Source organism: Egretta garzetta, unplaced genomic scaffold, assembly GCF_000687185.1.
Source record: "Egretta garzetta isolate BGI_Z169 unplaced genomic scaffold, ASM68718v1 scaffold231, whole genome shotgun sequence".
Taxonomy (NCBI): domain Eukaryota; kingdom Metazoa; phylum Chordata; class Aves; order Pelecaniformes; family Ardeidae; genus Egretta; species Egretta garzetta.
In genome coordinates, this window is record NW_009258727.1 from 3,940,797 (window position 1) to 4,012,885 (window position 72,089).

Consider the following 72,089-nt stretch of genomic DNA (forward strand, 5'->3'; position numbering starts at 1 on the left):
TTTGACTGCTTTGAGGTCCCAGTTTTGGTCCTGCCTGCCTCTGATGACTGCTCATTGGGAGACCCAAAAGTAACATTTCCTCTTTGTGGTCTGGCAAGGCTTATTAGATGTAAATTGTCTCTCACAGTAGCAAGAGGCAGAAGTATTTTTGTCTGCCTCATTCTGTCTAGATTTGGTGAGGAAGAGGAACACAATTATGCAAAATAATGTTTTTCAAATTCCCTACTCCTAATAGAAAACATTTCACAGAGACAATTATGTTTTCTAATTATACTGTGTAACTATGAGTTCCTATAAGAGTTTTTAGGTGGATTTATAAAATCTTTTAACTGACATACAAACTTGAGATATTATGGTTTATTATGAGATAGATGGTCAGGTCTTGGGTTCCAGTGCGCTAATGTCAGAAACCTGCCCTGAGCCTCTGGAAATATACTCAGACAGACAGATTACAAGTAGGCAGAAAGCGAAAGGATAAAATCTTGTGAGCCTGTTTGCAGGAGCAAATAACACAGAGATCCATGGAAGCAAAGGAAAATACAATAGGCCAGACCTACTGGGATAGCACAAAGAGGCAGCACCCTTCTCAATGGTGCCTGACCCTTACCGACACCTTTACTTTGCTGTGGGTCTTACTTCTGAAGAATCAGGGTGATGAAAACATGATTTGGAGATGCCTTTTTTCTGCCTCCTCTTCTTCCCTAAGTTTACCTTTGTCACAGGTGAAAATTTTGGTTGGTTGTCTTTTCAAATCATTGTGGGCACCCACAGTTACCTGCATTTCTTACAGGCTTATTCACCTGCCTTTTTGGGTCCTGATACCTTAACCATGAGACTGAGACGGGACAGCCTTAACAGGAATCTTTTGGCTGAGAGAAGGTGATAAGCTATTGGTTGGAATGACCGTCATCATTTTGCTTTGTGACGGTTTTGTTTGTGATAGAAGTTATTTATCTCTGTCATGCAGAACCAAAATGCTACCCTGAGTCCAGCTATTACGTCAATCTGCAGAAAACAAAAGTAAGAAGGCTAGAAGGGAAACAGGGACAATCAGGCATAACCAGGACTGGAGGACAGTCAATGTGAATTCTCCATTTCTTGTGTTATGGTCATTCTCTAAGGCGCCTCTATGTGGTACCAATAGATCCTGTCATGCAGCTCCATATCCTAGACTTTGAACTGTCCTATCATCTACAGTAGCCATCATGATTATACAGAGGCTCTTCTTTGATATGTAAGATCTAAATACCAAGGTCCCATCTGAACCTTTCAGATACACCTTTTTCTAAGATACTTTACTTCAAATAAATTAGATCCCTTAGGATTTGCACTGTATTATTTTAAGGAGTGTTATCACCACAGAATTGTGATATACTAATAAATATTTCATTTTTAGTAACTTCTTAGTCTATTTTATGTATGTTGAAAAAAGCTAAAGTTCTTATTTCAAGAAAAAAATTCAATTTTTTAAACTCTTTTATTGTTCTCTTCCAAGAATTTGAAAGAGAGGTAAAACTAAAGACTGAATATTGGGAAAATAAAATATATTTATTTTCATCCAAAGGGAAACTGGAACCCCATTATCCCAATAGCTATAGCCCTTCAACTGTGCTTGAAATGAAAATACCATTTTTAAAACCAAGTAAATAAATTTGAGTTGCATCACACATCTGTTGAAGTTAGCCTGAATGTTATAAGACTGATATCACACGGTTTTGTACTACCCATAGCACAAAAATATTTCTGTAACATTTTCTTCAAAATCCCTTTTCTTTTAATATACACAAAACCAGAAAGGAATGAAATGAAATTAATGTTTATAATGGGTTTTCCTTTCTGTTTTGAAAACCCATGGAAAACAGAAAATGTTAACTGAAAATCCTACTGCCTTGAACTGAAAAGAATCCTACTGTCTTTAACCAAAAAGAAGGAATATAACAAACACATGGCTAAACTTTCTCTGAATTTGCTTATTTTCTGATTCAGGACATGAAGAAACACAGTTAAATGAGCAAAATGGCATTCTTCATCCAACTGTACTTTGATTTTATCAGTGCTTGCTTGCGCATTAATCTAACATAAGGTATAGTTCTACAGTAACCTCTGTACTTTTGTGATATGTTTCCACTTTACAGTTAAAATAGCTCTAGAATATTGTGAGGGAGTCATGAGCAGAAGTGATGGGGCAGGAGATATCTAATAGGTCTGACCCTGGGAATCTACTGGACATTTCTACCATTTCTACTTTGTCCAAGACAACTGCAGCCTGAATACCGTAAATTAAATTGGAACAGAACCATTACATTTTAAAGGGAAAAATAAATGTATCTCATTAAAAATGTTATAACTGAGTAGACTCGAGGCTGTGAAAGATTGTTTTTAACAGGAGTCTCTTAGCTGGAAGCTCAATAACATCTAAAAACATGGGACAATTTCATGCAACTAAACAAGAAGGAAATGATTATACAAGAATCAAAATAATATTGCTGTTTGGATGTTATTTAAAATTGTGGATAGCCACCTTTGCTTTAAAATTCACATTTTTGAACTTTGAAAAAGGTTCTTGAAGACAATTTGGTGCTGTTTTTTCCCTCCAAAGCCATATGGTTGAGAAAATTAAGCACTGTCCTGGGAATCAGGGCATTCACACTCTTTGTCTCATCTTTACTGCTGATGGGTCTTAATACTTTCTACTTCTTTAAACTTTGGAAATGCTATTTAATTATGCTATGCAACAACCCAGTTTGCAAACATTAATTAAGCCTCATAGCTCCCTTGTGGTCTGAGACAGGTAAAATACCATTAGTCTCAGATAATAGGGAAAATAAGGCTCAGAGGGGTTAAGTGGCATGCCCAAAGTCACAGAAGCAGTAGTATTTGGATCAGGATTATAATTCAAATTGTCTCTTAATCTACAATGACTCTCAGGCAAGGCCCACATATCAATGTGAGTTCCTTGAGTGAAAAAGCAAGAAACAAGCATTTCAACTGTTCTGAAAATTCGGTGCCTTCAGGTTGAAGTTACCTCCTGAGTAAGTATTCAGCTGAGCCTTACTGATAAATAACCAACCACATGCAGAGGCCACCTCTAATACTGGGGAAGGTGAGCAGATAAACAGCATGTTCTTAAAGAAGTTTCTAAGACAGGGAGGGGGGTAAAATGATGTAGAGGGCATCACCCCAGGTGCAGGCTGCAGGGCTGGCGTTTTGGAGCCCAGACCCCCCAGGCTGTAGTGGGCCTCCAGCTGCTGCTCAGCCCGGTGAAACACAAAAGTGATCTCTGGCCAGGGGTGGGCATTGGGGAAAGCTTTCCATCCCATCGTCTAAGCCGGGCAACACAGGACAGTAAAAGATGCTGTTGGGGAAAGAAGCAGGTGACTGCTGCACTCCTGCTCCATGTGGGTCACGAAGGGCATAGCAGGGGGACCCCAGCTGCAGAGGAGCTTTGCTGTGTACCCGCTCCTTAGAGAGGAGCCCCAGCTGCACCTGGTCTCCATGCCTATGGCTCCCTGCAGAGAACCGAAACCAAGAATTGACAGAGCAGAATGATAAGCTTTGCCTGGGACTCCACAAGCAAAGGAGGAGGAAGAATATCCAGTGTTCAGAGTAATATATTAACATCAACCATGAAGAGCAAAGAGCTGAAACAGCACAATAACCAGGGTATTTACCCGGGATGATATACCATCCTCTCTTCAAGCACTGCTACATATTCAGGTGACCGTGAGAGAGTATTCTGGAAAAAGGCAAAGAAACCCTGGCTAACTACATACATATCTCATTTCCCACATACTATCTCCAAATGCTGACACATATCATCATTGTAAGAAGGAATAGTACACTTGTTTTCTATATCAACTATTAAATAAAATCTTTACTACAATTCATAAACATATGTGGCTTTTTTATCCAATGCGTTTTCTATATAGATTCCACTTCTGCCTGCGTTCAGGCAACCATATCCTAAAGCATGTTCATGCCTTATGAACAGCCTGCCCTGGCTGGGCAAGACTGTCCTCGTGTGCCAGGACATACAAAGTCAAGGTGGACCTTCACTGCCCTTCTCTTCTTCTTCCTGCCTCTGCTCATGAGCTAGATCTTTACAGAGCCTGTGGTGCCTATACCAGCTTTCCGAACCGCATGGTTCCCTGGATGCTCTTCTTCAATAGCCAAAGCCAAATCTGTCGAGTTGAAGATGAAGATACAGATAACCCTGTTAGTGGCAGTAGTCTGAGGTCCCGTTTAGGATTAGGAGACAGGTGACACATCAGAATATGGCATGCCGTTTCAAAAATACTTACAAGCAGATTCAAGCAAGTGAAGATATTTTCTGGACCAGTGACATTCCTCTGGTATTCCCTTTGCTTAACTTTAGGTCTTCAGGACATTCTAGCAGACCAGCTTAGTAGAGACATCTCAAATATTCACAAGGAACTCCTCAAATATCTTGTCCTCTACATGTCATGCGAGATACAGAATTGTTTGTGACATGCCATAACCATTAATGAGAGACAGAGGAACTGGAAGACTTGGATGTTGTTCTTTACATACATTTTTTTCACGAGTATATAGAACCCATCTGCCCTTGGGAAAGCTGACCAGGCTCTAGTGCTGTCATTCTAATGGCTCCACTTTGTGCCAGGTACTTCTACAAATCTAATCCAAATGGAAACCATTCCCTAATAGATTTGAACAAGAGTACTTGGTACATCTTCAAGCGATGATATTTGTTCCTACCAAAGCCCTCAGCACTGCCTCTCAGCTTGATTACAGTTCCTCTGACCACACCTCACCACATTTCCTGGGATGCAGCCACATTACATTTCTGCCAAGTTATGGGGAAGAAATTCTTGAAATGAGTAACCCTTGCTTTTTTGCCAGCAGGCTCTGGCCAGCTGCTTAATCCTTCCATCATCTTTCAATAGATACTGCTTTCCTGGTTACTGTATTACCAGCCAAGAGGCTGTAATAACTGCAAGGAATTCTTCAAATTAGACCTCCGGATATTTGCTCCTTCCAACCTTCATATACTGTCTTTCCCAAAAGTTGTCCTTGAACCACATCCACAAGTACAGCTTAAAGCCATCTCATACTTTTGATAATTAAAACCCTTTTTGTCCTTTTCCTTTACTGGCCAAGGCTAAACTTCATGTCCTGAATGCAATTAGCACATTTTCTTTTCTCCTTGACAGAGTGGTATTAATACAAGCCTCGTTGAGACTAAGTTTATGGCACAGATGAGAGGTTTTTGACAGTTTTGCAGTGACTATCCAAGTGGGTTTCTGATTTGTACCTACTACGTTTTCTCAAAGCAAGATCCACTCTGTTTTGTTCAATTTGAACCAATACGGTCGCTTTCCCTCTTTGAATAACAACCTTTAAAGATTTATAGGGCAGCAGCTTGGAGTTCACTAACTATACCAGAGACACATGAAATTACAGTTCTGATAGAAGGTGTGAATTCTGACAGCATCAGAAGTTTCAGAATAAAACTAGGAATTTCACTTGAATCCTCAGATTTTTAAATTCCCAGACTGAAATGGAGTGAAAGAAATGGTCACTGGAGCTAAGACAAGCCTGCCTTCCACTGTGGGATTTATCTACAGGCCAAAGTGCTTTCCTTGAGACATAGCTCACAGAGAAGGGTGGAGAAGCAGGCAGAAGCACCCCATTCATAAGTTGTCAGGCATCTTCCTTCTCCAGCAAAGAATATCAATAGAAATAAACACTGAAGACAGGATGAATTCTTGTTTCATGTTGAAGATGCAGTTGGTAATTAGGGGAATCCCTCCTGGTAGTTTTTTAGTTGCAAAGGCTAGTTTTCACGGGGAAGATTAAAACAAAGTCTCTAAACGTGTATGTCTTTCCCATCCATCATTCATTTAGCTCAGGTAGGTCAGAACGAGTTTGAACATTCCCTCCTTTTCCACATTTCTCGCACTGGGAAAAGGGGTGATGCTGGAAGGGTAAAAAAAAGGGAAGCATTTGACGCAGTTTAATTCTGTCATGGTCTTTTGCCTGGATTTCGCTGCAGTGCCTGACATAGGCACAGCAAAGCTGTCCGCTTCCTTCTTACAACTTTGAATTTCTTTTTGCCTTACAGGTTTTCTCCTACGAGAACTGCTCTGCAGAACAGAAAGCAACCCCCACTGCATTTTGTGCAGCTTGGCTAAATGAAAATAACAGCATCCTGGCAAACATTTGGGAGAGAGAGTGTAATAATTATTGGTTTGGTTTTCGTTAACCTCTTTTTGTTTAGTCAACATTAAGTCAATCCACCTGGAGCTTAATACTGTATGTTACTATAGTAACTTTACAGCCTATTTGGTTGTGACAAAGGGCTTCATCTCGTCCATTTCATGCTCCTGTGTCGACCTACTCCCTCCCAGTGTTTTATTATATCTGTCTTTAAGAGTATCTGCAGGAGCCACAGCTGCTGTGCTTTTGTAGCAGAAAGCAGCTTTCACTGTGTGAAATACTCTGCTCTAAAAGGTCTTATGGGCTGATGGCATTATTGAATTTCAAAGCAAAGACAAACAACATTAAATTGTTTAAAGCTAATATTCACGTTTTGCTGTACACCATGGGTTTTTGGTTTTTTGCAGAATTGAACAGTATATAATCACTGGTTGATGCCCTTGAGAACAAAACCACAAAATAAAGCAATGTAGAATACAAAAAGACTTGAAAGTAATTCAGTTTTCAAAACAAAACAAAACAAAAATGTGTTGGGGGCTCAGGAAAAACATTAACTCCAAGAGCTGGACTTAGCAGTTTGTAAAATGAAAAATTGGATAATGCTCTATAAGCGGGCCAGATCCTTCCCTGTTAAACCACTGTGAAGCCATTGATTCTAATGGCATTACTCCCAAATTTATACTGGTATGAGGCTGAGCAGGACATGACCCACGAGTGCAAAATGTTTAAGACTTTCCAACTGTCGCCTGTTCATTTTACAACCTGGTTGCCCTATAATACTCTAACCAGCCATGTGGATGATTGTAACAAGCCGCTACGCAGCTATTGTTTGGATTACCAGCGCCACAGAACTCTTTCATTACACTGTTTGTTCCTGCTGTTGTTTAAATTTACCTTACTCCAGCTTCTCAACACAATTTATTCCTTACAGGAGCTCCCCCTCTGCTCTACAGACGCTGGCCTAGTGAATGAAAATACTTTACCAACCTATTTTTCTTGAGTCCGTTCAGTTTTGCCGCATATTGCTAATATTTATCCGCATATTTGATTTGAGAATAAAACATGTGCTCTGCCCTAGTTTCTCTCACTCCTCGCGTGTTGTCACGGGTGCTTCTGAATAAAGATCTGTGCATCTCTTTGTCGCCAGCGCAAGGGCGATGCGGCGAGGTTCCTCTCGCATTTCAGCGGAGCCCGGCTCCAGTTGTGTTAATTGTTGGGCTGGGAGGGCAGCGAGCGCTGAATGCCGCCTTGTTAACTTGCTAAGCAGCTGGTCAGCAGGGTAGTTTGATTCCAGCAAGGCTCTTGACACCTCTGCCAAGGGTTATTGATACCTCACACACCCCAGCTGAGACAGATTGTTTTAGTCGTGCTTCATATCCATAGCACAGCCTGTAGTTAGGAAAAAAAGTGATTGACAGCTCACACCTCCTGGGCCCTTCTTACTACCAGACACAACATCTGCTATGCCCTGTGGAGCAGTGAACCAACACACACTGAGAGAACTGTTTCTAGTATTGTCAGGGTTGATTTTGTTTAACCCTTTCTGGCTGCTCTCTGGAGATGCACATAAGGGCTTCTGTAATCCTTTACACGTGCTTAAAAAGTGTGGAATATTTGACCAAGCAAACACCAGCGAAGACGGTGCTAGCGATGGGGAGGAAACCGGTCAGCGGTTCTTCCCCAGTAAGGTGATCGGCACGCTCTGGATTGCAAAACAGAAACCGGGTTACCCCTATGGTAGGATTGCTTATTTCCAAACAGCGCCGCAGATGCAACCGAAGAGGAGTGCAGCTCTGAGACGTGGCCTCTAACTCTCCTGGTGCAATTTCACTGAGCGTGCGTGGATACACTGGGGAGGGGGCACAACCACAAGGTTAAGCAAGCCTGTTTGCTAACTAGTTACCTAGGTCAAAGCACACTCTGGTTAAAGGTTAGGTTATACGTACAAATACCAGAGGGGGCATAGCTTTTTGACAGACAGTAGAAAGATAAATGGTACGATTTGCTACCTGCAGAAAACTAGCCTGTAATAGACTTGGTAACTGCAGCATCCTCCCTATAAATGATCGCATGTTTGATTACAAATATGGTCATTAAATATACATGCAAGGAGCTTTTGTAAACTGTCTTCAACATGTGAAAAAATGATAAGAAATGTTTTCAAGATTCCCGAAAGCAAACCTATAGTTTTAAAATACATCTGACATGTTTGAAGGACTGATTTGTCTTAGTTTTGGACAGGTTCTTTTATTTTATTTTTTCCCCCTAAAATAGCACCAGAAGTATTGTTGAAGCCTAGAAATGAATATTTTTATAAGCCTTATTTGCTTTCATCATATAAGCAGAGTCAGTGAGGCTTTCATAGAAAATGCTGTGCAAAGCTACAGAAGCCATATAGTAACGAATCAAAAGGACATTTTGGTCCTTTTATTTTCATTTGGCCACAGATTGGCTTCCCACCATGCTGTCATGCTTTAGAACTGATGCTTGCCAGCTATATTATCTGTGTTTACAATGCCATAAGGATGTGTTATGCTACAGAGGAACTAATAGCATTATTTATTATATCTTTATTATAGCGGTGTAATTAGCAATATTATTATTGCTAAGCATCACTATCACCTCTTGTCAGCACCATGTAACGCCAACATAAGTCATTGTGTATTTTATATCCTGGACAAAATTATTGGCTGAGTTTACATGATACTGTCTTGCTCATACTTCACAGGATTATATGGCTGTGTTCTGCTGGTAGATTGAGGATTTTGACTACAGTAAACCAGCATTATGGGTACATGACTTTCTACACACAGCTCTCACTTCTGGTGGTTTTCTATCCTTTGTTCCAGATGATGCCACAAACTGAGCCCACTGTGGAGTAAACAAGCGACCTTCAAGAACCTGAACTGTACTTTCTGATGACTTTAAAACTTAGAGCAGCCTCAGTGTGGATTACATGGGAAAGCCAGAATATCAAATTAATGAAAAGTTATTTTTGTTTCTGGACTTGCATAGTTACTATAACTGCATTTGCTGTAAAGGTTCCTTTAGCTCACTACTGAAACAAAGAAAAATGTACAAACTGAGTTTAGTAATCAGTGAGAGGTATGGCCACAAAGTCAGATGCATGGCAAAGTAAGGCTTTGAGTTACGTCCTTTTTATGAAACAGATGTCCCCTCTAGAGGTCATATTTGTTTAAAAGACTGTCACATTTCCTCCAAATGAGCAGTTTGTAGATTATTTTGAAATACAATATAACTGATGGGAAAGAACTCAAGTTCCCTTTCTTTGATGTTAGCATCAAATTTGAAAGTGCTTCACGAACGTGGAGCTCCAAAGTAGACTTTCAAACAGATGAATGGCAGTCCCACTTCTCCTAAAAACCTCCTTATTTCTAATGTTCATTTCTAATGCTTCGGTGATAAGGGAGATGATGAAAACTCAGCAAGTCTTAATAATTATCTTTTATTTGGTGTCTAAATGCTCCAGAAATGGAGAACTCAGCCACACTTGCAGCCAGTGGAAGAGTACAGCAATGTCTTGAACGGGCAGCTCCTTGGCACTTATCAGGCATAGAGCAAGCAAGGCCAGACAGATAAGGTTTCAGGAATTGGCTCTGGCACCAGTGAACTACCTGAAAGGAGGTTGTAGCCAGGTGGGTGTTGGTCTCTTCTCCCAGGTAACAAGCGATAGGACAAAAAGAAATGACCTCAAGTTGTGCCAGGGGAGGTTTAGATTAGATATTAGGAAAAATTTCTTCACTGAAAGGGTTATCAGGCACTGGAATGGGCTACCCAGGGACGTGGTCGTGTCCCCATCCCTGGAGGTATTTAAAAGGTGAGCAGAAGGGGTGCTTAGGGACCTGGTTTAGTAGTGGACAGGTACAGTTGGGCTCGAAGATCTTAAAGGTCTTTTCCAACCGAATGATTCTATGATTCTATGACACTCACCCCAAACAACTTTCTTCAGCATCAGAGATTTAGTTCCTGATATGATAAAGTAACTATTAGCAAAATCAGATATATATTTACAGAATACATAAAAATATGCAGTGGTCAGAATAACTATATTATCAGTAACTGACATCAGTACCAGTCAGTACTGGTGGGCTGCTTTATCTATCAGCAGCAAATGGATCAGCACCTCAGATCGCTCATTGCCCAGATGCAGTATCTTTCTCTTAGCGAAAACTGAAATCATCAAGTCAACTCAGCAACAAAGAATGGGCAGAAGTTTGGGAGAGTGTTGGGTTCATGTTCATCATGTCACACTTATTCCTGTGTGGCATGGACACCTTGGAAAAGAAGGGAGAGCTCCTCAAAATCAAACAAATAGTAATGCAATAACCTGAGAAACTGGGACAGTACAGCTGGATTGCAAAGAACTTTATCAAAGCAGTAGGGGAGAATCATGGAAATCATGAAACAAAACCAAAAGCAGGTATTGTAGAAAGCAACAGAATGCTCCTTTCTTAACCACTTTCTAAGGTTCACAGTAAACTAGCTGCATCAGGCTTTCCCTGTTCATTATCTGTTGGTGTGTCAGAATGTATAGAAGAGTTAATGTTGAGTAAGGAGGAAGATGTGGCGCATCAGACATAATTATCTCCAGGATCTACTTTTCATTCTTTTTTTTTTTCCTGAGGAGGCAATCTTATTGTTTACTCTGAAAAGCAAAATCAAGGGTCAACACAGAAGCAACTGCATGAAAGCCTATGGCTTCTGCTATGTGGAAGACTCAGACTACACAAATTAAACATCTTTTCTGCTCCTGAAATCTAACATACTTGAAAGAATGAAGGTCTTAGGCAAGATCTTATAAAGTCAGGGAAGTATTTCATATCTCCTAAGTTCTGTTTGTGTGTGTGCGCGCTTATTTTTGTTATAGGAGAGCATCTCAGCAGAGCAATCAAAGCAAAAAACAATCCTGTATGTACCTACCTCTCTCTGATAGCTTTGACATGATATTCTTGGATAATCGCTGAGATGTCTGGGTCATACTTTAACCTAAATATTTAGAAACAATAATATAATGGGAATGTTTCTCTATGATCCTTTCTTCCAGTAGCCAGCTCAGCCTTACAAGGCTGGATTTTCTCTTGAGCAGAAAGAAATGGAGAGAAAGGATATGTGTAACCAGATTTAACTTCCTTCTGTGGCTTCTTATTGAGCAGGACACATTATAACATATTTCAAAAGATTTTTTTTTTTGTTAATTAAAATGCTACTTCACTACCTGTCATGCTCCACCCTCTTGCACTGCAGATGCAATTTATATCAGTGGCTGACAACGAAGCATAATGTACAGCACTGATACGAATTTTAAAAATAAATTTTAAAACTCTCTGGGAAGCCTTATATTCACATATATCATTTCCTTTTTCATTGGGTCCCAAATGAATGGGCTGGCACTGCAGGAAAATAAAATCAAATGAAACATTTAGTTCTGGTTTTTTCTCTTCAGGTGGCAGGAAATTGGGATTTAGGGACTACTGCCAGAGAGCTTTTTGGTGGACACTTCTTCCTCCTATTGTTGCTATGAGTCCCTCCACTCCACAGCCTCTGGCCACCTCAACCTGATCAAAACTAAAACAAGGCAATATTCATTATTCAATAACAGTTATTGAATAATACAATAACTTCCAATGTCATGGAAATGCTGGGAAATATATATTTTCACAGTATTTGCTTTTACTAAAGGAGTGATTGGCTTTCACAAGAATCCTTTTCTGTAAAGCCTCTTTAAAACAAAAACCCAGTCTCCAGTGCTATCTCTGACCAAATACCGCTCTATTCAACCATCTTTGCGATGTTGATATAAAAATTCAAGTATGGCCGGTTGTATGGCCAAATCGGGCCAGTTCTCTGAGCATCCCCATATCCAGTGGGCCATTAGAAGCAGCTGTATCTATTACTTTAGGTGGCAGTTCAGTTTCCCCTGAGACAACCCAGAGGACATCCTTTCCCTGATCCGTTCTGCTCCCTGACCGGCTGGGGTCACTCTCAAAGCTTAGCTGTTGTCCCCTGTGCTTCTGTTGCTCTGTCTTCCATGCTTCTGCTAAGCCTATGAGTAAAATCAATGAAGTCAGCTCAGTCTGTGGTGATGTTTTCCAGTGGATGAAAACAGAATTACTGCTTTGTTCGTTCAGTCTTGGGGTAGGCTTCTTAAGTGGAAGCCAGCTGTGATCCTGAGACGTGGAAGGCAGCATTTTTAGGAACTGATTAAGTCTATTCTGTCCCTGAGCTAAGGATGACATACCTATTCGGAAGCTCAGTTCATATCAGACTCTTCTGTCCTTCAGATAGCAGTGACTGGAAACATTTTGTTTTATCATCTCAGCTGGCGCATTTTCTTCTTAAATGCAGACTTTGTTACAGTGATCCATAACTGAGAATCCCTTCAGGCTTGTCTACTACATTGCACTCTATCAGATTCAAAGTGTGAAGAATCCTTGAAATCTCCAGTTCCTGCAGAATACAGTTGCCTTCCCTCACAAACGCTGTACTAGCGAGAACATATCACAACTCTTCTCCACAGGCAATGTTCAACACTGGAAAATCAGGGTGCCAAAAAAAGATCCTAAAAAGCCTGTAGTCAGCTATAAGAAAGAGGGCAACTGTGAATGTGGAAAACTTAACCAAATCCCAGGGATATTCAAGACAGTCAGAACAGGGACGTGCTGGTTACAGTTCTTGAAGTGACCCCCTTCTTGGTTGCACACGGGTCCCAACCCTGGATACTTCAAAATAACTTTTATTTTCCTAGGCTCTTCAGTTGCTACCAGTTCATTACACTTGGCACTTCATTCCAATAGTTATGTGTTTGTTGCCATGGGTGCTATATGTAAGTGAAGTTGCTGTCCCGAAGGGCCTCCACTTTGGAGCCTTGTGGCTTTAAACCCCCCAATATAGATATTCTGCAATGCTGTGATTGGGCATACAAGGATCATCTCTGTGAGCTTTGCACTGCACAATAAGGGGAGCAACTGCTCAGATACTGTTTACAGCTATTTTTTTACTTCTACCTACCTAATACTCAATAAACCCTGCACTATCCACCCTTAGAGGGTGGAGGGGAAGAGTTGGCAAAAATTCCTCCTCCCTTGTGCTGTTTTGCTACTTTCATTTAGCGGCAGCGCAGTTCAATGGTAAGTCACTGAACCAGATACAGGCTCTGACCTTTTTGGTGACCTTGGGCCACTCACCTCTCTGTGCCTCTCTTTTGCTTTCCCTCTTTGTTGTTTCCTTTAAACGCACGGCATAAATTTATGCAGAACTGGTTCTGTCTTTGGAGAGCATTTTCTGTCCTAGCAGGACACTACCCCTGGCTGTTAATTCCAGTGTCTTAGGCTCATGATTGAGTTACTGCAGTGTAACAAGGTACCTTACATCTGTTGCTCATTAGGGGGAATTGTCTGAGCCAGGGTAAATGACTACATCTCAACTAGTCATCTTGACTTTCTCTGTAGCCTGTGAAAAAAAATTGTCACTCTTAGGTTGCGTCCTGCAGTAGACATCTAATATATATCAGCTGAATCATGTCCTCCGAATGCCTATTTCTCTCCATTGATTATGAAGACTGTTCAGAAGAAATAGCTGAGATGAAGATTTCCACAATGCAGTAGTCTAAAGTTACGTGGAAATTACTTTCATAGTAACTGCTCATACACGTGCTCTTTATCCCAAGCAAAAGTGAACTACTTTGATGCAACATACAACTAACTTTATATAAGCTAGGTCAAATTATCTTACATTTACTCTGAGCTAAACGCATACATGCAATTAACATGGCTCAGCTGACACGTTAAGTGGATCACGTGTCCACTCACCTATTTTTCTAAACACACCATTCTATTACACTTGTTTACCATCAGCCTACTTTGTGATCAAGTCTTTTTAAAGCCCCTTCTTTTTCTCCTCTCTTTGACTGTACAGACTGAGGGCAAGGTCACTCTTTCTACTGGCGTGCCATATTTATCTTACTCTCTCAAGCAGAGTAACCTCAGTTTACACCTCTTTCTGAGTGTTCCTTTTCCTTTTACTCATAAGATCCCTTCTTTCTATGCCGCCTTCTCAATGCTCCCTATGAAGGACACTGTAAAAATGAACTGAATTTTAATACCTAAGTCCTGGAAAAATTTAAAATGCAGACTGTAGGCACGAGTGTAAACTATTTTGTAAATCAGCAGCCTTACAGTTTTTAAACCAGGCTGTAGTATGAATATAAGATTGCTTTAAAGCAAATACTTGTAAAGATGCAAACAGCTAGAAAGGCACCCTTGAAAATATTTTTCATAGTGTGTCTATGGGAGATAATATTCCCAAGCAAAATCTCTTTTTGTTGTTGTTGTAGCTGCATGTGGAAACAACAGAGCTGTTTCTAAAATGTAAACAGGTTTTTATGTAGATTTCCAAATACCCACCTAAGACTTTTTTATTGAAATATGGTTGTTTACCTATGGTATAGAAATTACAGAGATATACAACATAAGTTTGATGTCTATTGTATACATTTCTGGCCATATCAAATATTTAATACCTGGTATTCTTTGGGATTTGTTAGCATCTCCTTTAAAACTTGCCTGCGGCAGTTACAAGATGGAATGTAAAAAGTGGTTTTGATTATCGTTTTGGATTGTCACCTTGACAGTTTGGGTTGGGTTTTATAGGCATGGAGAAAGAACACACACAGATGCACACAATTGCTCCTTTTCACTTTGCATCCGTTTCCCAGTAGACAATGCTCTACAGAAATGGCTCAGGAGCAGAATAGACTTGAAAGGGATTACCAAGTGGAGCTATTTGAGGGAAATCTAGTTCATTATCATTTGGAGACAGGAATATGTAAGTGGCCAGTTTCATCTACAAATTGCCATTGCTAGGGGATCGCAAACAGACCTTAGTGGGTACTTGAGTGGTCAAGTCAAATACACAGCTGCCAATAAAAACACAGGGAGGGAAAAAGCAAGTGGAAGGAAAGAGAAGAGGGAATAGAAATTTAAAAAGCAAGAGAGGAAAAGCAAAGTATTTTTAGTTTTGTTGACCATTGAACGAATAGGAAATGTTTAACACCAAGAGAAGTCCAAGATCATTGTTTTAATTTCTAATCTGAGCCAGAGGGTGCAAGAAGAGTGCTAATGTACCTATGTATATATTTCCTTTAAGAAAGAAAACTGCTCTGACGGCTGTTTTGAGTACCTCACCAGCTATTAGCTTTGCAGGTCCCCTCTAGGATGAAGGCTGCACTTGGCTGCAGTTCTAGCAGTGCCCATCAATCCCTTCTCATCCATTGGGGGAAAGGCATTTTGTCAGGAGTGGATGGGAATCTTACCTGAGCATCAGACAGTGGGTGAGAGGGTTCCAAGAACTATTTATTTGTAGTTGGACTTTGTGTTTGTTTTGATGCAGACTGGAGGTTGCTGTTTGCATGGTAATTGAGCAGGCTGTTCTGGGCACTGAATGTTAGGCATGAGGAAGACTCAGAAAAGAGGTTTTATCATGAGGGAAGGAGAGGGAAATACTAGCAATAGGTGTAACACTGTGTTTCTTCTTTCAGACCGTTTCACAGTATGACTGCAAGTTGAGTTTCTGAGATTTTCTGTAAATGACACCCAAGCATCATAATGAATTGAGGATATTAACATCCATCTTTACACTGAGTTTGCACATAGCTTTACCTGGAAATCCACAAGCCTTTGTGAACCATATAGAATTTTTTTTTTTTTTTTTCATTTAAGTCCCTTTATTACTGTGGTGCCAGCTATTGCTTCTGTCGTTAAATGTCTGTCAGCATTTCCATTACAAACCTTATTTTCAAGGGATTTATAACCTACCTCTTTTTTTTTCATGTTGTTCTGGAACTTGCCATAGAAAATTTTCAGCACGGAGTAGATGGCACTGTCTTTCCTTGCAACATTTGATTTAAATACATATAGCTATCTGGACTGAGTGTTGCAAAAGGCAAAGGAGGATCTCAAGTAGTATAATATTCCTACAAAATAAAAGTTGAGCAGGATGTAAGGCAAAGCATGACTTTTTCAGTTTGGAAAAAAAAATTGCAGAAATTCTTATTTTACAAATAAAATTTACCTCTAGGGGTCCCTTCCAACCCAAAACATTCTATGATTCTATGATACAGTCGTGACTACACAATGTGTTGATAAGGAAAGGTTATATTTCTTCACCAAAGCCCAAAACATAAGCTTCAATACCCTGCTTTGTGCATAGCTATACTTTCAATATTATTTCCTGTAAGTCCTGTAATTCCTATTTATTCCTAACACTTAAGAATGCACCACAGAAATAGTGAGTTTAATGAACATGTCTTTAAATCGCATAGAGAAACGCTTTCAGTCACAGGTAATTACATAGTTCTGTGACAAATGATAAGCTGTGCTATCGCCACAATACAAAAAATCCTTCCCATTGGCTTAGCCCTCTTGCTGCAGCCAAAGGAGTTACAATATTACTCTTATGCAGAAATCTGAGCAATGACATCTTATTGACTTAATGCCTAATCCAAAACCTAATGAGGTAAAAGGAATATTTCCTTCGACTTCAGTAGTCACTGGAGCCTCATGGCTCATTCTAACAGCTCTCTTGTACAATAATAACTGAGATAATCAGCTGCAAATAGAAAGTCTGCAAAATATTTTGGGTCTTTGTTATACACAGCTTTACCCCTGTATCAGAAGACCAAACATCATTTGGTCTGGTGTAAAAAGTGTGTAAACATGTAAAAAGTGTGAAAATGTTGTGGGTACGAGAGATGGGTAAATTCTGTTTTCCTGAGTTTATTTTGCTTTTAGATAATCTCAGTGTATGAGTCACAGAGGAGAGGATGCTGCCACTCATGTCAGTACTCAAAGAAAAAAAAGAAGATGAAAAGGTGGAAACGTAAATGTTTTCTTAAGGGAAAGTTGGCAAATTGAACCAAATTCAGGATTCCCTTTCCTTCTAAAAGATATTGTAACATTTTACAATTTAACCTGCTAGTTTGCTTTCCTAGGTGTAGGTTAGTGTACTTTGTATAGTACTTACAATTGCATTTTGACATGCTTCAGGTACTGCATTGAAAATCATATGCCCTTTGCTGCAGTTTTGAACAGCATTAGCTCACCCAGTTTGTAACAGCATTAGCTTACCCAGCTTGGCTTCTGAAACAGTTTACTACCATCCAGCAACCACTCCAATGGAAAGAGTATATTTTGGACAAAATTTGTTCTACTGTGAGCTGGCAATGTTCTCCTGTTCTTTTCCTGTGTCTCAAATACGGAGATTTCACACCTATAGCAGCCTTTGTTATTGGAAGGTGAATAACAGTGACTGAATCCATGTGCAAAGACTCCACCCTTCATCAAAGTAAAATGCAAATCTCACATAACAGGTCCCATTGCAATGGGTTAGAAAAAAAATGCAAAGCTTCCAGCTGCAAATGGCAGATATTTTAGAACACAAAGTAAAATTTATGTAGAGAAAGGCTATTTAGGAGGTGGTTTTGTAAAAAAAAAAAAAAAAAACCAACTGATTTCTAGAAACAAAAAGTCTAGAAATCCTGTAATATTCAGGCTAAGTGGAAAAAGGTTTTGTTTTCAACAAATGGTTAAATTTTAAACATATCATTTTACAATTTGAAGCACAAATAATCAACAACATCCTAATTTCAACATATTTCAAAATAAGATTTTATTGTTTATTTGGGCGTATGAGACTAGACCAAAGGAACCATGTGCTTATATTTAGTTGAATAGTAGACTATTTGGTAGCAATATACTGTGGTCGGGAATGCAATTGCACTGTGCTGGGTACAATTTCTATGCAAAGACTGAAATGTTTATGAAGGAAGTTGGTTTATTTTAGCCTGAAAGTAACAGATAAAATAAAGGGGAAAAACAAAAGTTGCACAGAGGAAGCCATGGAGCTGCTTCATTCTTTTTGTTTACCCAGTAACAATAATCCTAAGGGCTGAAAAACATGCTTTATCATGTTTGCAATAAGCACAACATGTTTTCTTTATTGAGAGGAAGTTAAATGGTGACATGATTTTGTTCTGTAAGTATCTAGAGATTTCTAATCCGAAGGGCTCTTTATTCCAGAAGAGAGGTAACAAGAATTCAGAGGCTGAAAGCTGAGGGTAGGTATGTTCAGATTAGAAATAAGCAGAAGATTTTTAACACTTTGGGTCATTAGCCAGTTGCATGTATTGGCAAAAGATGTGGTTGACTATCCAATGTTTTATTGTCTTAAATCAAGTTTTTGTGGCCTTTGGAAAGAGAAGTTATAGTTCAGCCACAAGGTCTTAGTTCTGATGCAATTATTGGATGGAAATTTGTATTTTATGCCAGACAGAAAACAAGGCAAGATAATGACAATAGTTTTTGAACATCAAAATCTATGAATTACTGACAGTCATGTGACTTTCTTGTATTGAAAGACTGAGATAAAAGTAGTAAATCTCACAGGTACCTCACTCAGTATTGTGGATATTAGATATGTAATGCAAATGTCATCAAAGTGGTACAGGAAAATGTTGGCCAACAGTGGTTGCATTCATTCTGAATAGGTGTATGGATTGTCTTAAAAATTACTAATTTCTACAAAGACATGAGTGTCATTTAGTGCCCTGTTCTTACCAGCTATATTTTTCTAATGTGTTATCACAGGACAAAACCCTGGCTCCAAATAAATTAATAGCAGCCCAGATTTTCACTTAAACTCTACCCTTTATGTATTATAGAGCATGTGTAGCTACCCTTCACACAAATGACATTCTGAAAATAATTCTACATTTATCAGATATAATGAAGCTATGTTTTGAAAAATATGAATGCAGCAAGGAAAAATGTTGTCTCCAATGCACAGCTTTGATTTACTGATGTTCTCCAGAGAACTTCATGTTACAGACATTTTTCTTCTCCTTTACTGTAAATTTTGGATAAATAATTATAATTTGTATCTGATAGATTTTATCTCATTTATTATTCCATAGCAATTTCAACAAATTAATGACCCAAACTTCAGGTAAGTAGTTTAAATAAATATCTTAATTCAATCTTCTCTGACAGTTCACATATGAATTTTGGAATATATCTGTAGGTTGATACTTGAAGAGAAGCCTTCAATGGAACAAGTAGATAAATTTTCCATTTTTGCTCTCTGAAGGGATTATTTGTTGATTTTATGAAATATGTGGTTTTCAGCAATATAGCATGGCACAAATCTCAAATATTTTGTTGCTTTAAAATCAGTAAAGCAAGCAGCACATTTTTACATGTTACAACACACGCAGTACATGTACATATTGCAGTACATGTACAACACAATGCATTTTTACTAGCCTATATTGCAAGTGTCAGGCTATCAAGCTGGCGAGAAGATTGAATATGTCACTTTTTGGTTTAGGACACGTGTAGCTCATCTAAGGATGATCTTCAGTTTTGCTTCTGTTTTGCTTCTGAAATTTATTTTGGTTTAGAGTTCCTAGAATAGAGTTGTCATCAGTGGTTAACCTGAGCGAATGATGAATTACAATATATAACACCAGAGAACAAGAGTTACAGACTGCTGCCTATAGACATAGGCAGCAGGTGACCTCTATAGACCTATAGAGCCTCCCTGTGTCTTTTTATCATTTTTTTCCCTGCAGGATTTTGCCTCAACAGCCTATCTCTCTCTATAATGTTGCCTTTCTTACCCCTCTGAGGGCTCTTCACAGCCCTTTTTCAGCAGCCTGTGAGTGAAGTGACACAGCTGGGCCACATCAGAGCTGGACCACGGGTCCCTGGTGTGCAGGCAGCCAACCCCCCCGCCTGCCCCCCCCCCCCCCCTGTGGGGGGGGCGGGCGAACACACCACTGTTGGGGGCAGGAGCATACAACAGGGGCTGAGGGGGTTGCAGGACGAATATCAGTTACAAATCCTCAGTAATGTCCAGCACCATTCTGCATTGCCAGAAGTCTTTCCTCATTAAAAAATACTGAGACTGCTTTGTTCTGATGCTCTTTCCTAGGCTTCTGCAATCAGCTAGTTTTAGAGACAAATAAACAGGAAAAATAAAGCCTTCTTCTGACCCATTATAGACATCCTTAGGTGCGGGCAATGTTTTTATCTCTAGATACATTTTAAAATGCCAGTCAACTATCAGATACGTTTCCAAGACAGGTACGCGTCTTCTAATACAACGCTGTTTGACCTCATTGTCTTCCAGGTGCTCGCACAGCACCTAAAGAGGCAAGAGCTATGAATATCATGTTTACTAGATGGAGAACTGAGTCATGGAAAGTTAAGTATCAACGCATAGAAGAGAAATCTTCAACAAAACAAGTAGATAAATTTCAGGTACCTGCGGTCCCAGTCTAGTGCCTCTGTCAAACAATTCTCAGTCAGACAGAAACAGGGGTTATGTGTTTCACTGATGACAGGCTGTAGTACCAAAGGAAATATTAAAGCCTTTCAAGCTTTCCATTTCAACAAGAACGTACAGCATCTTCTAATTTTCTTTAACCACAGTCTAGGCTGAGTAAAAAAGTAAGTGTTCATAGTGTGTTTAATATCTCCTTATTCATACATAGTGTTATATATATATAATAATATATGCACACGGTGGCTTATCTCCCTTATGACATTCATCTTCACGTGTGAGGAGAGAAATAATAAGTCACTGGTGACTATTGCACTTGACTTATCCCTCCACATCAGAGAAGATAAATGCCAATAGAGAGATCAAGCCTTTTGTATTCTTTTCTAGGGGAGAGGGAATTTATCATAGGGATATTGGAATTTATCTTAATCAGATACAGATGATTTCATCGCGGTAATGAGGGAATCCTTATTGCATGCAGGCAATGTCTATGTTTTGAGTGTAGTTTCATTTTTTATATACTGTTTGGTGTATAAAACAAACTCCTACTTCTAATTCAATGCGAGTTGGAGCTCTCAATTCCTACTGAACTCCACCGGGGACGAATTATTTGGTTAAAGGGAGAAAGGAGCAGAAACAAAAGAACGAATGGGAAGGAGAGCAAATGTAAGAATTTATGTAAAAGTAAATCAGTTTGTATACAACTGAGGCATTTCTTGTCATGCACATAAAATGCAGCATGTCATTTTAAATCTCACACTTCCCAACTCCTGCTAATTTAACACCATTTTAATACAGATTTTATGCATGAACTTAATATCTATCACAGATAGAACTGGAACAGAAGAGCTTTTCCAGCTATTGCTTTTGAAAAATACAAAGTTTTCTTCAGAGTAATATTTCATTGGTTCTTTTTATAACCTGACTGTACTTCCTTCTTTACTTCCTTTTCATTTTCAGTAACAAAGGCATTTTTACTAAAAATACTGTCTCTGTTTCTAGATACATTGCTATGGCATCATTCAGTGCTCCAGGACCAGTAAGAACTGAATCCAGCCCCTAGAAAATGTCCCGATGATATTCCAGAAAAGGAATTTGATCAGCATCCGATCAGAGAGATCAGAGTCCGGTTCTTTGGATGTCTGTTCGGTGGAAACTGTTTTGAGAACAAGCCCCATATGCTTCAGCTGCCATAATAATCTCTTTGGGCTGGAAGGCTGAGAGACACCTACAAAAATTATAGTGTGATTTCATTGACAGCAGCCATGAGGTGGAGCAGGTTAATTAGAAGGAAATCAAAATGTTTGTTTATGCTCAATAAATCTGATAGTACACGAATACTGTAAAAGCAATGCAGTAAAATAAACGGTAATGTGGCTGTATGTAGTGGATTACATTACATTGGCTAATACTGGCTGGACTGTTTATAAGGAAATTTTAATCTATCAAAAAAATCTCTAGGCTCATATTGCAGACAATTCTGATTTGTGAAAGGTTTATATTATAGATTCTTCAAGTATCAGCATTGCCTGATGTTGCAATATAGAACATTTTACAGCGACATGCCCTGCTGTTTGTCACTTTGCATCATGATGCTATATCTCAAAAATCACAGCCTCACCTAACCTCCCCACTTCTCTTTTTTATTTATGGAAAGCAAACGGACACCGAATAACTCTGGAAAGCAAAGGCTTTCAAAGATCAGGAACTTGGAAGCAATTTTTAAATTGATGTTTCATGGACTAAACAGGCAGAACTGTGACTACTTAAACTGGTATTTCATAAAGGAAAGAATACCTTTAATTTCAGGAACTCACTTTAATAAATATACTCATCAACACAGTTTAGTAAATATTTCCACCTCTGTTTTACACAAATAATTCTACTTTTGTGTAACAATTAAACAGTAAGTTCATCAATGAGTCTATCTGCATATCACAGATATCCATTTCTGTGTTTAAGTGCTTCACATAAATGTCATAAAGTTATCTTAGGGAATATGTGAATTCATCTGCATGTGTTATCTAAATAAATACTTTGTGTATACTTTTAAGTTCATATTTGTGTTGAGACTAATATACTGCAACCTTGAGCACAGTGGGAGCTATGAGAATCAGGGGAGCCATCAAGCAGGCTGATTAGACTGCCCACTGAGCACAAGTGATATCAAAACAAGCAAGCTTTGGCCAGCACTAAAAGCAGAATGCAGCAGGAACTGCAGGCATGTTATACAAAGTGGGATGCTGTTGGCACTTATAAAATAGGAAGATGTTGCAAAAATGGACCAATCACCCCAAAATGCAGTCCTGAGTGATCAGTGGGTCTCATGGGAGTGATGGGACACCGCTAGTGGAATTGAAAACTAAATCACAGCCTTCACTGTGCACACAGTTACGGATACATATGTTTATATATAATCTGTCCACATATCTGTCAACATTACTATTCATGACTGCTGTGGCACCTTGGTATGCTGGTGATATTTCAGTGAAAGAAAGCAACTTCTTTTTTTTTTTTTTTTCTTGTGAAAGAATTGCATCCGCATGTAAACAGATTTGCAAAAACCCAAGGAGTACATTTTCAAAGCATTGCATACAATTTTAGTGTCATGGACTGCTACAGGTCTCTAAATCAAGCTCTGTACAATTTCTGACAGAATTCTAAAAGAAATTTATAGATATTTTTGGGTTTGGAAATATGTGTATATAGACATACAGTATTTTGCCTGTGATGCTCCTGTTGATGAAGGAAACTACGGATTTCTTAATCTGGCGAGAGAACAGGTGGAAGGGCAGACACTTCAGCTTGGGAGCTGAAGAAATTGTGCAATAATTTTTTATTCTTAAAAGAGATTTAAAGCACGTCCTGCTATCCATGGCTGTGGTGGATCATTCATTTTGTGGGCATCTTGTGCACCCAAGACTGAGGTTCTCTGTATTCACAGGTGGTCTGAGGTGGCTTTCCAAGTGAGCCTTTCTGCTAACAAGGGGCATGGACATTATATTTGTGCTGATTGCAGGTGGAAGGAGGAGGGGTTAGCAACTGAACCACAGCAAATCTATAAATATGGGACCCCAAACGCTCTAAAAAACTCTGTTTTGTTTTGTTTAGAAACATTTTGAGTTGCTATGAGAAATGACAGACAAGGCAATTAGTCTCCAGTTAGAAGAACTATCTGCTTTCTCCATCCATTGCTCTGTCCCCACCAAGAATCAGATTTTAAGATTTGGTTACTAATTTCTCCTCAATATGAAGTTACTTAGAATACCAACACACTAATGCATACAGTCCAGTGCCCATCATTTGTGTCACTTAGGGAACATGCTCAAATCAGCAATATACTTATTTTTGACAGAAATAATTTGTCCCTCATTTTTATTCAAGAAAACTTTTAAAAATACAAAGTTAAAAAAATGAAGGTACATGGGGAAATTATCCACAGCATTTTAAATCTTCTGCATTGAATAATACTTTTCTCTCCCCCAGTTTGTGGGGGACATCAGTTAGTGTTTGCAATCATTAAATGCTTTTCACAACTTTCAGAAAAAGTGCTGTGATTAAGTTTGATCTTATCCCTACAATAGATGATGATTTGTGCCAACTTTTATGTGAAATGAAGCAATTAAATCTTTGACATTAAAACTAAACTTTAAAGAGGATGTCATTCACCACTTGAAATTTTGGCAGTTTGGACTACAGACTTTGTGAAATACATAAATGGTTACAATAATAAAACTGACAACCCCCTCAACCATCAGAACTGAACTTCATGGGGCCTTAATGGTGAATCCCACTGGAAGTAGTTATCATTTCAATATAAACCTGTGTGCTTGAAGATTAAAGAAGGTCGATAAAGAGAATTTCATAAGCTGCTCAGGAAACCTATCAGACTCTTTCTGGCCTAAATCTGATTCCAGCTACTGACCCCCTCAACAAAGAGAATCAAAGTAAAATTGTTGTTTAAAAAAGTTGTTTAAAATAATCTTCATTCTGCTCAACCATAATACAAGCTGCTCTTCTTAGTGAGTTCCTCATGATAAATATGAGTTTCCTAAGCCTTCAGTCTTTAACCAGTATTAAATTAAATACGGTCTACAGTAAATCATATGTCCCACCATGCTTTTCAAGGGTCAGTAAAACTTATGTACAGAGTACATGATGCAGGTCTGCTAGTGAAGGCTTAGCAGATATCTTGCTCCCATTTCTCCATGTTACTGTGATCCCATCGTGTTTTGAATAAGAAAACAGTTGGTTTACTTCAGTTCAACAGCATTTGTGCACAGTCCTAACTGCAGCTTTTCATATTCTGAATGTAAACCTGTTCTGATGGATATATGTGTGTTTTATGGATCCAAAATGTCAGCGGCCTTTGGTCCAAGTAACAAAATCAGCTCTTACACAGAAACAAGCAGTACTGTTAAGGCTCTAAGCATCATCGTAAACTATCATGAGTCACTCAGTACATCATCTTCAGGTACAAGATCTTTTGGTCCATTCTTACCAGCATCCATCAATCAAAGTTTATAGGCTCACAAATTGCTTGGCCAACACTCAGTAGTAATATTTTAGCCATATCTACACTGCAAATAAAATCCATAGAGAAAATGGAAGGTGAATGTCTGGTGCTTGGTTTGCTTTGCTTTCTTAATTTATCAGGAAAATTGATGCATTTCCTTCTTTGTGAGAGTACTCACTTCTTGGATGTAGGTGTCTCGGATGCATCACTATCTATAGCAAAGGCTACTCTGTTATGTCTCCCTCTCTCACAGAGATCACAACTGAATCTAGATAAATGACATATTAGTTCTGCTCCTTTTGCTTCATGACTTTCATACATTTAAAATTTAGCAAATTTTTTTTTCAAACAATGCACTAGTATAGTATAGTGATTTATCTTGATGGCAAGATTCACAGAAAAGGCACATGAAAATGAATTTTCTGCCTTTCTTGACCAGTATAGTTTTAAGTCAGCCTTGTTACACAAACAAGCAATTTCTGAAAAAAAACCCCAAACAAACAATAACAACAATAAAAAAACAAAACAAAACAAAAATCCAAAAACAGCCAAACCCTTTTCCTTTATGGACTGACACATGGCTGAAAATTTAAAGTGAATTTCATGTTATAAGCATTATAATGCTTCAGATTCTGAACCTAAGAAAGCACGCACAAGGTCAAGGGCAATGCATCAGAAGAGATGTTACTACCACACTTATGGTCCAGGTTCAAGGCTATTGGATGCTTTGAAAAGGAAAGATGCTGCTGTAATTATGTGAAGACTATTATGTCAAATATACCATGCTGGAAATTGCCCCAAAGATCTTGGGGTTCGGTGTGATGATTGTAATATCCCATGTTCTGTAATAACTTGCAGTACAATTTCTATTTTGCTTCATTCATCACAAGCATTTGTTTTCTCTTTCTCAAAACCTCCCCCAAATGTGTATTCCTCTGTGGTTTAGCATGTATGTTAATAAAGAATGTACATCATCCCAGCACTGTCATATAATACATACACCATCAATTACTTGCATACGCAGAGTGAGCAATGCCCTTTAATAAGCTGCTCTGAAACAAAATAGCCTTTTAATTAGCTTATAAATGTGATCAACATCAGAGCACAGGGTATTTCAAACTCTTCCTTTCAAGTCACCAACACAGCATTGTCTCAAGTTTGAGGAATAACCAAATAGCAAAAGCGGTACTTGGAATATAAAGTTCTTAGGTAAAGCTTAGGAGAAGATTTTTGTTCTTAAGAAGTCAATATATCTCAAACTTCTCTCTGCCTCAGATTTCAAATATAACAATTTGCTCTATTAAGACTGGTATAAACAGACTTTACATTAGTAGTTCCTGTGTTGTCACTAAACGCCCTGCTCTTTTCTTAAAATTATCTTGCTGACGAGTAGTCCATTTTTACCTTGGATTCCCAAACTAATTTTTCATTAGATATTTAGGTCTGATAAATCAATATCAATAGGTTCTGGTTTCCATGCTAAAACCAGAAAGCAGTAACACTGGGAAAGAGACTCAGCAACCCAGAGCAGCAATGGAAACTCTGAGGCATGCAGAGTAAAGCAGTTCTGCAGTCAATGTCATCTCTAACCTCTCCTAAAATAATCATATTTAAAAGTATAAGTGGCCACATTGTGGTTTCTAGCGTTGACACGTTGGGAATATTTATTTAAAATTGGAGGGAAGTAGATGTGTGAAAGGGTAGATGATTTTTGATTTGTGATTCATCAAAAAGATATTTTGAAGAAAAGGGGAGGAAAGTCTTTTAAAAAAAAAAAAACTCTTCAGAAATTATAATCTAAAACATGAAGTCAGAAGTTGGTCTTTGGAAAACTGTTTAGCACTTCCTAAATAGGTTTCATTTGTGCCCTGTGGGTCAGCATAAGTTAGAATGGTTCAGAATAGAGCTAAAGTGGCATGAAACTATGATTACAGTTTTAATGTTCCTCCTCAGCTCAGCCAGCAGGGAAAAAAAAATGTGCTTCTGTCTAGAAAGTGCTTAACCACCTGCTTAACATTATATGCGTGATTCATTAAAAGGACTGGCAAGTTTAAAGCTAAAAGGCATCGTTAGATCATCTAGTTTGGTCTCCTGACTAAATAATTACTTTGCTAGATAGTGACAATGAAAATTTGGTTGCAAATTTCAAAATCTCCCTAGAGCACCAAAAAGTGCCTTTCTTTTCTTGATGGGATATGTAGTAGAGCTAAGTTTTCAGGACTGTGATATATGTTGAGAAACTTTCCGTGAATAGCTGCTGATCTTGCAATTACAAGTAAATTTATAGAGCTGTCAGTTTTCAAAAGTTTCAGATTTTTATTTAGTTGAATATTGTAAATAATTGGAATTTTAAACTGAATGGCATGCTAACTAGTGCACTGTCATTTAATTTTCTATAGGTTTATTAAGAATATATACATCTAATGCTTTGGCTCATTATGATAAATGATTTGCAATAAAAATTGGGTGGTCTAAATACTTTTTTAATTAAATGGAATTGGAGTGAAAACAGTTTATTTAGAACAAATAATACTCATAATAATGCATTTTGACTTTTTAATAAATACATTTGAAAATACTTTAAGCCTGGTTTGCTCTTGTTTAACAAAATATATGATGAGTGAAATGCTAAGCTACCAGACAGTTTAGCAATTTTTTTTTGCCTTAAAAGATATACTTAATGAAAAGGACAAGATATACTTAATGAGAAGGACAAGCATCCAAAATATTTCTCCATTTCTTAAGGTATACAAAATGTACAAACCAAATATTTTACTATGGATCCTTACATGCAAATAACGCTATTTATAATGTATTTCATAAATGTTAATTCCCTTTGTAAGTCTCTCAGACTGATTAAGCACTGACTTTGGAGTGACTTATTGTATGCTTAAGTTAATTACATCCACAAATATTTGCAAAATCCAGGGAAGAGGTTTTACCTGCTATTAGTAAAAGCAGCAGAATCTAACCCACTGCTAACTTTGTAAAACTACATACATTGTGTCTTTTTGTTTTCTTTTTATTTCACTGACAGGCAATGGGTGATAAGATAAAACGGTACTACCAGTACGTGGAGAAAATTAACCTTTTAATAGATAAGCCTGAAAATATCACAAGAAACACAACTATGATTTTTGGCCATTCTATCCATGTGTCAAATAAGCTAATTCTCTCACAGCAAACACAAATATGCACAAATTGTATGCTTTAGAAACAGTATGGACTCTTTGGTGGAATCTCTATTTTAAAAATCGCTAACACTTTTTATTGTTTTTGAAGTCTGTAAATATCAACTTTGCAAATCATATCCTTAGGAAGGTCTCAGATTGCAAAGATTACAAACACCTTTGCATTAGCTTTGAAAGGTCAGTGCATGTGGGTACCTTGTGTTAACAAAAGTGCCTGTCACTCGAACATTGTCCGTTTGTTGAAAGCTGCTCTCCAAAGCAGGAAAAGTAGCATCTTTTAATTGTATTTTCTCTCTCTTTTTTTTTCTGGTTTTCTTTGTTTTGGTTTGTTTTTAATCTTCTCTTTGTCTTCCCCCTGTTCATTCAGATTTTGGAAAACAATGGTTTTGAATGCTGACTCAGTATTCAGTTATAATAACATTTAAATGTAAGGTTCACCTCACAGATTAATTTCATTCCTGAGCATATAAACATAGCTTATCGATAAAGAGATAGCCAAGTCTAAACTATTTCCAGTACTACCAGACCAGACATTGACTGGGACACGAGTAGTGTGTGTGTGTTGAGTCGAGCAGCAGGGGAGTTTGTGATTGATGATCACTGGACTCTCAAGGAGCTATGGCTGCATTGGAAATGATAGCACAGTGTATGGGAGATAAAAGGAAAATCACCATAGCAAAAAAACCCAAAATAAAGTGCCAACAGTCACAAATAACTTTAAACTTAATAAAAAAAATAATCTGTTCTTGGGTTGTAAAAGCAAAAGAGATTGTTTCTGGATTCCTTCATTTCTGGAAATGAAGTGGAGGTAAGTGATCTTTTTGCTCAAATGAGTATCTACTCTTTTGCCATTGCCCACTGCACATTCAGGCCACCTTCAAGCCCTGTCCATATTAATTCTTAATTCTTGTTCTAGAATGGCTAAAGGCAGTGTTTGAAAAAAGTTGTAATTTTAAGAAGGTAGCCAGAGAATTACACATCATAGCCCAAATATTTTTCAGAAATCGACAGGTATGAAAGCCACGAAATAATTACTCCCAGCTCTTGGTCTCTGCATTTCTCCCTCCCTTCTCACAAAATAGCAGAGCTGGAATGTTCTTGTTTCTCTGTGATACTTTCTGCGGTGGACCTCACTTATGCAGGAATGGTCTAAACAGCCACTGCCCACACGCTTTCCCTTCCTGAAAAAGATGGTCCTGGAGTATTTAATCACAATTTTTCAGTTCCTGTAAAGGAAGATTTTCATGTGGAGTGGTAAGTTAGGAACCTATTCAATTTCCATCCTTTTATTGATTTCAGGCTACAGAAAAAGAGAAGGAGCTGACAGCATGACTTGAACCAACGGTTCAGTAACTCTTTCATGTCTTTCATGCTGTCTCCTGCAGGTTTTTGAGTCCATTGTCATGACAGAGCAAAAGGAATACAATCATAAAAAATTACAATAGTTTTCATGCCCTTTTATTTGACAGTAATATGACTGAGGCTTAAAAATTAAAAATATCACCAAGAAACTGGCAAAGTTGCTGGTCACTGTTTTTCCTCCCAGTTGGACTTCAGGTGTTTAGGGAATCCTCAAAAGCAGATAAGAAAGGAAGTGGGGTGGAACAGGTATGCAGCTGTGGTATAGCTAAGTACCACACAGCCACTTGCTCACCAGCCCCCCAGCAGGACAGGGGAGAGAATAGGAAGAGCTAAAGCAAGAAAACTCATGGGTTGAGATAAAGATAGCTTAATAAGCAAAGGAAAGAAGAAGAAAAAAACCAAAAGAATCATACAAAGGCAATCACTTGCCACTTCCCGCAAGTAGACTGATGTCCACACTCCATGCAATTGCTACCTCCCCAAAATGTCCCTCCACTCAGTTTTTATTGCTGAGCATGACATTATATGGCATAGAATACCCCTCTGGTCAATCTGAGTCTGCTGTCCAGGCTGTGGCTCCTCCCAGGTTCTTGCCCACCCCTGGCCTACTGGCTGGTGGGGGCAGTGTGGGAAAAAAGAGAAAGCCTTGACGCTGTGCAAGTACTCCTCAGCAACAGGCAAAACACCAGTGTGTTATCAACACTGCTTTAGTCACAAATCCAGAACACAGCACCACCCGGGCTGCTCTGAAGACAATTAACTCTGTCCAAGCCAGACCCAATCCAACAGTTCAGAGCAAAAGTCTAGAAAGTAGATGGACAAGGCTGGTAACAAAGTGGTTAAAAAGAAAGAAAAAAAGCACATAATCTTATATATTTTATGTATGAGTACTGACATATTTAGACTGGGAAATAAAGAAGGTATTTATAGGTCATAGTACAAGAAGGATAATATGATCTGCTTCACCTATTTAAATGAATAAATTAATACAGAGAGAAATAGAGAAGCTTGATAAGTTGATTCAACAGCCTAAGAAAGAGGTCCAAAGAACATTATTCTGTAGAGTGAAAAATGAAGGCGATTTCATACATTTTCTAGTATTAATACCATGTGAAAAAGGATGGCACTAACAAGCATCTGAAAATATTTCTTAGGCCTGATGAGACTTAAAATCTTTCTTGCTATGCTGTTAGGGCAATACTTCAGTATGCTATCCCTTACAATAAACTGCATTTGCAGTGCACACTTTACACTACATTTGCTATTAGAAAATCACAAGAAAAAGTTAGAAACTACCATTTCTCTAAAATCAGATCAAAGTTTGCTTTGCTGAAAAGAAGCAAATGGCAGCCTTCTCAGATTTGATAGGCAATTAGATTGTTACTTTTCAGTTGTAGCATTTGTTATTGAACTAATTGTATGCTAATGCTTGCAACCTTAATTCCATGTAATGCTATCAAAACATATATATATTGTAACTAAGCAGCTATTTTTTACTCAAGTTGATCAAGCATTTTCAAGTGAAATTGGTTTCATGTGTACAGAATATGCTGGTTTCTTGAAGCCAGAACATTTCACACCAGTATGAAGGGATTTATGGCATTATTTTAACATGGATACTTTTGGCCCAGGGTAAAAGTTGAGGCAGGCAGGAAGGCCGAATGGAAGCAGAAACTCAATTTCCAGAATCTCCCAGAATATCTGAGAGCCTCGTGGTCAGGGCTGTGTTGGGATACAGTCTCTGATTCAGCACAGATGTGCACATCCGTCATCCCAGGTGGATGTCCTATGTCCTGTGTTCTTATGAAGCAGGTGCTTCCAACAATTAAGTGTTCTTTCCAGATACCTGCAGGAACTATAATCAAGTACTGTAACAGCCACCTGCCCTGTACAAGACTTGAAATAAGACTTGAAGTTACCAAGTGTTGTCACATAGCTTAGTTTTGGGCATTAACCTTAGGAGGCAGTTACCCTACCCTCCCTATGGTGAAAGCCCACAGGGAACTCAGGGAGAATACAGGATTAACCTTGGTAATGGTGTGAGTGTGACACCTTCAAGTTTCAGAATGACCTAGCTACTGGCCTCTTGGCTACCGTGAGCTAGAGCTGTTCTTTCTTCTTCGGGCTGTGGGGCTTCTGAAACATCCTCTCCCAAGATATTCCCCAATGTTGCCCACTGTCAGCTGCTACACCCAGTGATGTCCCCACCTCGCGCTGTAACCCCTGGACTTAATGCCCTGGTACCTATTCCATGATGCAAAGGTGCCTCTTCTGAAAAACCATCCTCTCTTCCACACCTGTGACTCTGCAGTTCTTGGTGATATTGCTCTGTGAAACCCTCCCTTAAGCAGAAGAGTGAAAATAACTTTTGTTTTAAACTTTAACAAACAAATTTTAAAAGCCTGATAATTAGTCTGGCTCTCAATGTTTCTTATTCTACCCTATCTCATCTTAAAAAAATTTAAAAATTGCTTTCACTGAAAATCAATTTGCTGGGGCATTTTCTTCTACTGAAAAAAGGTTAATTTGACGAGAAAACATTTAGTTTTTAAAAAAATGAACAGCTCTAATTGTGATTTTGGAAGCAAACCGAAAAATATATAGGAACAGACTTCTCGGATCATGTGAGCTCACTCTGTTCCTATCCCACTCAAAGGCTTGCTAAACTGATGACACTGCACACCCATATGCCTCAACCTTAGCTCTTTCCCAAGCTATCTGCTTTCACAGGTTTCCTCAGAAGTCTCTAACTCTTTCTATCTACCTGCACAGAAGATGAGACAGACTTCCCATACTCCATCAGAATTAACAGGCTGTACCTATAGAATTGAGTCAGCACAACTTTCTTTCTATTTTAATGCAGATTCCCACACTTGCTAATAGCTTGGGTCAACAGATGAGCCCTGCGTTCCTATGCAGGGGCATAGATCGTACTATCCTGATACAAATGTCAAATAAATTACCAAGCTGTTAGTTCCTTGGCCATACTGTTCGGGGAAATAAATAAGGCGGTGACCTAAGCTATTGTTTATGAGTTAGGTCTTCATCATGTAGTAGATATTATTGTACATGAGAAATAACAGCACAAGCAGAAAGATCCCAAAATTTCGCTGTGTGGTTGCACTTACCACATGGTATATTAAAATATAATGAAAATATATTATGTTACGTGATATAAAATAATGTCAAATAGAGGAAAATGCAAGCAGGCTCCTGACTGAATAAATCAGGGAGAATACACAAGGCAATAAATTCCAGTCAGTTTCCTCGCTGTGTGGGCAAAAGGGGATTAAACAAGGCTGTGGCTTAAATTTATAGTAGCTCTTATTTATGAGTCAGGCCTCAATCATGTATCAGAGACACTAGGCCTATAATAATGGCACAAGCAAAACAGAACTGATTCTCAGAGGGCAGATGCCTTCAGGACATGGAAGTGTGCTACTGCACAATGTAGAACTAGAAAATGAAGGCAGAGAGGGAGATCTGAACAACACCCTCACCATATTTCTCTGCAATGGAGGACAATAACTCCAAGATTTTCCTCTTCTGTTGCCTTGCTTCCTTACCTCCGCCTTTGCCAGTTCCTCCCCTTCCCCATTGCCACGCTTTTATTTTCTTCATATAGTGTGAATCAGGAAAATAACAGAAGGGCTTTCTGCCGAGTCCGGCGTGTACGGGGAGCTGGAGTCGCTCCCTTTGTCAGCTGTCTCACCAGAACAGCTCTCTTTCTCCCCATCTTCTACATACTTGTGACAATCTTATATAATTGGGCAAAGTATCTGAAAAAAAGCCTGTCACTTGCTTGTAAAACACAGGGATACACATGTAAAGCAGCAATGCCTCACAAAAGAGCTGGGATGATAGTAGCTACCAAATTAAACATGAGCTTGCTTTGTGATCCGAGCTGAAAAATCCACTACAATTTTTGGCGGTGTATGCAGAGTCATCGTATCAGATTGGCAACACATGACTCTCTGCGAGCCACCGAGTGAGCTCCAGCCACTTCGGTACAAGGGAGATGTCAAAACAAACTGGTGGGAATTCGAAGCGGAACACTCCTTTCCCCTCTCCTCCCTTCACGCCTACCCGCCTCCGAACATCTGACGAGGCTGGAAGAGCTGCTACATCCGGAGCCTTTTAAATATAGAACTTGTGAATGGTTTGTACTGATTCATATATGCATCACTGACACGGTGCTGGCAGTAGCACAGCGATGAGTGCAGCATAAAATCTATGTGAAACAGAAGAGGATATAACTTTTTGTTTATGTCAGTCAGACTTTGGTTCAGTAGATACCGGTTGGTTAAACCAAATTTATATGTGGGACATATAGCTGTGCTATATTAGGAGTGTTTTGGCCAAAGAGGTATTGTCAAAGGAAGAAGCAGGCTGTCAAGAGTGGCACACACTGCTGGCGTGCACCAGTTTGGCACAAATTCGTTCATGAAAGGTTTCTTGGGTGCAGGCTAGAAAGTCCAGTCTGCCAAGAGGGATCTGCCAAGAGTAGCTCATAGTCTGATGGTCCTGCTGACCTGGGATGCAGGGGAGGCCAAATCAAGTCCTCCCATCTCATCATCATGCTGGGGACTTGTATTCAATCCTCCACATTACAGGGGAGTCCTCTGGCCACCGGTTAATTTCCTGTTGCAGATCTGCTCTGCAAAAATAAACACAAGATGGACTCTCTAGCAAAACAGCTTTTGATTATTTACTGGGGTGTAGGAGACCCCAGTTTGAATTCTTGGGGAAAAGAGTGCTAATTCATGCAGAAGTTGTAGTCTCTCTTGAAAGAGAGCCATCCCAAAACATCAAAGAACAGTGATTGAACCACACATGAGAGAGAATGAGCAAGAGAGATGCAGAAGTGAAGGGAGGTGAAGGGAGGTGAGTCTAGTTTCCCCTGCAAGACACATGGGAGCTCCAACTGTTCAGGGGCATTTATCATATTCATCTTCCTTCGTATTAAAGCTTCAAAAGGTCTCAATTTTCATCCTAAGTGGAAATACAAAATCTCACTATTCTTGCATGAAGGAAAGGGACTATGGGAACCTGCTACCAGTCTGGTTGACAGAAGTATTAGAAGTACCAACAACTACTGCATAAAGAAGAGGAATAGCAATAGGCAGAAATAGTGTAACTACAGTAACTGTCAAGAAAAGCATATACCACTTGGGTTACCGAGGCAATGAAATCTCTTTGCAATTAAGCTGTACGGGCCGGACAGAGGGGTGGGGGACAAAGCTGAGCAGAACAGGACTTTATTGATGGAAGATGGACAAAAAGCCTCAGAATTATTTTTCTTAATGCCTTTTGTTTTGCTTAAGAGTCCACATCTCTAGCAACGCATAAGCATTCTATCTTAATTTCTCCAGCTGAAATACTTTTTGAGCATAATCTCAGAAGAAAGCAGGGTTTAAATTGAAAGGAGAAAGAAGTAAATATTTTACATTCCGTAGCATTCCATAGAGATAGAAATACATCATGGCCAGGTTTTTCTCAGATTATGTGTTATTTTCTAGTGCTGTTATATGTTTTACAAGACACAATATTGATTTAATGCAGTAGTTGGTTCTCTTGTTGTGCCTTCCAGGCACTATTCATTAAAAGAAAAAAAAAACACAACAAAACCCTCACACTTAGCAAAAAATACTCTATACTGTACTGCCCTGTTTATAGCATTAGACACTGTGGCTTTTATACCACTAAGACAAGTGAGGTGCAAGCTGAGACAAATAATACTCCAAAATCTGCAAAATGCCCCTCTCAAGTCTGTTCAGTTTATGGGTTATTCCGTTAGTTGTTTGGAATTTATTAGTAAGTACTGAAAACCTAATAGAAGAAATTACTTATATTTGTGGAAATTATGCTTCTCTGGATACTTATCATCATGTGACCTGTTTTTCTGTTCATTCCTAATGGTTTGGGGATCACGTTCTTCATGATTACACCTCCGCTGATGTGAATCTTCTGAAATCCAATTTCCCTTTTTTCATCTGTGAGGCAACAGCGTTGCCGTCAAGGAGGTTGTTTTGTGCCCTTCTGAACCAAGATCTCCTTCACAACCTTCTCAAATAGCTCAAAGCTTAAAGGAGCAAAAGTAAATATATTTTTCTTACTCTTTAACTGTATTTATTTTACATCGTCTGCTACCCTGCCTGCAGCACTGCTTGTGTTCCCAGAGCTCATGAACCTATTTACTTGCCATCCACTGCTTGCTGCAGAAGGCTTTGTTCCTGTCTATCACAGTGGGAAAAAATGTTCACAGCTTTCCAGGTCTTATCATAGCAGTTGCAAGTAGACAAGAAATATAAACAGGCTCAGGAGATCTAAGTCTGAGGGTGGAAGAAGGTGATTCCTAAGGTAATTTTAACTTTCGGGATCGAACACTTGGACAAGACCTGGCCAGGACCTGTTGAAGCAGCTGAGAGATGTTGGATAATAGGAAAAGTCTGTTTACATCTTCTTCCTTTAAAGGAATCCATTTTGTCCCTTTCCTGTTGTGGACCGTTTAGCTTTAAAACAGCAAAAACAATTGGGATGGGAAATTCTCAAATTGGGATTAGGAGATGAGCTTCAACTACCACTCCACAATTTGCAGACTAATTATGGGAATTTCTCAGGGTTGGGGTCTTTTGTTGGGTTTGGTTGGTTGGGGATTTTTAAGCCTGGAAGAGGAATAAGGGTCTTTGCAGAGAGAAAAACCAGAGGAAAGAGAAAACTTGAGGTTAAATTCTTTAATTCAGAGGATTTCTGTTAAAGAGAAGCTACATGCTGCCAAGTATGTGAGATGCCCGTTGTAACCTCTTGGGCAGTTAACAATACACTCATTTTACTGTATTTAGTCTTAGAAATTTAATGAAGATACTAGAATGAACTTCTGAAGTGGCCAGGGAAACCCAGGAGCAGTCTTTCTTGAGGAAAAGGGGGTAACTAAGGAGACATTCTGAAGTCTGTGGGCAATCTTTGTGAGCTTCATCTGTCACGAATATTGCATGTCTGATATCATCTTCTGTCACTTTTTATTTCATTTGTTTACAAACTGGTTTTTTTTTTCCCCTCAAAAATATGTCCAGGGAATATCCTTCCAAGTGTTCTATCAAACAGTTGACCTTGAAAATGAAATAGCTTGCAAATGAATAGAGAACAACCTAAGACAATAAAAGCATTTTTAAAATGTTCTTTTTTCCTCTTTTCTTACTCATTCAAGCCATTGCAAGAACAGAGTTGATCAATGCAACAAGTTTTATAAATTTTTTTCTAGTGAAAAAAGAACTATCTACCTAATGAAAAAAGAAGCGCGTTCCTTCTAGTCTTTATTCTGTTTGCTAAATGGAGACAGGAAGTTACCCCGTGGAAGGGACTTCTATGTTTCTGCTGAGTACAGTGTGACAGGAGCAGTAGCAGTTCATAACTAGGGCATCGGCATTACTTTAATACATACAAATCATAACCCTTCATTGCTTACCTCCCTGGTTTAAAGGTCACGCACTCATGAAGCACTTACCAAAAATACCTTTCAGCCAACTTATGTAGGCAAGTGTTCTTGCCATCTTTCCCCATTAAAGAAATTGTAGCAGCAATCACATATAATTTGCAACCTCAGTGAGCACCTCCATCCTTCATGCAGTAGTTTCATACTTTCTAGTTTTTTCTGGAAGTTCAAACGGTTTGGGCTAGCCCAGCCCTAAATCTGCCCTGTCTTTTGGCATGACGGCAACTAACTCACCTTCCCCACACCAACATGAGGGCAACATCAGCCGAAAGCACTTCCCTCTCCTGTTACTGCTGGCCCAAGGGGCTAATCCAGTAGCTAGGCAACAGGAAGGAAAGGAGCTTGGGACCGGGGAAGGAAGTTTTCGGTAAGGAGGGCTGCCTGGCTGCATAAGGGAAGTCTATGTATTTCCTTACAGAACAGACTCCCTGTATGATAACACAGCATAGTAAATCCTGATTGCAAGTGCTGTTTGAATGGGGTCAAGGCTTGCTGAGGGTAGTATACCCACATCTAAAGTTAACTCAGCAGTCTTCCCCAAGTGTCCCAAATTCTCATTCCACTAGACACATTTTGACAGTCCATGTTCAGTGTTAACTAACTTTATGCAAAGCAGTAAATTTGGAGAAATATATTCCATTGCACAAAGTTGCTAATCTATCTAGAGTTCAACAGACAATTCTGTAGTTGTTGCAATGGTAATCTGAGCCAATGAAACTTTTTGCCCTGCCTATATTAGATCATTTTTGTTTCAGAGGATGAAGGCAGTTTTAAAAAGAATCACTTTTTCTTCTGTACACTTTCTGTATTAACCAGTGAAGAAGTATGCAGAAGCTGGGCTAAATTTGCTTTGTTTATATGCAGCATGTACATATTTATGTGTGCTTCATGTATTTTTTCATTTAAATTTCTCTTTTTCCCCTCACTAACTCCTTTTATCATAGTGTGTCCTAAGTGAAAGGCAAACTCAATTAATCATCAACCAGCCTGCATTTCCATGGCATCTGTCTCCCTGATATCTAAGCATTATTTAAGTTTGTGTTGAATTTTGTGTTCAAATTTGCCCATCCTTGCTAGAAAGAGGCATGAGGCGATTTCAAGAGCAATTTACAAGGAGCTTTTTTCCTCCTCTGTATGAGAGCAGCAATTCCTCTGATTCACAGGTTGACAGGAGCACATCACTCTGGTGCTCAGATCAGTGCACGAGCTGCCCATCGAATAGCAGATCAAGTTTAAAGTCCTAAGGGCAAATTCTGCTGTCAGTTACACAGGTGAACATGTAACTATAAGAGCAGAATTTGGCCCCTAGTCTTGATCTTCAAGTCTCTCAGTGGGAAACTTGATTACTGTGTTTAGGACAAAGTGTAAGAATGCTTTGTAAAGAGCTTGATACACACATATTGTGAGACACAAGTCTTTTTCTGGTTACCTTTTGAGAGCATTTGGGAAGTTCTTGAATTACAGCAACTCTTAGGCTGCATGTTGTACTATTGTATTCATTTAAAGAGTAATCATTTTCCTTGAGCCCTGATACGCAGGACAGTAAATGTAGCATTGATTGAAAAGCTTCATTGCCATATTTTCATGAAAGCATTAGCTAGGAAAATTGAAGTGGTGAACACCCAGCCTCTAAGATAATGTGTAGTTAATTTTTTCCCTGCCTCTTCCTTTTCCATTCACCAGACCTCCTGAAGAGTGCCCTGGGTTTCTTTAGCACTTGTAACAGTCTGGATTTCAGAATCTCTTCATAACATGTGCCTGTAGGTGCTTCTGACAGAAGCCGGATAATACCACAAATATGGGCACTCTGTTTTGTGTAATTTAAAATATCCCTAAATGCACCCTTCTCTGCAGTTCAGTTTAGCCCTGTCTAAGAGCCTGAGTGATCATTAGGTGTTTCCTCCCAGGATGCAGCTTCGCCTGTAGGAGCAGCTCTCTGACCTACCACGTGAGCCAGAAGACAACCCACAAGGAGAATGTGCTCAGAGCTCTAGTGCAGCACTTCTTTTTTTTTTTTTCCTTCCTTTCTTTTTTTTTTTTTTTTTTCTGACAGCATGAAAGACAGGCTTTTCTTCATGTTTTTCCCAAGGGCCTTATGAAAATAAGCCAACACTTTCCGGATTTGGTGTCTCACACTGCAGTCGTGAGGATGTGGGGGCCCTCAGGTTTTGCAGAGATAGTTTCCTTACAGCGTGGAGACTGACACTGGATCCAGGCTCTTCCACAGAGGACCCCTAAACCCCATGCACCCCTTTGTTTCCTTGCCCCACCTCCTCACAGCTCTGGTCAAATGAATAGATCAGAGCAACGTCCACCAGATGGCAGCATGCCATATCAAAAATCAGTCACTTAAATCAATATTTAGGCATCTAATTTTTATTTTATTTTATTTTTTCAAGATGCACCATAAAATCTAATAAAACCCCATGATGTCAGAAATTCAGACGACTCACTTCAGGCACATCAGCTGCTACCAGTCCCCAGAGGAGCCAGTGTCTTCACGTGATGCCAACACTTCCCAGCCCACTTTTGGGATGGCAGAGAAAATGAAAGACGCAACGGAGCAACTGTCCCTCCTCAAGGCCTCCGAGGGATGCCTCTGCTCTCTGAGGTTACTGCTTGGTACGTACTTGGACATCATAGCTACGAGGACTGCATGAGCAGCTGCAGGAAATAAGACCTTGATGGACCAGAATTGTCACTGAGTCCTCCCTCGCAGGGGCCTTTCTGGCCTCCTGGTGACCAGGGTGGTAAGCAGGCATGGCAGCACCTTGCTAGCCACGTCTGGGGGCCAGGGTGCTGCTGCCAGAGGCCCCTGGAAAGAAAAGGTCCAAACTCCTTCTACTGCAGACAAGAGTCACAGACCCGGCTGGCTTGGAAGAGAGTTTCAGAGCAGTCAAGAGAGAAAGGGGAGGAGGAGACACCTAGCATTCAGACACGTGTGGGTGGATGCGCAAGATGGGGAAGCCCAGCTCCCACTAAAATCTGCCGTAAGCAATGTTAAGAATATGACCACAACGGTTGTGTAGGCTTCAATGTGACAATGATGTCTGCAATACCACCAGATCACAGATATGTAAAACCATGAAAGTGGTCATTTTTATCATGAACATTGATTCATGGTTGCATAACTAATCATGACAACTTTATTAATTGCTTATTACCAAGGGTTTTCTCTTTTATTAGAGAACAAGTGACTTCCTTCCCTTGTAGTGGTGTATATTTCTCTGTGTGATAAAGATTAATGCATAAAGCTTTGCAGGAAACTGCCTCATTGATTTTGTTGCCTTTGTATTTGTCTTCCTTAGGTGACTTCCAGTAACACAGATAGAGGGGACGCAACGAATTTCACTGGGACATCGAATACTGTTCTTATGGCACCTCGAGTTTGGGGATTCATTTGGAAACCCTGTAAGCAGTAGGTCCATTTTTTTCTGTTGTAATTTTTCCTTGAGTTTTATTGACTTATTAGAAAATGCGTTGTTAATTCAGATCTAACAGTACGTAATGGCAAGTTATTTCGACCTGTATTGGTTTTGCATAATGTATAATTACCACAATGTACTCAAGAGCAACTTCTATAGCTTTTTGCAAAACATAGTTTTGTATGCCTATATGCAATTGTTCTTTTGCACAAGACTTGATACGTTTTGATTTTATATATGTCTCTGTGCGTATGTGTGTATTTTACCAGCATTTTAGACATACTCTGGAAAATTGAAAATTTCTGTTGTTAGTGTTTAACCTTATAACTCTGCTGTGTGTTGAATGAACAATTATTATAGGACCATTTCACCCTGCACATTAGTAGCATATATTGTATTCACTGAACCTAAGAAGAAACTTGACTTTAGATCCAAACACCTTCAGTAAAGAAAAGTCTAATATCAGTACTTTTGAAAGCCTATAGCTTGGGGATAGTGTACATGAAAGAATGCAAGAGAGCTGATGGGGTACTTTTAAAAAATGTCCTGACAGAGTCAAGGTGATGGCCATTTTTAGCTGCCCTGCTATCCATCACCTCTTTCAGCCAGGCATACTCCATCATATGCAACAGCCTCATGAATTTATGCATCAAGCTGTGCAGCCAGTCGTGCCGAGGGCTCTGGTGACAAGTGAAATTGCTGTGCGCCTCATTTAGCTGTTTATTGCGCCTGAGTACGTGTTGCAGCTGTCATCTTACGATGGGATGATAGTGCTCGTTAATAGACAAGACAGGCAAATAATGATGGAGACTATAGCAAGAGATGCTCATCTGCCAATAGGCTCTCAGCAATATCACAAACATTCACAAAGTTTTCAATCAAAAACAACACTGCAAGAAAATACTGAGGCCAGCATCTGGGTTTTTTATGTGACTAGCAGTACAGATTAAACTTCTGAGAAACTGCAGCCCAGTCTACCACGTAACTTAAGTTCTTGACATTTTACCCTTTTTTTTTTTTTTCTGTCTTTTTTAATGCCTTTTGAAAGGAATGATTAGTATGTGGCAAAACAGCCCAGTGTGTTCTTTCCACTTTTCTAGTCCTTTAGCTACAGCTCTGCCTGCTGTAACTAGAGTTGTTCCTCCTCGTTCGAGCGGTGTGACTGCAGTGCACTAGGAACTTGCAAGCATCGCTTCAAGGTTCTGGCAAAAGTTTTGCTTAATAAATTTCAGTTGCCTCATTATGCTATTGTCCATTAGCCTGCTTGTATATCTCGCCTGGGGAAAAAAAAAAGAAAACAACAAGCAAACAAAAAACAACCCCCAAAAACCCCCTCTATGTTAGTGGCATGCACCATAATTTCAATAGAAAAAAGAACACCTGTGAAGCCCACTTTTCTTTCTGTGAAGCAGCAGATATGATGAATGCAAATTCACTTTTATAAAACTTTCTCAGTAAGGATGGTGCCATATCCTGCCTTTCCCCTCTGCATTAAAATTTGTGATGTGCTGCAATTTGCAACATTTTCTTTTCTGTGGTTTGCAAAATTCTTCGCTCAGAATAATGGCTTTATAGACTGTAGTATGAATTTTCTAACCTATTTACAAGGAAATAAATTTGTTTCATAATTAAATCCTTCCATTAGAATGGGAGGCAAAGGGTTAATGTGTTTGATATAATTAGAGGAAGTATGTGGGCACGTTAGATGAAGAAACATCTTTGCATAAAGAATCTTTATGCAAACCCTCCTGGAATTTTCTGGGAAAGGTACTTTTAAACATTTTGTCTGTGTACTTGCTAGACACTTTACTGAACGTTAAGTCAAAGCTAACACTTAAAATAATACAACATTAAATAATACAAAACTCTCTCACTTTCACACAACCACACCAAACCACACAAAAGGCATGACTACAATAAAATGCATTTTGTATAAGAGGCAGTAGCACTATAAGGCAGTTGTGCAGGAATACAATACTACAGAAAAAATCAAAGTGAATGCATAGTAGTTATTCATGTAATAAGTATTTTCCACATGTAACTGACATGTTTACCCAGATTATTATTGCATAATAAAATCTTTAAAAAGGGAAAAAAAAAAAACCTGGAAAAGCAGACACAGTTTGTAATGTAATTTATGTGTCCATTCAGTTGCTATCACTGTAATATTGAGTAGGCAAAAATGAATCTATGGGAGGTTTATGACACTTTGAAACTGTATATGTCACAGGATGATCTAAAACTGCTTTGCAAAGCGATAAACATTACCCTCATTTTACAGATGAAGACACTGAGGAAAGAGAAATTTCCTGTTCCAAATCAATACTAAATAAAATATACGTGCTACCTGACTTGCTCTTGCAAAAGTCTACATAAGATGGGGAATCTATTGTGCAAGGACTACAAGGCCAACTTAAGAGCAGCAGGCTTAGGGTAGGTTTCCTCTAAGCGAACATTAGCCACCTGACATCCCCAAAATAGCTGCACAATCTCTGCAAGTTGCCTGGAGTCTCTCTGTAGAGACCAAATAAAAGAGACCAAAGTCAAAGCTCCGCGTGTCCTGCTCTGATGGGAGTGGCAATGAAGAGGCCCTCTTGCAGCATCTGTTGCTCTCCTCTGGCTTCTGACAAGTGCTTTAATTTTAGAGAAACGTGATTTTTTTTTGAAAACTCAAGTGAAATAAGATAACCCCACCTGTACAGTCTAACCAATATAACAATATTTTTCTAATGAAAATCCGAGAGACAGAGGGAGGATGTGATCTGGCAGAGATCACACAAAAAGTTTGTATAAAACCTGGCTGTTTCCCACTGGCGCTTTCAGTTCTATGAATAAACTCCGTAGCATCTCTCAGAGGCTGGTCCCTCGCTGTGAGATGAATGAGTCATTTTCTTCCTTCATGAGGGAACACTAAAATAAATATCAAAAAGCTGTAATACTGGTTGTACACTAACCAACCAAGAGTGGTTTTGTATGAAACTAAGTTATCATGAGGGAAAAACTGGCGCATAATCGTGTGGCTTTGGTGCCTGTGTGTATGTGGGCAAAGTTAAGGTTGAGGCAGACGGTCTTAACGTCTGAAAACTCCTGTCATTTGAATGCTTCGCTTCATGGTCTTCATTCTTACACATAGTTTGTCTGTGACTGCATGTTTGTATACATGTAAATAAATATACATCTGAATATACATATAGGTAAATATAAACATGGGAGTATTTCCACATATGAGTTTCTGTGTCTATTTGTTATGATAGGAGACTGACTTTGAGGCAGCATTTAAATGAGGTAGTCAACAAAGAAACAGATTTTGTAACCAAATGAGAACATGTTTTTGTGACATGCCTTTCCTGTCTGCAAAATGTATTTTCTCTGGTTAAAGAGGTGTCAGTATTTTTTCGAGGAAGATATTTCTGTTGCAAAGATGTTTGGCTGCTTTGCCAAAGCAAAAACATGGTGGGAAATTTTGGTTTAAAGAAAAATGGACCGTTACCCCAATAGAAGTGGAAAATGTAATGTCAGTGAAAAGGAAAGACAAGGAATTGCAAAAAAAAAACAGGATGGAAGGAAGGAAACAAAAAAAAAATAAAAGGGAAATGAACTATGTGGGCCCCCGCCCCCCCTTTTGTAACTTCTTTTCTACTTGCATAATAGATTGCAGAATAAATCTCTGCTGGAAATTTTCAAAAATTTTCCATTTTTCATATGATACTTACATGTAACTGTGGCCAATACTGGTGATAGCTGACTACAGGCATATATTGCATGTATGTATTCCACTGTCCCAGGTAGGTAACTACATTTATTCTCTCTTCTATTCATTTACACCAGTTTTATGTTGGTATTAATTCCAATTAATTCTGTAATTTATACGAGTAAAAGCAAGAGAAGAATCTATTCCAATGAAGCATATATCATTACTAACTGTAATTACATATAAAAGCAGTATATGTGCACACATGCACACACATAGTAGTCTGTTCTGATTTATGAGATGACATTGCAGTACAATATGGTAAATCCATGTACAGTTTGTTTGTCTCTTCCAATTTGTGCTGAAATTATTGTGAAGCCAAATATAGTCTACCCACCACAGTGGTACTGCATTAAAAATAATCTTTCATTTGTTTTTGTCATTTACAGAGCTAATGGTCAGCAAATTTGTACATCCTGCCTTTTTTTTTCTTAATGAAATGGAAAAGGGATGTGTGCTACATAAAAAAGAAGTTTTATTAATGTTTCATAAAATGGTTGCTACAATCAAAGGAACTGCTATGAAAATTAAATTACTGGGCTGACTCTGAAAATCAGCATAATATGCTCTGTTTAATTCAGTCATGCTAAGATGTTAGGTTCTCCTTCATTCTCTCAGCTTTCTCTCTCCTTCACCTGGGGGCATCTGCTGATGAGTCTCTTCTAGAGGTTGTTTAATGACTGTTTTACAGCAACTGTCAGCTTTCTAAAGCCCAGTGGCACTGGGCATCACTGTATTACCAGCCTTTTTACACAATTTGCCTGACTGTAAATCTGAGCTTTAAAAGTACAAGAAAAGCTCTTATTTGATTTAATGACTGGCTGACGGGGGTCGATTAATCTTTTTATGCTTAGATGCTTTACTCATAAAGGTCATCTTCTGTTTGTTTACTCTTTGCAGCTCCTCTCATGGCCAATGAAAATGAGGTGAGAAATTTAAAGTATCAAGCTGAGTGGCTTGGAGGATAGCTGTGTTCATGGGCAGGGTTGTTATTGTATATAATTGATATCACAGGAAATCCCGAAGGCGCCATTCAGAATCAGGACCCCATTGTTCTAATCACTGTATAAATTCCCAGGGATGCACAGTGCGATCTCTGGGATATGGATGATCTAATTTATGAGAAAGCGCAATTGGTGTGCTGTAATAATACAAAGGAGAGCAAGAAGGCAAGGACACCCAGTGAGAGGAACACTCACAGAGCTCCTGTATAGTTTTTCGGATAACATGAAACAGATAAAGTTTAAAATAGATTCTCCTTTAACCACCAAGGATGATTAACCAGGAAATAAAAGGCCATGAATGCACCATAAGTAATATTTCCATGAGCACTGAATTTCCATTTTCCAAAGTGACTTAGGTACTTAGGAGCATAAATTTCATCTACACTCATCGAGACTCAAGTACATTTTCCAAAAGTTGTGCATGGAATAGAAAAACATCTTAGTTTTACAATCAGTTATGATTCTTTGTCTCACTGAAAATCAGAGGGACTTAAGCTCTTACTGGGTACAGCTTTTCAAAAGCCTATAAATATGTTAACTTGGCATCTACAAAGCAAAGGGATGAAGAGCTAGATATAGCTCTGGAGCTAAGAAGACAATGGTTACTGGGACAAACTGGTAGAAAAGGCATCTCTTCATACAAGAATTTCTCTTCAAGACTCCTATTTCTCCAATGCCACTAACAATTTCTTCCATGTACCAGTCTTGGTGATACTGTCTTTCCTTTTCCTTTTGAAATGGTGCAAGGTCCCTTCTGACACTTCAGTGCATTCCATGAAAATAGCACATAAACAGCTATTTCCTCCTTTAATTTTGTATCTTATCAACTCTACAGGGTGGATTGTAAACCTTTCTGTCTCATATATAGTATGAAACCCACTCTTGACTCTCAACTCACAGTCTTGGTGACATGTACCGTGCAAGCATGAAAAAGTAGAATTGGCTGATCCTTCTACAGCAACTGAATTTTAATGCAACTAGTTGCAGAGGTGAATTAAGTTTTTTCACTTTGATACTTAGAGGGCTTATATAATGATTTGACACGCTATTCAGAACAGTAGGTGAACATCACAGGCTACCTTGATGCCAGCACTAGAAAAGCCCTCAAAGCAGGACTCTTCCCTCGTTGTCAACGAGTAGTTGTGTCATTGTGTCAGTTGGATGTAACACGATTCAGTGCAAACAGGCTTTACTGTTTGAAATGTACCTTTTTAGATTATGTCTTTAATAAAAGTTTGCTTAATTCCGTAATTTTTTGCAGATTTGGTGTAGGGAGAAAATTGTGAATGTTGAGGAGAAGATAGGCTGCAGCTTTCTCTGGAGCTTTTCTTGATTCATCGTTTTCCTGTACCACAAATCTTTCTCTTACCTTAGCGTTCCCTCCTCTTTAACTTTGTTTCCAGTATTTCCCTCTTTTATTTGATTTGACTTGATTTCTAGTAAAATTGAAGTAATTCACATCAGGAAACCAAACTGTGAGTAAAGGGCAAATGGCAGGGTGATGTAAAAATGATGAGGGAAAGCTGGTAGCACCTGAGACCATGTGAGGCCACGTGAAGCTCGATGGCCCTCTCAGAAGTGGGGCAAAGAATACTAGTGCTTAACATGCACCAGCAGTGAGAAGACTAAAGACAGCAACAGATAGGACTAGTTCTAGTAGGTGAAAAACAGAGAAATAAATTTACCTCAAGTCCAACAGGAAAATGGCCATTCCAACTTGCAGAAAATGTCACAGCTTCAACATTTTGTTTCTACTTTGGTGGAGAAGGAGAAGGGATACCTGTCAGTAACCATCTCAACCAAAAGTTTCATCATTTGGATACAAGCAGGATCTGGAAACCTGTAGTTTCTGTTCACTGCTAAGACTGAGCAAGAGCTGGGATGTGACCTTGGCTCTTTAATGTTGCCACACTTCCAAACTATCTAATTCGTGCGTATCTGTCTCCATCATCACATCCATCACATCCTCCCTCACATCCATGTAAAAAGAAATACATGCAGCAAAAGAAAGTGAGAGATTTTCTACATAAACTCATACTTCAGACATTAGGCATTACATTTTAGCTATTCTGCAGTGAGAAGTCTTTTCTGTCTTTGTCTTTCTCTGGTTTCAGTCAGAAGTTTCTTTCTAGACTTGAGGGCCTTTCCCAGTCAAAGTTTTGTTGAACTTGATAAACTCCAGTAATCATTTAGTTCAATGCACCAGCATTTTTCAGTGAAAAAATCCTCATCAGTAAAATCCCGCTCAGCTTCAGCATCCTTGTCTTCTCTCGTTTATGCTGAGACAATTCTGTATCAGAAAAGGAAAATCATTGAACTAACTTAAGATTTGCAAAACTAATTTGAATGCAAACAACTTTTGGTCTATAATTTTAAAAGCCTGTATTTGTAATGGGAGAATTATTTCTGTAATTGCAGGGGAAGCTTGTAGAACAGTTTAGATTTGGAAGAAATCCCTGGAGCTTCTGTTGGCCAGAAGTTTCTGACTTCTACACAGTTTATACTGGTATTCAACAAATCTGTTCTTGAGCTGAAATCTTTTTCTCTATATATTTCCCTGTCCCTTTTCTCTTCTTTTTTTCACAGTCTTCCACAAAAAGCAAAGAAATATTTTCTTCCTCTGTATTGTACCCTTCAAATTTTGGTCAGTTTTACCTTCTCTCCCTTTCAGTGCTGCTTTTTTTAAGCACATTTCTTAAGGTCAATGAACACTTCACTAATACCCGACTTTTAAATTCATATAGGGAGAGAAATCAAGCAGTGCTAAATTCAATTTTCTATTGACTTCATTCCTTCTGTTGTGCAACTGTTGGATGGTCATTTCAGTGCATCAATCAGTAGAAGTTCCTTAATAGGTGGTTAATGGGTATATCTGGAGACTGGAGCACAAGAGTTTCAAGGAATGAGCTTGATGATGAAAGCCTACCAAGTATTGCTCTGGGAAGGTCCATATTCAGAAGCCTGTGCTGCCCTCTGCAAGACCAAGCATATTTTTTGTTCATAATGTGAGGCACTAAAAAGTTTTTTTAAAAACCTGGCTGTGCACCATTATGGTTAACCTGGAATTAGAAAACCTGTCACAGCCAGGGTGCTGGAAAGTAGGAGGCAAGTCTGGCTCATCTGCACGGCCAGAGAGCATATATTCCAACATAAAGTACAGGCCAGAACAGTGGAGATTTGACACATGCCTATCTTACTCTTTTGCCTTGCTTTGAGCCACGTTCTGCCATACATCATATGCTAACTAGCAAATTTAATCTAATGTCCTTCATATTAATAAATGGTCACATGGAATTGCTTATTCAGCAACATAAAAAATAGCCTATGGAGTTTCCAAACAACCCTGTGTTTTATATATCAAGTTCATTCTTTCATGCAGTGTAAAGTCCATTTTGGTCACTGAAACCATGGCATAGAAAAATTTTAACTGCCCCTGTGTTCTTTCTGCAATTCCCAGTGTTGAGGAATGACATTTCTTTGAGAAGCCTGATGCTTCCAGTTACTTTTGCAACTGTACTTTCACTTTACAGACCAATTAATTTGAGGTGGATCTGTAAATCTCTGACGAAAGGGTAGGAGATGTTTAGGCTTGATAATTTGTTATGTCGCTATCAGTACCAGACCTGGGACTTAAACAGGCAGATTCTTCCAGTGGTCTTACTTCCCTTTTATTCCTCTAGAGGTCTTCCCTTTTAAAGACTGCTTCACTAACTAAATACAATTCTGGAACTCTACCCTTCTGCTTGTAGACATATGTTCTGGTTTCTCATGTAAATATGATTTTCATCTTTTGATCCCTATCATTTTGCAGACTTAGGCTGGAGATACTGGAGCTGTGTAGATTCCTGTTTTTCTTGTAACCATTTTGGCAGGCATGTGTCAGTTTGATCGATAATGATGTCTGGATTAGGCAGTCCCAGTGGCAAAAATGGACTCTTCTTAGGCTTATTGCCAGATTTTGAAAGCCGCTATAATGACATTCTGCCAAGCAAGCAAGATCTGAATGCTGATTGAACCCCTTTTAAAAAAGTGCAGACTAATAGGCGTTATTGCGTGAATAATAATTAGCACAATTAAGTGGCTGGCACTTTGCCTGTGAAATTTTCAGAGCACACAATTAAAAAGCTCTACAGAGTTTTGTTGACTATTGTTGAGCATAAAATAATGGAAAGAAGGAATTACCAAGAATGATGCAATCTTGAAGATCATTCATCTATAGTGTAGGAAAAATTGTTAAGGAAGAAAGTTTCAACAGAACATATTTGAAGGCTAGACAATAACTGCAGATCTTGGAAGGAAGTGTCCTGTGAATCCTCTGATGCGTAGTTTTTTAAAGGAAGATAAAATCTTGCAGATGCAAATTTTCCAGTCCTCAAAGATTTCCCTCACATTATGAAGCTGTTTTGTTTCTTTTTAACCTTCTTAAAGTTCTTGCAAAGTGTGAAGGGGTTAGATTAGGACACTGAAAAGAGCTAATCATCCTTTGTTCTTCCTGAAGTTTATGGGCTGAAGGAATGATGCACTTTCTAAGCCACTTTTGACTCCACTGAATCACCTCTGAAGGAGTAAGTTAGGCATAAGCACTGAGTACATTTTCTATCTAGCTAAAAATACAAATGGCCCCTCTAGTTCCAGAGATATGTTCATGACTTGCTATCAAATAAAGATTATTTTCTTACCAAGTCCTCTAGCTCAGCCTTATTTGACATAAGTATAGTTTGGTACGAGCTATATATAGCATAGTAATATATTAGCTTAACATCAGCTCAGGCAAAATACTGTTAAAATTTACGTGGGATTTAATAAGGAATTAATAGATATGAATGGCTTTGTAGGAAATAAAGTCTATCAAATAAACGTAACTTTAAAAAAAATAAAAATTATATGTTACCTTGTCAAAATAAATGTAGACTTTTACAAGGCTTTTAGCTTAGATAGAGATAATCTTCTGGCTGAACTTTAGTACTAAACACTAGTAACGCATGTTATAAGGATTAAAAACTGGGAAACTGGTGGGTCTCTAAAGGTAGCTGTCAATGAGATTGTCATTTTGAAGGGAGTGGTTTTAACAGGGTGCTTCAGAGATCAGTACTTCCCCCAGCACTATTCAATATTTTCATCAGGGGTTGGGAAGTAAGTATGAAATTGCTGCTGATAAAATTGGCAGGTGACACAAAGATTGGCAAAGTGGTACATAATGATGAAGATGTCAGTCATACCAACTGAACTGAATTGCATAGTAAACCGTGCCTTATTCAAACAAACTACATCTTAATATCGACAAGTACAAAGTTGCTGTTCTAGGAACAAGGCACGTAGGGATGTACATGCAGGTTGGAGGGCTACGTCATGAACGTGGTGACTCCAAAAAAGGTTTAGGGTTAGTTGTAGATAACAACTCATAGAAAACTCCCAGTGCAACATGGTGTTAAAAGGACTAATGCAATCAATGGATTCGTAAACTGGGAAGAGTTAACCAGAGGTACAGCGTATCTACTTTTCTATAAGGCAACAGTGAGACTGATATTAGACTACTACAGCAGTTAACATCATCCACATTTAGACCTTATAAAGGGTTATTAGAAAACTGGAATTGCAGCAAAGCTCCAGAAAACGTTTGAATTTTTGAAATAAAGCTTTCCAGGGGGAAACTGGAGGAATTCAGCTCCTGAGGTAACCTGCTTACAGAATATTGGTATTTCCACATGGAGAAAATAAAGGCTATCGCAGGGTTCTGAAATGCACTAAAAAATGGTGTAAGATGAACTTGTGGCTGGTAACTGGAGCCATATGAATGCAAATGGAAAACTGGCCACAGTTTTTTTAATAGCACAGACAGTTAACCAAGCACAACAAAATACCAGTGAAAATCATGGCCTCTCCAGCTCTGGTATTTTCCTAATGTGCAAACTGAGCATCTACTGGGGAGACAGCATTTAGCCTCAGTTCTGAGTTAAAATTATGGGACTACATGAACCATCTCTCCTATTTTGCCTCATGCGCCAAGTAGTTGTGACTTTTAGCAACATTCCTTCCTTCCTTCTTCTAGCCATTTTAAAGAACTGAGAAGAAATGGAAGGGCACTAAGTGAGAAATTCCTAAATGTTTGACCTGCTTTACCTATTTACTGCTAACTAGTAATCTGTTTTCTGACCGTTTTTTTGTATTGATGGACATTCAGTAACAACTGCATGATACTAATTGAAAAATACACACACAATAGTATTCTAAAAGACGCACAAAACAGTATTCTTCTACTCCACATTGGTTTTGTTACTGTTGAAAAATAAAACTCTTAAAGCAGGGGTTTACATTTTTTTTTGCTCTTGCTGTTGTAACTGTGGCTGTAAATCTGCTACTTAGTTTAATGGAAGATCATAAGGAGACCATATGGCTTTCCATGAACTGATTCTGCTTCTGTTTAAGACTTCCAAATTGGCTCAGTCCATGAGAGTAAGTGTCATGCTTCGTTTACATACAGAGAAGTGATTGACCGAAAATATGCTGAAACAAATACTCTTCACCTACTTTGATTTAATAGATTAAATATACTGAAACGGTGCTAATTATTTTTTAACTTTTCATAGGTCTAAATGTCCATTGGAACAGATTGAAGGTTTCGTTCTAAAAATAGGTGTTTCTTTTGCTTACATCAGGCAATGACTGATGATCACATGATAGATGCTGACATCTTAATGGTGGCTACTATATTTTCTGTAGCTACTGGTTTCTCTGTTGTTGAAGTGGATTTTTTTCAAGAGTGATTCCATTTGAATCCAAAGCCAAGCTTATTAAATTAATTAACGGGGACCCACTCCTTATAATATATATGCAAATCTCCAAAGTGCATACTTGGTTAATAAATGTGAAAAGAGTTGGCGCCCTGTTCTTCACTCAGCCTTTGAAGGCATGCCCCCACCTGCAAATGGCACAGGGGATGGAGAGACTGGGAAATCAAAAAGATGTCACTGAAATAGTAATAAAAATAATGCAACTGACAGACAATGACAGAGCATTAAATGGCAGATAGTAAGTAGTGAAAAACAAATTTATGCAAAATAAGAAAAGAACATCAAAGAGAGAACCTCTCACAAAGTTAAAGGCAATGAGTCACTTCATGATGAAAGAGCTAGTTAAAAGTATGAATGCAGTTTATGAAACATTAGCAATCCCCCCACTAAGATGCAATCAAATCTTGAGTATGCAGTATATGTTTGTAGTGGTAGTGAATAAGAAAATATTCTGAAATCTTTTGACATATACACAAGTCATAAACATTAAGTAATCTACTTCAGAAACCTTTAAATTGAAGAACCATGTAAAACCTCCTTGTGCCTTACCTTCATTATATACTGTGCATGTACTAGTCTCATAGGAATTTCAGAAGCTCATCAATATTTGTTAATCTGCATGTTCCTGATGAAAAGTGGTATGTGGTATTTCAGCACACCTGAAGCAGCAGAAGCATTAAGTACCACTTAAAAAATTCAAGATTATAATATTTTCCCTCACATACAGAAATAAGAAAATATTATGAAAGCTGTGAAAAAAAAACAAAGGCAAAGAAAAATAGCCCTTTGCATCTAGTATTGCCTTTTCTCTTTTACCTGTCTGTCATAAATCTAGAATAGTTAAAAAAAAAAAAAAAGCATAGTGTGTTAGTCTACATTTGTAATCAATACAAGCAGAAAGTTTAGCCACTTGTGAAATGGAAGAACCTTAATCATCATATACAATCACAAATTAAAGTGAATTAAAACTCAGTCGTTAGAGTGAAAAACAAACTCAGGACCAGAAAAGTTCAACAGCACATGATGTACAGCTTTCTCAACAGAAAGTAATGTCCTAGCATAGAAAAAGAAAGGTTGGAGCAATGTTTCACCTCAACAGGCTGGAATATGGAAAGATAAAATTGTTTCTAGGAAGCGGTAGAAAACTAAGAACAACTCCTGTAAGGTTTCCGCTCCAAATTGGCCAAGGGGTGAAAAAAAGAGATGACAGAAACATAAAGGAAAATCTAAAGCTCTGGGTACTCCCAAGAGATTTAATCATGGCAAATCAAAAATGTGACGCTAAACATCGTGTCCCAGTTTCATTCCACTTTGCTTTAAACAAGAAAATTAGCCATCTCATTTAAGAAATGATCCCTTCTCCAATCCTGGTGGAAAGGGGGAGGGGGATTTTTCTCAGACACCCATCTCAGATAAGATAAATCCAGCTCTTGGGTCTCTATTTCTCTCTATGGACTACAGAGGGAGCTTGAATGATTAGTTTAAGCTTGACGAGTTAAACTTTTAGACAGCTAAAGCCAGGTGAGATGAATCCTACCCTTTGTTTTCAGCCCATCACCTCCAGCTGTTTGGAGGGAAGAGGAATATCTGCCTTTAGATATTACAGTGGAGTCCAGATGCTGGCTGGCTTACCTAGCCCTAGAAATGAGAAGCCTAAAAAAGGCTGTTGTCCTGGACACCGCAGACTGAATACTATTGTCAAGTGTTGCACTTGGTTTCCATTTTTTAAATGTTTGAATCTGGTTTTCTCCCGTGATTTGTCTAGTACTAGCCAGAAATACCAGTAAAGGTGCGAATGGCTTGTCCTGAAGCTACAAAGCAGCTCTCCTGAATCATTTTCACCTCTCAACTCTATTTTATGTGGCTCTGTCAGGGAGACATGCAAAGCTCCCCCTACCCTATAGTAACATTTCAAACTATGCCTAGGGGTATTCTTCACTTTTGAGAGGGGTTTGGTGGTAATAAAGCATTACTCATTTCCCTGCTTGCTTTCTTTGAGCCACAAGAGCAAACATATAGTCAGTGATAGCTCTGCTCAAATGCTACTGTATAAAATGAGTGAGCATGGCTTGCATACATTATCCCATCACGGAGAAAGGGAATAATTTGCTTGGGCACTGTAAGAATATAAATTAAATGCAGAATTTGCTTTTACATACTTAATACAATTTGAAATAAATTGCTATTTGTTTAGCTATGATGTTCTCACGTGGTTTTTTTAATATAGAAGCTAAATTGTTTCTTTAAATTATCAGAATTTTAAATCTATCTTTAAAGATAGATATACATGTAACTTGAACATGTACTTATGTATGCATAATATACATACATAAACACACTTATATACCTACAATATCCGCTCTTCAAACATTTTATTCTTACAAGATAGTGAACCAAATTTTACAGGGGAGTTATTTGTTACCCTAATCCAGTGTCTCCCAGGAGAAAAGATAGTTAAAAAATCACAGCCGTAACACTGTGAACATTGCGATTCCTCCCGATGAGTAAAATTGGAGAAAATTCTCCTTGAGAGCAAAAAGGCAAGCTGATTAAGTCAAAGAGGTGTTATAAACCCCAAGGGAAAACAACGTGCTTTATTTTTGAAGTATTCCCAGCAGAAGTCTGGGAAATCTTACATGTCCTCTCACCACGATCCATCATTATAACTTAGCTGTTTGCAAATCCTCAGCAGGTCATCGTATTTTACACTTGCTAACCATGTAAACACAACTGGGGACTCCTAATTACTGCAGATAATCTGAAAAACTTTCCACTTTCGTGAAGCATACAAAAAAGGCTGGGAATAAACCGTTTCCCATGTCGTTGTGTTTTGCTCATGTATATTTGTATAGCTGTCACTTTTCTGGATCTCTGACTGCAAGTGTAAAGCATCTTTTTCATACACATATAATAGCTTGTAACAACCTTGGAGATGCTCAGTTCTTGTTCCGCATACAGCAGGTGGGTTTGCTGTGCTTTTGCTAAATTGTTTAATCAAAGTGCTTCATACTGAAGGGTCCATGAATAAATATTGTAAACATCATCAGGGGAAGTGATTTATATTTACTTCAATTTTGTCAGGAGAAAACCTAGATTATCGTGAATTAGCAGCTCAAGTTTTTGTATATTAGAGTTTGTCAAGTATATTAAGGAGACCGTCATGTGCAAAAAAGGCAGCAGTTTCTCAGGTCTGGAGGTACATGCTTCCCAAAACAGAATAAAAAAATGTCAATTATTTATTCTTCTGTTTAGATGAAATTTACACCAGTAGAGTTTATGACCCTGGCCCTGGACATGTATTTTAAGAGGTGTCTCAAAGTTATCAGCACCACTGAAAAATTGAATTTTGCTGCCCCAAAGATGAGAGTCTGAAGCCACACCAAAGCAGTGAGGGAGGTTCCCCAGTGAGGGGCATGGCACAGACAGACTCGGAGCAAAGAGCCCAGGGGAAGCCCCATAGGATTCCCCAAGCCAGGATGGAGGATGGGGATGAGGGCAGCCACTTTTAACACAGCAGAGGCCTCTGCTGCATAAATGCCAGGACCTTATGAGAGCCCTGACCAGCACAGATCTGCGGGGCCCAGGCACAGGCAAAATTAATGGGGGAGTGAGGGGTCATGGCTGTTCTTCTGCCCCCACCTGCCTGCTGTCATAGGCAGCTGCCTACTTCACCTCTGCCCAAAGTCTGCCTGCTGCATATCAGATTTTACACATAGAGTGGTCCCTAGATGTGGTTATTATTTATTTTTATACTAGGTAGCAGAATCAAGGGTATGGTAATTATCACTTCTTATAAGAATGTTTTAGGGAAACAGATGAATATATATTTATTATACGTACATGACTTACCAGGGTAATAGTTTGAGCCGATCAGACCCGAGGTGTGAAGCACGATGCGTGTTAGGACAAGAAGGAAGAGTTTACTACTGGAAGATCAAATTTACTTTGCTAGGGTGTTGAATGCATTCTTGTAGGTAGAGCATGGCTCGGCACAGGAGATTGCTATGCCATTCCACAAGTAACTGCACTGCAGAAATCACATTTTTAATGGCAACTAATGGTCATATTTTACTTATTCTCAAATTATTTTCATGAGGTTAAGAAAAATTTATATGGAAGCATCTGCTCATCTGTTATCTGTGGTTTCACCTAATGAATTTTGTGACAGCAGAGCTTGTTTTAGAGGTTCTTCCACCCCCTCTGGACTATTGAACCGTTGCTGCTGATTCCTCACAACTTACCCCCAGTGGAGGTTACTGTCACCTTGACTGTGCTCATTACATACACATAGAAATACACATATACATACCTGCGGGTGCGTAACTATGTGGACGTAAATGAATATTTGTATGTATATGCATAAATATGTGTGCACAGCTATTTCTGTGTTTAATCAGAACTGTGAAATTGTCGGTCTTGCTTGTTTGCTTGTTTCTAATGGAAAGAAGAGAAAGGATGGTAGCTGGTATGGAGGAGACAGAGTGGGATAGGAGTAGGCTATGGGAGCTGGGGGACAGGGAAGGGCAAGAGATCTGATCAACTAATTTTGCTGCTGGATGATTCATAATACGGCCTCTTTTGGGGTGAAGGGGGGGCGTTGTATAGCATGGAGCACATGCAGCAATCACAGACATGCTCAGAGGACACACTGCAAGTTTTACAAGGAGTGTTCATGTTGTAATACACATCGACATTCCAGGCCAGATTCTGCTTTTCAAGTACCTATCTTTCTACAGTGATTCAAGACAGCTATTTATATGAATGATAGTGGCAGAATAAGAATCTCTGCTTCTTCATCTGCCTTTCTTTTCAGCTCAGTAACAAGAACTTCACCGCTAAGGTTTTTGCAGTGTTCAAACCTGACTGTGATGAAAAGATTTATATTTGCGTTTAGAAATCCAGAGACATATGGTGAATGTGAGAGCTGGTCAGCAATCAAGAGTGATTGATTCAGGTTTGGTCTATCAATTAAGTGACATAGCAGTTTTAATCTTTTTTTTTTATTATTTTATTTTAAGCCTGGGACTTCACTGGAATATTATAACTCCCTTAACCATGCCCCTGACAGCTGACTTGTACCCATAAACTTTGGTGCATTGATCTATTAGTTCGGCTACTTCAATACATCTTCTTTTCCATAAATATGTCTGAGCTGCGACTTTTTTCCAACCTCACCAGCGGTATCCTTATTTGGAGTGATCTAATATGTACAGTGATATCTGCACACGCAGCTTTGAATAGCCATACATAATTCAGGGGGAGCAGTATGGCTGCACGGTAACCTACAGTTAAGTGACTTAGTGTTGAAGCATTTCCCTACTCACAGTAGAAAGAGGCGCTGGTTAATAAGAGTTCCCCTCTTTTTTTCCCAGGGGAAGGGGGATGGGAGAGAGCAGTGGAGGAGGTCTAATTTGCTGCACCAAGAAAAACAAAGGAAAAAAAAAAAAAGAAAAAGAAAAAGCAAAGCTTCTTCCTTGTTCACATTTTTAGCTTATGTCTTTTGGATTCATTCCCTACTTTGTGTCAGTTTTCTGTACAGACAGCAATTCTTGTACACAGTCGCATGGCAAGATTAACTTTAAATCCTCCCCTCCTCCTTCCCCCTCCAGCCCCTGCCTGTCATTGTCTGCTCTTGAGTAAGCAAAGTGAATGTGGTCAGAGCGGTGTGGGACTGTGTTTTTCCATTCTCAAGGGCAGCCACCCTTCTCATCAGCAAATCCATGCTAGCTGCTAGAGCTTCATATATTAAACTGATTTTCAGTCGCGAGGTTAGTTTCTCACTGGTGAAGCACTCAGCATAATAATACTTTACACCTTGTACTTCAGCAGTCCTTTCTAAACACTAATTTAGCCTCACATCCCTCTCTGAGGTAGGTCAGTATTATCCCACCACATGAATGGGGAAGCAGAAGCCCACAGAGGTTAAGTGACCTATCCGGAGTCATGCAAGAAATGAGTAGCAATGCAGAGAACAGAAAACAAAGCCCCCCTGGCTCCTAGGCTTGCACGGTGCAGTTGGAAAAATTATCAGGTGTTCAAACAAGGTTTTTGGCAAAAGAAAATAGAATAAAAATTAAAAATAAGCCCTCCTGGGGGAAAAGGGGACACTTTATATTCACCATTTTCAGATGAGGGAACTGAGGCAAGAGAAGAGTTAAGTGATTTGCTTGAGATCCCATAGGCAATTCTTACCAAACATAGAAATTATGTGTGTAGTGAAAGCAAGAAGGGAGACTGTAATTAAATAAGTGACTTCTCTGATTGTGTTATTAAACACAAAGAAACAAGAAGACAAAAGGAGTGTAACGCTCTGCATCGAACTTTTAGAAATCCAAAGTCAGTTGCCATTTTAATTGATCATAGTTCCTTTGTTTGATTTGACTTTTACTTTACTCTTTTATTTTCTTTCACTTGTCCTTTTGTTTTCTTTTGACAGTAGATATTTTAATTATTAAATTCCTTGTTTTCTTTAAGCATGTCAATTCTCTTAATCATTCAGTTTTGTTGCTTCTCTCTTTTTATCTGATTTCTATTCCTCATCAATACCCAGATTCTGATTTTAAAATGTCTCATGTATTTACTGATGTTTTCTGCCTCTACCATTGGTTGTTGAATTCTGGAGAACCACCCCTCTTCAGTATACTTTAACGTAATTATATTTGTTGTTTCCAGTCTCTCTCTGCCAATTTGGACTGACATTACTGAAAATTAAAAAAATGTAACTCTGAGATGATGTCTGTACAGAAGATGAACATTCCTTAAAAAATTGTATTCTACTCCTGTTTCTCACAGAAACTCTTAGAAGACTGGAAAGTTGCTTTGCAGGGGGGGATTTCGGGGGTACTAGTCGACAGCCGACTGAATACGAGCCAGCAGTGTGCCAAGGTGGCCAAGAGGGCCAATGGCATCCTGGCTTGTATCAGGAATAGGGTGGCCAGCAGGAGCAGGGAAGTCATCCTTGCCCTGTACTCCGCACTGGTGAGGCCGTACCTCAAATGCTGTGTTCAGTTTTGGGCCCCTCACTACAAGAAAGACGTTGCATTGCTGGAACATGTCCAGAGAAGGGCAACAAAGCTGGTGAGGGGTCTGGAACACAAGTCTTATGAGGAGCGGCTGAGGGAACTGGGGTTGTTTAGTCTGGGGAAGAGGAGGCTGAGGGGAGACCTTATCACCCTCTACAACTGCCTGACAGGAGGCTGTAGTGAAGCGGGTGTTCGTCTCTTCTCCCAAGTAACAAGCAATAGGATGAGAGAAAAGGGCCTCAAGCTGCACCAGGGGAGGTTTAGATTAGATATTAGGAAAAATTTCTTCACCGAAAGGGTTGTCAGGCACTGGAATGGGCTGCCCAGGGAGGTGGTGGAGTCCCCATCCCTGGAGGGATTTAAAAGAAGGGTAGATGAGGTGCTTAGGGACATGGTTTAGTGGTGGACAGGTATGGTTGGATTTGATGACCTTAAAGGTCTTTTCCAACCAAACGATTCTATGACTCTATGACTCATGTAAGATTTGTATATGATATTATGCTTATTATATTATACTATTATTACATAGTGTTTATAGTATTGTATCATCACAAAGCCTGAACTCCATTCCTGGGAAAATGGCATACAATCTCTGTAATCAGCTATCATGACTTAAAAAAGGATGTTTTGCATGAATCTATGGGTTTTAGTTGTTCATCATAATGAATTTTTTTTCTGTCTACTTAATGAACAACTGTTAAGCATTGTTTTGAATCTGAACACATCCATGCCTTTCCAATTTGGCTAACACTTTGGTTCAGTAATATCCCATGAGAGTTCCCCAACTAAACTTTTTGTTAAATGCAAAAGTATTTCTTTTTTATTGACTACAAAATTGTCATTGTTTCACTTTTTACTTTTAATGCCAGAGAGAAGAAAAAGAGTGCTCATGGTTGGATTTTTTGTATGTATGTACTTTTTTTTTTTTACTGTTCTTTTCAGTCTTTTTCTACGATGGTCTACGCCTGTCTTAAACAGATTGTCCAAATTTTCTCAATTTCTGCTAAAGTAAGTTTTTTCCAAGCCCTTCCACAACTTTGCTACTTAAAGAAAAAAGGGGGGGTAACAATATGCATAATTGTATGAGCACAAGATTGTAATGACATTACGTAAACCAATACTTCCAATGACAATGGCTATCTTTTCCTTAATGCAACTGAAAAGCTTGTTTGCTTCTTTGACCCTAAGAGAAAAGCAAGTGCAAAGCCAAGCTTAGATCCCCAATATTCCTGTCCTAGTTCTCCACTTAGCTCACTAAGTCATGACTCATATGATAACCAAGATCTCAAAGAGCTAGTCATTAGTTCCAGCTGGTACCTAAATATAACAAACTGTTTTGATGCAACAGACCAATGAGTTTATGGCAGATCTGAGGGGTAGGTTTTGCCATCAGCTCCCAAATACAAAACTATCCATTGACTGCATGTGGAGCATCCCTCAGCAGACTGTTGGCACGCTATGGCTCCCCAGTGATTCCACAGTGGAAGAAATTCAAGGAATTTGTCTCTGACCACAGAATTTATGAGGCCATGCAGAAGTCCTTCATGAACGGCAGGGAGCAGGGAAACAATTCAGAGCCTGTTGGGTTTCTTCCTTTCTTTTTGTTTTGTTTGTTCTCTTTTGGGACTTCACATGGGAAGAAGAAAAGTTGAGAGGGAATTCTGGAAAGTTTTCAGCTCTGGCCTACCTCTGCTTCCACTGAAATATAGGACTAAACTCCTGCTGTTCTCAATGGGAACTGAAACAAATGCTGAGTATTTTTTATTGTTACAGAGGGGGTTTTTGCATGTTCAGGTATGTTAACATTCTATTCAATAGAAATTTTAATAATACAATTTTTAAAAGGTACTTTGTGCTACTATAAAAGAGCATTTGTTCAAGACTAAAACATTGCTTTTATGCCAAAGAAGAAAGGTTGTTGCTGCCTACAGAGTGTGAATTCATAGCCAAAGCAGACAGGATGTTTGCAGCTATCTTCTTTGGTGGTAGTACTGCTTTGCTCCTATATATTACTTCCATCACAAGATCTCAAACTGTTTTCAAGCAGTGTTTCTCCACCTGTAATCTGTAGAGTAATAGTGATCCAAGAAACATTGGAAAGTAGTCCACAAAAAACCAGTAATCGTCCTCCTCTTCTTCACTGATTGCAGAAGAGAAATACATTACAAAATAAATGCTATTCTTACTTACCTGAGCTAGAAAACAAAATGGGGCAAAAAATACAAGTGATAAAGGGGAACTTCAAGTTTAATCTTCCTTTTATTTGATTGTGAATGAAAATCATTGCAGCAACATTAGACAAGATGGGTCTTATACCTGATTTTTTTATTGCTTTTCCAAGGAAATTTTAGTTCAGTGTAGGAATAAAAATATTGAGGAGCAGTTCTCTTAAATAAATCAATGTCGTTATCCCTATTTTACAGGTGACAATAATGAAATCCAATGAAAAATGAATGTTGTTATAAGGACATGAACCTATAGAATAACTGCTTTCAACATAGCTCTTAAATGGAAATGGGACAGTTTTCAGAGTTTAGAACTTGTATTTGAAGCCGTGTTATGAGGATAAACAAATATGTGTGCGTTTCAGGACTATTTTTGCAGTCAGCCACTATGTTTTGTAACTTCAGGCTCATAATTTATTCCACTTAACCTCAGGCACTCTCGCTGCAGGGCTCTATAAGGAGCAGAGCCACCACAGCGTATGGGGTTGCTGCATCCAGCAAGCTGATAGAGGAGAGGTGAGCTCTATGCCCCCAGGTCCAGCCAGTAGCGAGTCTGAGTGTGTATTCCCAGTAGGTACACACACGTACACCCAATGCATATATACATGCACACATGGCCAGCCACATGGATCAACCCAGGCAAAAACCATAGCACTCATGGCAAAGATAAACAGCACTGGTGGCCTCATCCTGTTCCCCTCTCTGGCTGAGCAGAATGAAAGGCATTGGAAACTACATATGAATATATACAATGCAGTATACTCCAGCAGGCAGTCCATCTGGTGGCTGCCACTGGATCCCAGTCTCCTCAGCTGGCACGTGGATGTACGAGACCCCTGGGTCTACAGCCCCACTCCAATAGCCAGTAGAAACCCCCTCACTCACAGATACACACACACATATACACACTTATACATACACACACACAGACACAGAGGATGCCTCCAGCAACTGGCCTTAAGCACCTGGTTTAACCAGCAGTTGGTCCCTGGATCACCTGGTGTCCCAGTTGCCTCACACTCAGAGCCACACACATGGAAACCGGTGTCACTGGTAGCTGGCTGTGGTGCCATACTGCTCCGGACCCTCTCTGCCCACTTCTCTATACCAGAGAACTATGTATTTTCACCAGAGTTCAAGTGCTTCACATCTGCAAATGCTGCTCCTATCTATTTTAATTTTTTCCATATCAGTCACTATGTCTTTTACAAAATCCAGAATAAACACGGCACACGTCTAAGAATCAAAAGTGCCATCTGCTTTGGTGCTGTGTTGCTTTTTGATGTGTCAAGAAGGTGATTTTTTTTTTCTTCTGAAAGATCAATGGTATCAGGATATGCACCTAAATACGTTATAGGCTTGGCAAGCCTAAACAGGGAAGTTTTCACAGTTCAGTGTTTTATTATTTGAAACATTATATATGGGATGCTAGACAAGTCTGCATGGATTTCAGGGGGATTAGTGTAATCAGTGTTACATTTTATAGCTTTGCTACTTAAACTCATGTCCTCAGACAGCTCACATCCAGGCAAGAACAAGACACATGCATTTGCCCTCAAATAAGAATCCAGTTTATTTTTCTCCTTATCCAATGATATGGGCTGGTAAGTTTGAACCCATTTCTCACACATGTGAGAAGCCACTTGTGCAGGTAGTCCTAGGGAAAAAAATTAATATGATGACTTTCGGAGGTAAAAGTTCACCCATGATTATAAAAGATCTCAATATATTGCTTGATTCAGTCCTAAATCAGAATACGAAATCTGGTGGTATTTTTAGGTTTTCGAATTAATTTTAATTTTTGTTCCTTCTCCATTGTCCCTGACTGTCCTTTCATATTTTTATTGTTTTAATTCAACCATTCTTCTCTAATTTAATTCTCATTTATTTTTATTGTTTCTGTTTTCTTGGGCTTTGCTTTCTTTTGACACAGTATTCATCTACCAGATATAATTGCTAAATATGAATTCAAAAGTGATTGAAATCAAATGTGTCAAGGCCACAGGAAATATCTGTGGGATTTGTAATACAGTATCAAAGGAAACCTACATAATGTAATAAGAAAATTCTCTTCATCCTGAACCTGAGGTTCATATAAATGCCATCCAGAGCTGTTTCCATCATTATTATATACTTCCCTTTAGCACAGGCCTTGTTTTCACAGCTTTGTCATTACAGCACAGACTATGAAATAACAAAGTTTGAGTTCCACTGCTTTCTCTTCCATACATCCTCGAATGAGTCACTAAGACCTATTTTATAACATGGTCAAGAAACATATGGTTACTTTGGCTGGAGAATCCAATCCTAGATTCTGTTACTCCATTAACCAAAATTTACAAAGACTTTTGGAAAAATCCTAAGCTTTCTTTTTCTGATTTTCTGGTCTGAAAAACAGAAGTGATGATAATAAATATGTACAGTGAAGGACTGAAAGTTAAACCTGAGTCTTGCAGGCATGCTCAGGTTTGTAGCTAGGTTGAACTGTTGATATATTTTTCTGGACATGAAGGCAATGATATTAAGTTAATTTTCAAAGATTTTGTTCAAAATCTACATTTTTGCTCAAATGCTTTCTACATAAAAACTACTGTATTTCCTAAAACCTCATCTTTTGTCCTTGTCTAAAATCAGGGCACTGGGGATCAATACTTAGAGGTTAATTTCAGAAATTAAAAATATTTAATCTTCTTAAAACTGCTATAGAAACATTCTGTCAATGCTTTTATAATGCTGGTATCAATTAATATTTTGATCCCAAGAAACAATTTGTAGGAGAATTTGGTCATAATTACTTCTTCTATAGGCAAGAAGTTAAGAAATTTAAACAAACTATATGAATTTTTCCATTAAATAATGTTAGATCCCAGTTCAGTTCTATTATACCGTGTCAGGAGCCCAAGGTTAATTTCTCTCTCATGGCTTGACCGGAGAAGGTGGACATATTCTGTTCGATGTCAGAAACACAAATTAGCATGACTGGGCACAATCAATAATTTGTGCTAAGAAAAGCTCAAGGCAAGGATAACAAGACTGAAGGTATGTTGGCAGAATGAAGTAGGAATATTAGCTTGTCAGTCCTCACTGTTCAACTTTTAACATCAGCATAATAAAAACCATAATGTACACTAATAGAGCATGCTGTTCAAGTAGATACTACAGACTTCATAGACCAGAGGTGGGAAATATTATATAAGGCAGAGGGAATGAAGAGGGGCTGGATATTGTGTGATCAGGTGCTAAAATACACATAATTTTGTACAGTAAAAACCAGAAATGAGCAAAGGTCAAGCACTTGAGTAGCATGACAGAGTGTGCAAAGACAGGCTGCTGTAGAGATTTAGAAAAGCTTTACAGGTTGAGCTCTTCATATCATATCCATTAATCATGAGAAATACATGAATTTAACTTGATCAAGTAAGGTTCTTTTCCCTGTATGCTTCTAAAACAGGAGTTTTACTTTTTACGTCATTAAATTGGTTCCTGTAAATCCACCCCTACTGTTCATTGTTCAGATTGTCCAGCTCTGCCATCCCAAATGCCTGCTAACAGATTAGTGATGAAGTGTTTTGCTCTCAGTGGTGAGTCAAAGCATCCAAGCACATGTCACACAGGCTACAAAATCACATAGACAGTCCTACACTGCTGCAGGGACTGATGCCAACTTTATCCTCTTTCACAGTAATCTCATTAGTACCTAGCTATGCGAACATACAGCTCAGACATGGAACGTGGGACATGGGTAACTAGACAAGAAAATGACTAAGAATTTAGTTTGATAGATGACGTGTCATCCATGGTCCAACTAATGTTAACTTCCACCTGCTTCTACTTTTTTTTTGAGAAGAAAGAAAAGTGAATAATGAGCTTTTAAAAAATGTTAATTGAAATTCCCATGGAAGCTGAGAACAAACCAATGGACAAATTCAGAATACATTTGGCTTTTGAAACCTTGTATTTGATTTTCATTTTGAAGCTTCTTATAGAATGTGATTGATAGGAATCGGATCTGAAACATTGATATGTTAGCAACATGACGGTTTACAAGGATCACCTGCCTCTTCTAGACATTTACCTGCAAAAAATCAACTCTTCATAAAAGTCTAGTAGGTTTGGGATTTTGGGGGGTGTTGTGGTATTTTTTTTTTCCCAGATCATATTATTTTCTAAGAATAAAGGCTAAAGGTTTTGAACTGTTATTTGATCTGATCCCCACCATCTACAGGTTATCCTTCACTAAAAAGCCAAAGGAGAACTGTCAGTGTCATAAAACCAGAATAAACTCTCACTAGACCAAAATCTCAAACAAGTACTTGAGTCCTTTCTTTCTCAAAATAGTACCAAGCAGAAACTTAAAGCCTTTCACATCTTAAGCTTAATGGATTTTTAGCCTATGAAAGCTGAACTTAATCTGATATTTTACCTGCATCTGAGCCTATATGATGTAGTAAGAAAGAAGGATTTTAATAGTTGTTATGCATCAAATTACAAAAACCTATGCAGATGTTCCAGGAAACCTTATCTTTTGAAAACATCAGATCACACAACTGTGAAGAGACTCTCATTTGGTTTGCAAGTTTTTACACAACTCTAAACTTTAAAAGCACATCAACTTGAATTCTGCTATTATTCACATCTTCCCAGCGTTCCTGTCCTTGTGTCTACACGTCATACCTCCAAAGAGGAAACAGTCAGGAGCTAGCATCATGTCTACAGATACACATACATGTGTTCTGATACACTGCAGAGCCCTTAGAAAGTGTAAATACCTGGGACAGCCTAGCTTCCCTGCTGTGTGTAAATACTAAATAGTGTCAGTAAGTTCAGCTTGCTGGAGGGATTTTTTCTGTTTTACCAGATCAAGATTGACTAAAAATATCACTTCAATGACTGGAAAAAATAACCTTTCATAGCTAGAATATTTTACAAAGACAAGTGTTTGTTTTGTGTTGCTTTGTGAAAGTCCAAGACCCAGAAAACCATCTGGAAACATTTGTCCAAATATATATATTGATAAATTTAGAGTGAGTTTTTGCTGCCAAGTGTTCCTCTTTGACAAAATGTTTCCATAATATCCAACAGAAGAACCTCTTTATCCAGTAAAAACAGTAAATAAACAAAAAGCTCTAGCAAACAAAACCACTCAAATTCTTCTTCCTGGACACATGAGTCTCATCATATGGGCTTCACTATCCAGATTCTAGTGAGGTGAATTATCTCTTTGAAATAACTTGTAACTGAATAGGCACAACACAAAACCTTCAAATAAAAAATTAATGGCCATGTTTTCATATAGAACCATATTTGTATTTCTCTTCATTGCATTGTTTCTCTTTTTAGGCTAAGGTAGTTTTCCAAAAGCAGAGTGAAACCACACCTTGTAAAAATCAGAATGAACACTGGCATGTCTATGAGTTAGCATTTGTAGACTAAGAATTAAACATATTTTTAATGAAGTGGAGGTATTCTGAGACTTCCCTTTTGGAATTCCAGCCCACAGATTAATTCAGTTACAGTAACCATCCTTAAAAAGTTAACTCCTTCCCGTATACCTTATAGCATTATGATTCGAAGCCTTTCATGAAAGCCGTTATTTAAATCTGTCCAATTCAAAAAAGAAACTGAGCAATGATCTTTTATACCCCCATGAAATATTGTTACCATGAAGATACTGATCAAAATGATGGTACCTTTTTTCCTCAATAAATTTATGACTCTAATTTAGAAGAAAAAAAAGTTCTACTCTAACCCATCCTGAAAACTAAATTCAATATACATAGTTTGGGAACATAGTCAGAACTGTATCTTTAGCACAGTCAAAAAATAATTCAGTTTTAATTCAAACCTTTCAAGGACTTTCAAAGTCCTTAGAAAGACTTACAGAATCAATGACTTTTAGATCATTTTAGAGAAGTGAAATACTACTTTTATTATTAGTGAATTAGTTAATCTAGAATACTAAAATAAAACTTGGAAAGATTTTTCACTTCACGGGGATTTTCAGAGGTAGTAGTACAGTTTTGTATTTCCACTGAGTATTTATTCTATTTATTTCTAATATTTTATACATGAAAAATCTCAACTTTGGTCAACATACTTCTGACAGCATCTGTAGGAACTTTGGTCACCCAAGCTTTTGTGTCTGTTTATTTCTCTAGGTGATTGGTCCAGAAATGCACTGGAATTCTTTGATATATTCCTGGGTAGAATCACAGCCTCATATTTTAAGTGCCTGAAGTGCAGACTGGACTGCAAAATCTCAATTTAACAGCAATGATTGAAAAAAATGCAGCCAAAATGCAACCAAACCTTAGATAACATTTTAATTCAAAGTTCTGAGAATGAAATTCAGCCCTTCTCAGGGATAAAGAAGGGAAAAGATTCGTAGTGCCTGATTTCCAGATGTCTAAAAGTCAGTTGTCTGAGTTATTTACTTCATGCTCCCCTTTATAATCAATGGATAGAAGCAGGTAACTCTAAAGAACAATTTATCTTCTTCTAAGAAGAAGGATGAATGCCTTTTAGGTGTGCCTATTTCTCTCTGCCGACTTTGAGGGTAGTCAGGGATGACTAACTCAGATAAATAACTTTTAGATGTCTAAAGTTAAGTGAGACGAATCCCACCCAATAAGTGTACACATCCTTTTCTTCCTGTTTCATCTCTTTTTCAAGGACTTACTCGTAAAGTCTCCCTTGGACAGAATTCAGTAATTAGGGGTGGGTGGGTGGGTGTTTGAAATAAGAATGCTCTTGACACATTTATATGGGTAGATCTTCCCTCTCTTTCTCATACTGTCAAGGCATCAGCTCTTCCCAGCTTCACCCCACTGGGCCTAATGGGCCTGCAATCCCCACAAATATTTGTTCCTCATCCAACAGGACAATCAGTGAGCAGGTGAAAAACGGATGCGGGAGTGGGAGATGAAGGGACTGGATGACAAAAAACATCCAGTGTGAAAGAGAAAAACTGCTTTTTTTGATCCTAAAATCTGAGAAGAAACACTTGCTGTTTGAGGAACGTTGTAAACCTCGGGCATGGAGGGTGTCTGCAGGGCAGGACCAAGCTGGGTCTTAATGGCTATGTGAGGCAGCCTCCTGAGGATTTTCAGACACATCTGTGGATCAATTGAGGGAAACTGAAGGGTTCTTTTCTACTTAGTCTCTTCCAGATGTAAATATGTTTCCAAAACACAGTTTTTAAAAGAACCCAATAGCTAATGGCAGTAATAACACATAATGAATGTTCTAATTATTTTAACCATATTTAAATACTTTACTAAATCTTAAACAGGTAAAAAATAAGAATAAACAATAAACTTCATACTGTTGCAGATATACCATTCATATATTCATTGAACAATATGAGTTATTTAGCACTAAAAGTCTAATGGCCTGTTTGTTTAAAATTTGGTGTTTTAAAAAAGAAATTGTAGTGACATTGTAGTTCAATGCCAAAAGATGGAATTTACAGAGTGAAAGTCTATGATTCATTCTTTTTCTTTGCTGTTTTCATAGGAGCAGTAATTCTCTATTAATGTTTTTAATAAAATGTAAAATCACTATTATTATAAAGACATTATCATTATGCCAATAGTACTCTAAAAGAATCACATCTCTGATATGTATGTTAAATAAGCCCAGTGGGAAAAGAAATGGAGGCCGAATTGCTGTCATATGTCAAATGAAATCACCTGGGTGACCTTGTAAGAATGACTAAGACCATGTTCCAGACCCTATGACTTACTGAGTAGTAGGGCTGAATTTAGGTATTATTAATATAAGATTTTAATAAAGTTGCCTGACCATGGTCAATTTGCTCTTTTGAGTCTTTCAAAAAAAATTTCCATAATTACCAAAGCTCATAGGCCCTAGGGCTTAAAAATGACCTCTTGTTTGTTTTCAGTGAAAAACAGTAGAGGCAGGGAATCAATTTAAATCAATATTTTCAGTAGAATTGAATAGAGAATTTACCAGAATGCCTTCTCGTTCTTGCCTTTTTATATCTGGGGCCCTAAGTGCACTTGCCTATATGCAAACCCACCTCCTCATAACTTTAGCAAGGAATGAAAAAAAAATCTAAGCTGGCTGTAGGGAGTCCAGCTACACTCCTAATCAACTTGGGGAAAGGTTTTTCCACTGACCACAATGATGACAACACTTTTCTACATTGCACAGACTGCTTACCAAGTTCTCAGTTTGACAAAGCACTGAGCAACTCCTGGAAAATTAAAAAAAAAAAAAAAAACCCAACCAAAAAAAAAAGCCTGAGTGCTCTCTTTCTGTAGCTAACACAGCTACGGCATTGCACTGTACCTTTCAGGATCTAGATCAAAAGTCTTAGTCCTAAATATATTTAGGGTTCACTGAGACCAGAGGAAGGGGACGTTGGGAAGAGGAGTGAGGGGGAGCAAGCAGCTGGCCCAGTCTTTAACAACAATATTTCCTGTCCTTGAAGTTGTACTCTTTTATGTTTTCATCTTCTTTTAATGGTTTGCTGCTGCATCCTAAACTAAGTTGTTGTGAATGGTGGAAAAGAAAGTGTTCAGCTAATTGAAATGATGTTCAACATTTAAAAGTAATTGTCTTATTCAGTACTGAGAAATAACTAACAAATACTCAACTTAATTACTCAGTATTGCAAAATGTCCTTTGAATAATGATAGCGCTCTAGGGCCTTGAGTTTAGGCCATTAAAGTGCCCTTTCTGCCCAACTACCCAATGAATGCTTTAGGGAGACTCCTATTTTTACTGATTAGCCAACCTCTATAATCTATTTGAGAATACAAGTGACATCTTTCTTTGAGTATCCAGGACCCATGACCTCAGGGAGATGTGCTGTGTCACAGGCTTGACTGATAGAAAGGCAATATTCCTCCTTCAGACTCTAATTGGAACTACTCAGTGCAGCTGAAGAATTGAGCAACTCCTTATTATTCCATTTAATGGCCTTTTTGCATTTACAAATCATTTATCAGAATCATCCCCAAATGAAAAATGATAATAATAGCAAAGATATTTGGCACAATATGTTTGGCTTGTTATCCAAAGGCTTTGTACGGAGGCATCGAAGTACAGGGGATGATGTCATACCCTGGAGCGGGTGCAAAAGGGGAATCATTCTTAATTTCTGGCTGACTTCCCAGGCTTTCTCTTGGTCCTCTTCTACCGGAATCTGTCACAGCGCTTTCTGTCACAGTTGTAAAATACTTTCGGAGAAACATAAAGTTTTTATGAGAAGAATGATAAAAGAGATGACTTATTCTAGGGCTGGGGGTTAATATTTGCACTTGTGGGCTGACTTTGAGAATTAAAAATAAAAAGAGATTGAGGAAGAAAGTCAGAGTCCTTTATTTCCCCTTGCAGTTATTCAGAAGACACAGCAGCAGCTGCACAAGCTCTCCTATACAAAATTTAAGATACCGAGCTACCATCACAGGATTCTGAGCACGGTGCATTTATTGGTGGATAGACTCCACTGCTGATGATTTCCCTTTTAAAATTTTAAACAAAGAAAAAAAGAAAGAAAGAAAGAAAGAAAAGAAAAGACAAATGTTGTGTTTAACATTACAATGTATTTTATTTCAAATTCAGACACTAGTGATGAGAGAACTCCTAACCCTCGAAGACACTGGGTATACCAGCTCGTGCCTTCTGGCTCAACTCACAGAGCAGCCTGTACAGAATGACATTCTTTTTTAACAAACAGGACTGTCTCAGAGACAGAATACTTTTCCTCCATGTGTTTGCCCTTTTCGTATAATATTTACTTAGAGCCACCTAATGGGAAATGTCATTGAGGTTTTGAGTATCTTCTGAAGAATGGAACATTAAGATACTAAAACTGCATGCTGTCAAAAACTATCTTAAGTGGTCTGGTTCATCAAGTAATACAGTAAGTAGAATTGAATTTAGAGGACTTTTTATGTTACAATGAACGAGAAAAGACTTTCATACCTGTGATACACTTGGCTTTTTTTTTTTTTTTTTTTGAGGAAGGACAGTCTTCTAGTTCTTGAAGTTTATTAAAGCTTTAAGCTGTCAGGTTATTACTGTCAGTTTCAAGAAAGGAAAGAGCTACTGATGTAAAATTAATTTATTGAATAGAATTGTTTTGCCCCAGGGGAATAACATCACCATTTAATTTAATTTCCCCATCATATTGTCTCATTTGCAGAGGAAAAAAATAACTTTCCTTTTTAACAGAGCAAAGTACATTATGCTGAATGGTGAATTTGTCCTTACAGTTTTTCCCTGTTCTAGATTATCAGTTGTCATAAGAATATTTCAGACTCCCCGTGGCTTCTACTTACTGCCTTTTTAGAAAATACTGAATTGTAGAAGTTCTCTCAAAGGCCCAGTCCTGAGCCTCTTGGCTTCCATTGACACATTTTGGTTTGGATCAAGCCAAAGGGGAGGAGAAAATAGAAAACAGAATGTATTAAGTATTAGAAAATACAGCTGGACAATTTACCAGTCTGTCCAGGATGCCTTCAGTATCCCAGGCAACCTGACCTTCTTCATCTGTAATGAAATTAGCAGGCCCAGTTGGGAAATTGCTGCTGAACAGTTCAGTGGGATGGGATTTATTTATCACAATTTTAGAGCTATCCTGTCAAATCAATACATTGCCAGGTCCAACCTCAATGGAGGTAGAGGGCTTGTAGTTACAACCTTTCTACCACCTGTTTGGTCAAAGGACTGCCTCACACATTTTAGGCAGGTTAAATTGTATGCATCTCCTCAGAAGACATAAA